The sequence below is a fragment of the Gymnodraco acuticeps genome, unplaced genomic scaffold, assembly GCF_902827175.1.
Source record: "Gymnodraco acuticeps unplaced genomic scaffold, fGymAcu1.1, whole genome shotgun sequence".
NCBI classification, from domain to species: domain Eukaryota; kingdom Metazoa; phylum Chordata; class Actinopteri; order Perciformes; family Bathydraconidae; genus Gymnodraco; species Gymnodraco acuticeps.
Genome location: NW_022991444.1, coordinates 1,500,513 through 1,572,601, shown reverse-complemented (window position 1 = coordinate 1,572,601; position 72,089 = coordinate 1,500,513). Strand labels below are relative to the sequence as shown.

At 42.5% G+C, this 72,089-nt stretch overlaps 2 protein-coding genes and 2 long non-coding RNA genes across 5 annotated transcripts; 3 read left to right on the top strand and 1 right to left on the bottom strand.

The window, feature by feature from the left end:
• Positions 1 to 3,519: 3,519 nt before the first annotated feature.
• LOC117532876 lies at positions 3,520 to 5,337 on the top strand. The gene is made up of 2 exons (XR_004566942.1): positions 3,520 to 3,675; positions 4,870 to 5,337. It is a non-coding gene; the product is annotated as an uncharacterized LOC117532876 (long non-coding RNA).
• Positions 5,338 to 36,875: 31,538 nt separating this feature from the next.
• LOC117532881 (keratin, type I cytoskeletal 18-like) lies at positions 36,876 to 43,783 on the top strand. 2 transcript variants are annotated; one of them, XM_034196464.1, is made up of 7 exons: positions 36,876 to 37,428; positions 40,439 to 40,521; positions 40,848 to 41,004; positions 42,082 to 42,246; positions 42,486 to 42,611; positions 42,803 to 43,023; positions 43,179 to 43,783. In XM_034196464.1, the coding sequence occupies exons 1-7, from the start codon at positions 36,982 to 36,984 to the stop codon at positions 43,291 to 43,293; spliced, it is 1,314 nt and encodes a 437-aa protein (XP_034052355.1). In that variant the 5' UTR covers positions 36,876 to 36,981; the 3' UTR covers positions 43,294 to 43,783. The 2 variants fall into 2 exon arrangements, with proteins under 2 accessions (XP_034052355.1, XP_034052356.1); XM_034196465.1 differs by having other exon boundaries at positions 42,803 to 43,085.
• A 1,004-nt stretch (positions 43,784 to 44,787) lies between these two features.
• On the top strand, positions 44,788 to 48,057 carry LOC117532882 (keratin, type I cytoskeletal 18-like). Its single transcript, XM_034196466.1, has 7 exons — positions 44,788 to 45,504; positions 46,142 to 46,224; positions 46,307 to 46,463; positions 46,620 to 46,784; positions 46,878 to 47,003; positions 47,143 to 47,366; positions 47,873 to 48,057. The coding sequence occupies exons 1-7, from the start codon at positions 45,085 to 45,087 to the stop codon at positions 47,997 to 47,999; spliced, it is 1,302 nt and encodes a 433-aa protein (XP_034052357.1). The 5' UTR covers positions 44,788 to 45,084; the 3' UTR covers positions 48,000 to 48,057.
• On the bottom strand, positions 46,044 to 55,962 carry LOC117532883. Its single transcript, XR_004566950.1, has 3 exons — positions 55,891 to 55,962; positions 46,579 to 46,694; positions 46,044 to 46,442 (listed from the first exon to the last, which is right to left on the bottom strand). It is a non-coding gene; the product is annotated as an uncharacterized LOC117532883 (long non-coding RNA).
• Between the last annotated feature and the right edge of the window lie 16,127 nt (positions 55,963 to 72,089).

Genomic DNA, 72,089 nt, shown 5'->3' with positions numbered 1-72,089 from the left:
AACTGCAACAAGGAGAGAAGTTCTTGAGTGGTGGAAGTGGGACAGCATCGGTGCAGCCTGTGAACCCAGGTGTGGTGGGTGTCGCTGCGGGACATGCCAGCCAGGAGGAAAGGAAATGACCCTGGCAGAAGAAAGGGAGCTGGAAGTGATTAAAGAGGGTCTGTCCTACATGGCCAAAGATGAACACTGCCTGACTCCGCACTGGGACGCATCTTACCCATGGACCGAGGACCCAGCCTCACTTCCAAACAACAGAAGAGGAGTGGAGGCTACCTTCCTGAAAACAGAGAAGCAGCTCAGGAAGGAAACTGAGTGGCAGTCCGCCTACAAAGGTCAGATTCACGAGATGGTGGAGATGATAGACGGCTGGAGAGGACCAGTGTGGTACGTGAGCCACATGGTCGCGCCGAACCCCCACTCAGTGACGACACCAGTGAGACTGGTCTGGAACAGTAGTCAACAGTTCAGGAGGGTCAGCATGAACGACCTTCTGCTTAAGGGGCCATGTGTGCTGAACCCCATCACATCGGTCTTACTCAGATTCAGGGCGGGAGAGCATGCAGTCCTAGGAGACATCCGAAAGATGTACAACTCAGTCTGGCTAAAAGAGCGCGAAGTCCACCTGCACAGGTTCCTCTGGAGAGACACCCCAGAAGAGGACATCGGTGAGTACGCCATCACCAGGGTAAATATTGGCGACCGACCCGCTGGGTGCATCGCACAGTTGGCGATGAGGGAGACTGCTCGGCTGCCCAGGTTCGCGCACATGGTGGAAGAACACAGGGTCCTGAACGAGGACAGTTATGTGGACGATATCTTAACGTCCCACAATGACCCAAAGAGACTGGAGGAAATCACAGAGGGGGTAGAAGAGATCCTGAGCGCCGGAGGCTTCTCCCTCAAGCCATGGGTCAGGTCAGGCCAAAGTGGGAGGCAGAGGACTGCGGAGCAGGTCCAAGCTGGAGCAGTAGCAGAGCCAGGGGTCAAGACACTGGTACTCCCGAACCAGTTAAGCGACGAGGACAACAAGGCTCTGGAGATTGGATATCATGTGGACAAAGATCAACTTTACATGATGACCTTGATCAACTTCTCAAGAAAGAAGAAAAAGATGAGTGTGGGACTGAATCTTCGTGAGGAGGAGGTAAGACCAGAAACGCCTGACCTTTTGACTAGAAGGGAGCTACTTAGTCAAGTTAGTGGACTCTATGATCCAATTGGCCTGGTTACGCCTGCAAAGAAGAAGGGAACTATCCTCGTCAGAAGGGCCTAACAAGAGGCAGAGATAGGAAGATTGACAAAGGACACTTGGGACAGCCCACTCTCAGGGAACCTCCGAGAAGATGCTATCAAGCTGTTTGAGGAGTATCTGAGGCTGAGTAAGGTCAAGTTCCACAGGAGTCTCACGCCATCCGGGTGGAAAGGCAAACCGTGGTGTATCACGTTTTCAGACGGGAGCGATGACGCATACGGTGCCGTGATGTACCTGAGATGGGAGTCGAAGCAAGGGGTCGAGGTCAGGTTGGTGGAGTCAAAGGCCAAGCTAACACCTCTCGACCAAGAGGGTGACATGGTCAAAGCTGAGATGTGCGGTGCAGTCTTTGCAGCTCGGTTAAAAGGGTATTTGCAGAAGCACGGACGGTTGGCACTTTGTTGACAGTCAGACGGTCCTGGGAGCCATCCAGCGAGAGAGCTACGGGTATCAGACTTTCTTCGCAAACAGGGTCGGTGAGATCCAGAAGGCCGGACCAGTAACTGACTGGTGGTGGATGCCAGGGCCACTTAACATTGCTGACATCGTAACAAGAGGAGCAACTCTTGAAGAGCTGGGAGAGGGCTCAGAGTGGCAGAGGGGACCAGAGTTCCTGGTGAGGCCGCTAGAAGAATGGCCTGAAGTCGGGCGCAGAGGTGGCAACTGGTGCCAGAAAGAGTATGGGCAAGCTTCAAAGAAAGGCATTCTCTGCAATACTCACCAGAGCCCAGTCAACCAAACCCCCTGTCTCTGGCGACACCAGTGGAAAGGACGCAGAGGCTGAGGAGTCCCTGGTTAATGTTGGCGGATCCCTAGAAACCTCCGAAAGGGAAGAAGCTTCAGTCTTGACAGAGAGAAGACCAGAAGGAAAGTTTCGGAGCATTGCTGTTGTGAACCTGGTGAAACCAGAGAGGTTCAGCAGTCTGGCTAGGCTATGTGGAGTGGTCGCATGGGTCCGGCTAGCTGCAGAGAAATGGCTGACTAGAAGAGGCCGAGCGGCGGGTCTAGCAAAGTGGGAGGCAAGAGTCCTGGACAAGAGAAAATGCAAACCTGTGCTGACAGTGGGAGAGTTAAAGACTGCACTCCAGGATTTATTCTTGGCAGCCCAGGAAGGTGAGGTCTTCCCTGGGACAACGCTGGACAGGCTTGTGGTCAGTAGGGATGAAATATCAGGGCTTCTGCTGTGCCGCAGAAGAGTCCAGACCCTGGACGGAAGAGTGTCGGGGTGGCATTAGTCCCCTACAGAGCGTGGTTAGGGACTCTGCTAGCCCGAGAGGCTCATGAAATAAATCATGAAGGACTCGCTGGTACTCTTCTGAGGATGAGATGAAAGGTGTGGGTGGTGCAGGGCCGGTGGGTGGCCAAGCGGATTGTCAACGTCTGCATCACTTGTCGCAAGGCGAGGGCTAAGATGTGTCAGCAGGTTCATTTTCCACTGACCTTATTTCGAGCTATTTTCCAAAATCCTATGGAGAAATACCATTGCCTTTTTGTCGAGGGAAACCGAGCGCAGCTTACTTCCGGGTTTTAGGATGCGTCACTGCAACACTAAGTTGATGCGATTTGATTGGATTGTGAGGCAAGGGAAGCCAGCCGCCTCTGGCTTCCCTTGGCATGGCCCTGACCAGCGCCATATATATATAGTCTATATGGCGCTGGCCCTGACTAATCACAGGTTGGCAGGGGCATGACGTGAGCCTTGTCTGATTGGTCAATCCCTCAATTTTTTTTCACCAAGGGAAGACAATTTCGGCTGGCCTCCTCTCGCAATCTACTCTTTCACCATAACATCTAGAGGGGCGCTGTTTCACTCTTTGTAAAATACTCAATGAGAATGGGGGAGAGACGGGCCGGCAGTAACACACAACAAAGAATTTCCGAAACTAAACGAAGTGTTTTTATTTATTTATTAAAATTATAACTACAATCCGAAAAAACAAGGGAAGCCTGGCTTCCCTTGGCCTCCAGGAGAAAACGCCACTGTTTCTGAGCCACAACTGACAACAACCTCTTATGGCGCGTTTCCACTGCAGGCCTCGCTCGGCCTCGCTTGGTTTGGTTTAGCCCGGCTCACTTTAATGCTGCGTTTCCATTACAGTTTAGGAACTGGGGTAGTTACCATAGTAACGCAGTGTAGGCGGGGCGATCAGCTTTTTGGCGGGCGGAGCGACGCTGCATACAACTGCCGTGATGTCATCTTCAATGCGACACAACTCACAAAACACACAACAATGGAGGATGTGGAAGCCATCGTGTCCTTGCTTCTTGGTATGTGGTTTTTTATCGCAGCAAGAAGGAAAACTTTGTTTCGGAAAAGGCTGCTTATAGCAAGACGTAATACAGAAGAAGCTGAGGGGAGACTTATGGCAATCGTACAACGCGGCAGAGACTACTCCAGGACGACTCAACGACAACGCTACTCGGTAAGCTAACGTTCGCTAACTAGCAATGTGTTTCACGCTCACTATACGACCAAAGTGTTTCATGCTCATTATATGACAAAAGTGTTTCAAGTATTTAATTAATTGTAGCTACCACTTTTACGTATTAAAATATGTATGCTTTTGTTTGTGTATTTTAGTGCTGGGGGGAAACGATTATTTTGAAAACGATTAATCGGGCGATTATTTGATCGATTAGTCGACTAATCGAACGATTATTTTTCTGTTGTTCAATTCATAAAAAACGTAATGTAAAAAAAATTTTTTTTCACGATACTGTGTCTCAGGGGATCTTAATATTTAAGAACCTATTAATGTGTTATACCAGATTAACGGAAATAATCTCAGCTAACTGACGATACAAACCATGTTTACCAAAACAAAACACAAGTCTCATAAGAAGCATCTAAATGACCCCTGAGCGAAAAATGCTAACGGACATTGGCACAGATCTCAAGATAAAAGTACCCTTATTACTTATCATAGCTGCACATACAATATATCCGATTAAAGCTGAGACTCCACAGATTATGTAGGTACATAGTATCATCACTGAGTGATCCGGACTCGCGACAGGGGAAGCAAATACAGTCATCACAACACGTACCTTCACAGAGCTTCTAGGGAGATCGTCTCACCGCCGTAGCTGTCAATCTGATCAAAATACGTGTTCAATGGCATTAAAATGAGGAAAAACGCGGCTGAATCGGTTAATCCATAGGTTTTTAACGTCTATGTATAAAAAAAGTATTGAATTTATAATCCATAATTCCATTTTAATGTAAAAATCGGAGAGCAAATGCTAGCTGCTAATGGTTGCCACCACAGCTAGCTGCTGCTTCCGGTCAAGCAGCAGTCTCAGTGAGATATAAATATCTTTGTGTTTTGGACTAACTTTAAAATATTCCCATGCTTTTGAAGACCTAGGGCGAGATGTTTTCGTTTGAGGGCTTCGTGCGCAATCCTGTGAGGAGGAGTTGGTAGCCGTTTCAGTCTCCATTGTGTTAGAAGTGCGATTGCGAACTGCTTGTTGCTTTGGGTGACCCACGTGTGTGTGGCGACCATATATACAGTCTATGGTGGCGACGCGTCAACGCGGAAATATGTCGTCGACGATATTTTGAAGTCGACGCATCGACGACGTCGACGCGTCGCTACAGCACTAGTGTATTTCAGAAGTTAGGTTGCCACCGCAGACCATGTGTTTGGATGCTTGACCGAGCAACCGAGTGGTGGGGTGTGATTGTTCCATCTTTCACACACACTCAGTGGGTGGAGAACTTCAGGATGTCTGAGGAAACCTACGTATACCTGTGCAACAAACTGCGGCCAGCGATGGAGAGACAGGACACAACATTCCGCGAGTGTATACCTCTAAAGAAGAGGGTGGCCATCGCACTGTGGAAGCTTGCGACCGGCTCAGAGTTTGATGCGCTACCTGAATAGCTAAATATTCATTGTATACAGGAAACTTGAATGTTTTGGTTCATAACATCATGGGTCAGTAAGTTGATATACATTTCTTGTGTTTGTAATTATAAACACGACATTGAAAGATTGTGGGCCATTAAGGCTAGTGACATTTTGTTTTGTTTTTATTATTACTACATTGTATTGAACATAAATAAATCTATTTTTCTCTTTCACATATGTGTTTGTCAAATGATTTAAACAAAAAAATGTTATCAGAATTGACTATTTAGTAAATATTTGATTTTCAAGCACCAGTAAGTACTTCCCCATAATAAGAACATTTGAGCAAATATGAAAGTAAACATAAATACAAATGATCTCTTATCCCCCTTCTCTTTCTGTTTTTTTCTAAATACCCCCTTCCAGTTTATTTGTAAAAGGAAATATTTTACTTTAAGTAATGTGTCAGTTACCAAATAATGTTTTAGAGGAGGACCTCAAGCAAGCAAACTCAATTTCTTGCTTTAAATCTCTTCTTAAAATTAACTTTTAACTGATGGCGTTTCTTATTGCTTTATAAATTCATGTATGTTTATATCTCTAGATCTTAATTGGGCTATTTTTACAATTGTTTTTGAGTGATATTGTAGGCTTTTGTTTTTAAAGATCCACAAATATTATTAGTAATGGTATTAGTTGTAGCCTATTTAGGAAAAATATAGGCCTATAACATCTGCCTCATGTGAATCTGAGTTTTTGTTCTGCTGATTTAAAGCCCTTTAATTGTACATTTCAGTTTATGATTGGATTCCAAAACTGTAATTGTGTGTGTGAGTGGCCACCCAGTGACTTTGTTAACATGCTCACGGAAATCAGTTTGTTAATCAGATGATGCATTTATCAACATGTTGCATGAAATAGCAGATTGGCCGCCCGTAGCCATCACTGACCAATCCAGGCGGATATTGCTATGCGCTAGGTGGAGCACTGCTTTACTTGAAAAGCTTTTGTGGTACTGATAGAAGACGGATTTCCCGTATCTAATGTTAATGTCTCCAATAATGGCCATGTACGCATCTAATTCTACTCTTCTCTCGGGGTAGATGGAGCAGAGAACGTCACGGAAGATGCCGAAAGCTACCATGAATTGCCCTAAGCTGATATCTCTGATAAGCCTGGGGTCTGCGGCCTTAAACACGGCGGTGATATTTCCTCCTGTGGCGATGGCTTTATCGCACTCCAGGAGGGCAGAATAAGGCTAAGCAGATTAACATCCTTCCCTTCAAGAATTGTTGACCTAAGCCGTGAGGAGATGTTGGCGGCTTGGGAAATAAAAGGCCTACCTGAAGGGGGGGCTGGGAGGGCCGAAGCCAGAGAATAAGGGGGAGCTACCGCTGGGATGCGTGGAACACCCTGACCCGGCAACCCCGGCAGGACTGAGGCAGCAAGCGCTGCTCTGAGTGCAACGGAAGTTGACGCTCCTGTACCGGAGTCTTCCAGGGCCTGGAGGCGAGCATCGATAGCTCTCATGGAGCTAGCCAGGGATTGCAGGGCGCCGGCCACGCTACTCTCCATGAGGGGCGTGTTAGTGCCACTCCCGGCCTGGCGAGCCTGGGAAGGGATGGATTTTGGAGGCGGACGGGATCCTGGAGGGCTCGACTTCCTGCCCTTTTTTCCTCCGTGGCTGCGGCCGCGTCCTCGCCCTGGTCTCTCTGGGGAGCTGCCTGGGGCTGCTGCCTCGGACTGGGGAGCTGTGCTGGAGACCTGGTCCGAGAGCTCTCGGAGCTGAGAGAGAGTGAGGCCTAAAATACATTTTAAATAAAAGATACAAACACAAAACAAACCAGAATAAACATAACAATTACAAAATAAAAAACATAAAAACAGCCATATAATAAAAACAATAGACCACTGAAAGAAAATAAAAGCAACAATCTACTTGTTTACGAATGCTAAGGAGAAAAGGTGGGTTTTAAGATGGCATTTAAAAACAGACAGTGTGGGAGCCTGATTAGCAAGGGCAGGTAATTCCACTGTTTAGGGGCGGCAGCAGAGAAAGCATGGTCCCCTCTGTGCTTAGACTTAGTTGTTGGCACCCTCAGGAGCAACAGATCAGCTGACCTGAGAGTGTGAGCTGTGTAACAGCTCAGAGAGGTAGGGCGGGGCCAGTCCATTGAGGGCTTTAAAAGTAAATAAAAGAGTTTTAAAATGAATCCTCGAATGAACGGGCAGCCAGTGGAGTGAAGATAAAATGGGGGAAATGTGCTTGTGTTTGCGTGTGCCAGTTAGTTGCCGTGCTGCTGCATTTTGCACCATCTGCAGGCGAGCAAGGGAGGACGCACTTATCCCAATATATAGTGCATTACAATAATCCAAGCGGGAGGTGACGAAGGCATGGATTACCGTTTCAAAAAGGTCACTATTTAAAAAAGACTTTATTTTGGCTAGCTGCCTGAGGTGGAAGAAGCTGTTTTTAACAACTGCCTTGATCTAACTGTCCAGCTTGAGTTCAGGGTCCATCTTTATCCCAAGATGTGTGATGGTAGGCCTGGTGGAGTGGCCCAAGGATCCTAGGTCTATAGGAGTGGTCCGAGGGGAACCAAAAACCATCACTTCGGTCATCATTTAATTTAAAAAAGTTGCATGACATCCAGGACTTAATGTCTTCAAGGCAGTTTAACAATTTAACTGAATATGAGTGGTTCTTTTGTGGCACATATATTTGGCAATCGTCTGCATAGCAATGAAAAGCGATACCGTGCTTCCTAAGAATGGACCCAAGAGGGAGCAAATACAGGGAGAATAACAGGGGGCCTAACACTGAGCCCTGTGGAACCCCACAAAGGAGAGGAGCAGACGAGGACTCAGAGTCACCAAGGCTGACGCAGAAAGTCCAACCAGTCAGATACGACCTAAACCATTCGAGGGCTTTGCCCCTAATGCCCACCCACTGCTCCAAACGAGCTATCAGGATCTCATGATCCACTGTATCAAAAGCGACCGTTAGATCAAGGAGTATAAGGATATGCATTCACCTGAGTCTGTTGCTAAAAGGATATAATTTAAAACTCTTAAAAGAGCTGATTCCGTGCTGTGCAAGGTTTTAAAACCAGATTGGAAGACCTCGAGTACCTTGTGCTCTTCCAGAAAAGCGAGAAGTTGACTGTATACAATCTTCTCTAGGATTTTGGACATAAAAGGCAATTTGGAAATGGGCCTAAAGTTTGCAAGAACTGTGGGATCAAGAAAAGTGGTTGTGCAACTGCATGTTTTCAATTTTCCGGAACAACACCTGTGAGCAGACTGCTGTTAAAAACTTCAAGAATAAATGGTCCTACAGTGTGGAATACCTTTTTTTTTTAAATCGAGGAGGGACAGGGTCGATTGGAGAACCAGAGGGCTTTATTTTGGAGACAATCTCCTGCACAGAGGACAGTCATAGGCTCAAAACGGTCAAAAACAGCAAAGCAGGGGGCAGAGACAGAGGTGTCGTTTGATGGAATAGTGATTTGAGTCCTCGTTGAAGTGACTTTATTAATACAAAATTGAAGAAAATGTTCACAGACTGCAGGGGAAGACTACACAGGTAGTCTGAGGGGCATTAAGAACTGAATATATTGTCTGAAACAGTACACAAGGTTTGTGACAGTTTAAAAGAATGATGTCAGAGAAATGTTTTATTTTTGCCTCTTTCAGTTTTCTGATAGAGACTGCCTCAGCATTTGAAAAGAGACTTGTAGTTTGTCCTTATTCCATCTTCTTTCAGCTCTGCAGCGTTCACATCGGGCAGCCCGAGTCGTGGCATTTAGCCAAGGCTCGGATTTAGTTTTGGGTTGCCTTGTTTTTAATGGAGCCACAGTGTCCATAGCAGCTTTACATGTGGAGTGAAACCATAAGCTAAGCTCCTCCGTAGTGTTAGACATAGGCTCATGAATAACACAGTTTTCATGATTAAACACGGCCGAGAACTGACCAGCAGTGGAAGTGTTAATGATACGAGATAGCCGGGCAGCAGCGTGCGGTTTGACAGTAGTACAGGCAAGTGTAACATCAAATAAAACAGGCATATGATCTGAGAAAACAGCGTCACATATCTCCAAGTTAAGAACAGGCAAACCATATGATAAAACAATATCGAGTGTGTGTCCGCGTTCTTGCGTGGGGCCAGACACATACTGAACAAGACTAAAAGAGTCAACAAGGTTTAAAAATTCCTTTGCCATAGGTTTCTCAGGACAACACACATGAATATTAAAATCCCCAACAATAAGGACACGGTCATATTTCGGCATGATTTCAGTCAGAAAGTCAGAGAAATCATTCAGGAAGTCCTTATTGTATTTGGGAGGTCTATAGACCACAGCACACTGTGTGACGGCCCGTCCACACACAGGCATGAAAATAATCTTGATGTTGGGCGTGTCTGAAGCTTGGCGATTTTTTGCGACATACAAAGCAATAGCAATGTTAAAACGAAGTAAACTGGATATAAACTCCCCAAACAGGCGGAAACCTACCAGTTTCACCCACTGTCTCTGCCACCTCCCTCCATGCCTGGTTCCTCCGGTTTGTATCCCGGTAAATAGTTCTGGTCGTAAAGAACCGGGTGATTTGCTACCGTAATTTCTCGTTTGGAATATGAGGAAATGAACTGCGATCTGGCTCTCCCAGCTTGCACGCGGTTTGATTGGCTAGCGCTTGTACTGGCGGGATTTGCATAAACGGGATTTGATTGGCTGATGCCAGCTTCGAAAGCATCGGGAGCATCAAAAGTTGAACATTGCTCAACTTTTGATGCTCACGATGCTTGCAAAGCCATGCTCCGCTCCCCACAATGCAGTTCGGCGAAGATTCAAAATCTTCTACGTCACCCCATTCAAGTGAATGGGCGAAGCTTTGAAAGATTATTTTCATGCCTGTGTGTGGACGGGCCGTGAGAGCGGCCAAGCTCAAACATGCTCAGTTCAAATCAGCAAGGAGAGAATGACAGTGATAGTTGCTGACATTTATAATCACTCCTGAAAACTGTAGCTACTCCTCCGCCTCCGCCCGAAGTCCGTGGAGAGTTAAAATAGCAGCAATCTGGAGGTAAAAGTTCAGTAAAGGCGCTGGACTCACCAGTACCGAGCCATGTCTCAGTCACGAAGAGGAAATCCAGTCCCTTTGAAGTGAAGAACTCCTTAATAGGCGCAATCACACCGCAGTACTTTTCCCACAAAGGTTCATCAGAACTTAATTCATGAGAACTCTTGCCAGTGGGTCCGCGGCGTTTGAGGTCAAGGGAGCCCGACAAAAAGACAGCAGGTTACTCAGATTCACCCCGCGCCTGCGGGGACGAGGGGAGCAGGGCCCGCGGCCGGGCTGGAAAGCTTCGTCCGCGCCGATGACAGGTACCAACCAGGCATCGACAGGGTCCAGATAGCGACGATGAAGAGACAGGCGAGGCACTGCACGGTATTCAGTCCTTGAGATAGGACAAGCTGAAAATTCCTTCATCCTCACCACTGCGTTTTCCGCGGTGGCGTTTACGGCGGGGAGTTGGAGCCGGGGTGCGGCACAGGTAAGCTGGTACTCCCAATAAAAACGGGGGGAGCGGTTTATGTCCACGGTCCAAATTCACAGGATTTAATGCCGAAAAACGAAGATCCAGAAGTTTTTGGCAATTGTACACTAGTAGAGAGTTGACATTTAGAGCAAAAAGTGACAAAAACAGCACAATCACACACAATGCTCGAGTTTGTGCCACACACACTGGCGCCATCTTGGAACTCATCATCCATTTTTACGGCTGCTGCCTTTCTGGTCGTCTTCTGTCTTATATGTAAATGAGCTGTGCGGGTGCCCTGACGTCATTGGCTGCCATCTCCTGGTCCGCCTCCCGAAGATTGTGATTGGAGCACGCCGGGTCCGACACACTCCAATCGCAGCACACAGCCGGCGCACACCTGCTGGAGATGACTTCAAAGCCTGTGACTGACGATCACTCTTGAGGCTCTGCTGTGTGAGCGGATGCCTCTCGCTAGTTGCTCTACAAATCTGTTAACAGTGGTTAACTCGTGTGGTCTGTGTTGTTGTCATTAGATGTGCTTAGATTAGTTTAGTATTGTTTGACTGTTGTCCTCTACCTTAGCTGTGTTTTCTTACAGCCTCCCTTTGTTAGTCTGTACCACTTTAATAGTGAGGGTTGTTTTGTTGTTATTTAGTTCGTTAGTACCTATTTCTTTGTATGTAAGTAGGCTCAGTTTTTAGAGTCCTCCTTTTGTTTGGTTAGTTATCAACCTGTGCCCTTTTGGCCTTTTTGTTTGTTCCAGGCTTCATGCCTGCCATTTTGTTTACCCGGCTGTTTAAAATAAACCCTTTATAATTATACCAATTCCAACTGGTGTGTGTTGTTTTCCTCATCCCTAGTGAGGACGTAACATTCATTAATTGAATAGCAGCATAAATGTCATTGCTGCATGTGCTGGGATATTTAGACTTTAACATACTGCTTGGTCATTAATTTTGGTCTCGGCAAACAATATTAGGAATCCTCTATTCAAACATAATATTCAGTGTCCATCAACATGAAAATAACAAAAAAGTTCATGCTGGACTCAAACCCGAGCCCCAACAGCAAAAATCACTCCAGCCCTACGCGTTATGAGTGCGCCACAGATCAGTATGATGTATATGTATTTTAGAACACTGCACATATTCTTACGTTAACATTATTAAAAAGTTCCAGAAAAATGCAACTCAACCATCATTTATAATGTGAGCGAATGTGTGTACACTTTAAGCCATATAATATATAATATACATATTATAGTATACTGACTAAGGTCTGTATCAAGCCTCATTAAGACCCACCGAGATCAGATATCCTAGTCTATCAGCCTGCGAGCCTACATTATGTTGGGATAAGTGTTAATTTTACATATAAATGTATTCTAGTGCACACATAAAGTTGCAATATGCAAATCAGGCCATGTGTGTTGTTGTAGTAGCTAGGTATAATCATCACCGACAGATGGAAAGACAACAATAACAAGGAATTCATATTAATATTAACAAGTTACACAGAAATAGATACAAAAAATATAAGAACAAAGATAAAAGCATAAACGTTAAGATAGAAACGAAAACATGTTCAGAGCAGTGTAAAAATTATGAATATATGTGTTTGTAGTTCTCAACGTATGTGAGTATCCTCGTCATTCAGTTTGTGTCGCTGTATCGATGCATAACGAAAGTTAACCAAGTAAACAGTCACATCTTATCTGGGTGCTGCAAACTAAGTTATAAGGGATAAACGTGTGTGTAGTCTTTCATATTAAACATCATCGCTGGTAGATAGCCAAAGAAGTCGTAACACAGTTTACCCTGGGCGGATCACAGTTTACCTGAGCAGATCACAGCTTACCACAGCTGAAGACCTCTCCACGCTGCTTTCAAACTGTGAGTTAACAACGTTAACAACGTTTCACTTGGAGACTGTCTGAAGGTGTACACAGGTCTCAGATGGACTTGGTATCACATTAACGGCCCCAACACACGGCGGCGTGCGTTGTCGCTTGCCGGTGGGCATGTCTGAAGCTAGACCAACAACCAATCACCTGAATCTCCCGCCCCGGACACACAAGCAGCGGTTTGATTGGCTAGAGCTTGTACTGGCATATGATTGGATTGGCTGACGCTTCCGTCGAAGCGTCAAAAGTAGAAAATGTCTCTACTTTTGCAGCGAACACTGCGAGAAAAGCTACGCTTTGCTCCCACAATGCAGTTCAGCGAGGCGTGACGTCACCCCATTCAAAGTGAATGGGCAGAAGCTTTGAAGCGGCAACGCAAGCCGCCGTGTGTAGGGGCCGTTAGAACGATATTCAGTAATAAGTCTGGCAACAATAGCTGGTTTAAATGATTTATTCGAGCTCTCAATGTTTTGAACAGACATCCCCAGTCACCTCGTTTGTCTTTTTGTAGTCCTCGCTGTACGCGTCCGGATATCGCCATTGTAACCACAATCTCACACACTGGTACTGCATGTGTATCAAAGTGTTCCTATCCAGCCAAATATACCAAAAGATTTATGTAAACAAACAACAGAAGAAGCGATCGAAATGTGTATTTCAGTCGAAGGCCACGCCCCCGACATCTGCCTGCTGTTAACCAGTTAATTAAAACCAGCTGCGGGCATTAGGTACTCTGAGAGTCTCGGGCCGTTTCTCAATCTCGATGATGCTGGCTTGGTAGTCGCGTACTTCCAAGTCACTTCCTTCAGAAACTAAGCAAGTATGCTTCCAAGCCACGGCTTCGGAAAACGAAGAAGAATAGAACAGGCTAACAAGTGTGCCGCTCTCTCTAACGGTTTCAACATAAACTGTACCGAAAATAAATACCTCACGATGTCTATCTAATTATGAACTTGCTTTACTTTCACGGAACACATTTTTGGTGATAACAAATGTAACAAAGTAACATATTTACCAACACATGTTCTACGCCACTACATACTTACATTTAAATGTGTGCTGCGTCGGTTCAGCCATTCTCCGCAAGGGTTTTTGAAATTGGTCCGTGCGCAAAGCATTGTGGGGATTTTAAGGACGCAAAGTCTACCCATGTGCAGCCTCGACATTTCCCCCAAACCAAGGACGTGGCCTCGGTGGAATTCCAAGTATACTGGACATTGGAACGGTCCTGCTGCACCACTTGATGACGTAGCATCCTCGAAATATTGGCTTGGAAGCCAGTATCCTTGAGATTGAGAAACGGCCACGGACATTAATTCATAGATCAGAGCAGACTGGTTTACAGACTCTCCTGTTTTGCCAATCCGGTGCTTAAACAAATAGCTCTACACCCCTGGCCGAAATGTCCATAAAATTAAGTCTGAGTTAGAAATATATCTCAAATAATGTATACACTGTCATTTCCCCACGTAAACATAACAGTCTGCAATGAAATGGTTGTCTCTGTGTGCTCCACTTCTTTCTTGGTGCACCGGTAACTTTAAAAATAAAAATAAAAGTCGGGATAACGGGTTACTTTTTTTTTAGTTACTCAACCGTTATCCCGACATTTTTCTCTCTCTTGTGGGAATCTGACGTCATTGTCACCTGACGGTGTCACCTGATTTGGATGCCATAAAAAGTTTGCTGTCAGTTCAAGAAAGTCTCTCTTGGCTGCCTGTCACTGGTCTTCTCCCTCTCACAAAGGTAGGAATAACAGTTTTAAGGTGGTTTTATGGTCTTTTAAATTAATTTATGCAAGTGGCTCATTTAGTTTGGTTTTATTAGGGCGAGTGCAAGACGAGATTTTACCATTGACGGAGGGAAACTCTCCCGACAGGCACAAGACCGGGTCTGTTATGAGTAATTTGCTTTTAAATGGCGTTTTTAAAAGATTTATTTTGGCGGTGCTGTTGGGTAGCTTGATGTTTCATAGAGGGTGCTCAAACATTTAGGGTTTCCCATTAATGTACCGGGCGCTACAGTGGAATTTTCTACTGCAACAATCCCCACGCAAATACAGTGTACCCGCGACTATTACAATGAAGGCTCGATAATCGGCTCACGGCATATAGGTGTAAGCAGGTGTAAAGTGCTATTTTTATAAGTGGGGAGTGGACCTAACATCCTCGAGGGGGGTCCGGGGGCAAGCTCCCCCAGGAAGCCGTTTAGGACAGAGAGTGAATACCGGTGAATACACATACTTTACAGAGATGCTGTATGAGAAACCAATGTGAGTTTAGAAAATTACACAGTATGAATCTATTTTAGTAGACCTCAACAATGGAATTATGATCAGTAGAAATGGCCATGACATGGGACCTTTAAAATATGGAAGTTAAAAGCATCAATCTGGTGCACTTTGAGAGCAAAATTAAGAGATCTATGGATACATCTCTCAACACCCATATGAAACAGACCTGTAAACAGATTTACTATTTCTTTATATTTTACAAATCACTCCCCTTTTAAGCTTTATTATTATTTTACTGTCATATAGTATTTCATACCTGTTTTTCATTTATTCTCTTATTTTGTTATAACTATAATGATCATATAAACGTGTGCCTCGGAAATAATTGATTATATTAATCGTGACCAAAACGTTTGAGACCCGGCCACTAGCTCGCTAGCACCAGAAGCTAACAACAACGATCTCCGGTACCGGTGCGCTCTCTCTCTCTCTCTCTCGCTCGCGCATGCACACAAAATGGCTCGTTCCACACACACACAGAGCCAAGCTTGAATGAAACACAGAGACCCAGACGTACTGTATCATATTATTTTCGAATCAATCATTTTGAAATAATATCTTTCTTTTTTTTTTTTTTTTAAACATTTTTCCCCCTGGTCTCTCGCGCCCCCACCCCCGCTGTCATGCCTCTGCGCCCCGTAGTGGCTTCGTACTAGACTAATTACTTGACAGCATACACATTGGTATAACATACTAGTAGGCAGTCTCAACATTGAAAAACTCACAAGAATTATATATACTGTAATTCATATATGTAGGAATTGTAAATTGAATACTTTGATTTAACGCACAGCCAGACTTCGTTTTGGATTAGCATTTAGCTTAACGTTAGCCCAGGAGCTAGCTAAGGATAACGAACCCTCCAACTATGAAGAAAAAACAGGTGATTTTTGAACGTAGGGATGCAGTGGCTAACTTTAGCAAGCCAGCTAGGAAGACAACATAAACATGTTTAACTAGCTAACTAAGTTTTTATATAGATAAATGAAACTACAGACACTTCAGTAGCGTGGCGTGGGGAACATTTTAGGGGAAGCCCATTTGTTTGGGTCGGGGGTGGTGGTCAATAACGTAACCAGATGAGTGATTACAGCGCCCAGTATCATTTTACACACATTTGTATCACACAGATGCAGGACTTGCACACGCCTGTTATCTAACCGACAGGTCCGCACGCACTCTCCAGCTGAAACTCTCTCGTCTTATTAATTTAAGCATTTTACTTTATGCAGACAACCCCCCCCCCCCCCCCCCCAAATGCAATACCAGCCGCTCAATGCGCAGTGCAGATTCGGTAATGAATAAAAAATAAGCATTCATTCACAAACTAAATCAGGAGACCTTTAATGTTTTACGTTCACATCAAAGTATCAGTAGGCGTGTATGAAACACATTACTTTACATTGCATTTAGCTGACGCTTTTATCCAAAGCGACTTACAATAAGTACATTCGACCAGGAAGACACAACCTTGAAGAAAACAGAATCATATAAGTACATCAGGTTTCATAGAGCCAAACATTTCAAGTGCTACTCAACTGGCTTTAGGTAAGCCAGTCCTTTATTAGTATAAAAGTGCTTCGTTAATAGTTCTAACGCTCGAAGTGGAGTCGAAAGAGATGAGTTTTCAGTTTGTGCCGGAAGATGTGCAAGCTATCTGCCGTCCTGATGTCAATGGGGAGCTAATTCCACCATCTTGGAACCAGGACAGCAAACCCACGTGTTTTCGCCGATGGGAACTTGGGTCCCCCTCGCAGCGAGGGCGCAACGAGTCGTTTGGCTGATGCAGAGCGTAGTGCACGCGCTGGGGTGTACGGTTTAACCATGTCCTGGATGTAGGAAGGGCCAGATCCATTCGCAGCATGGTAAGCAAGTACCAGTGTCTTGAAGTGGATTCTAGCAGTTACCGGAAGCCAGTGAAGGGAGCGGAGGAGCAGAGTGGTGTGGGAGAATTTAGGAAGGTTGAAGACCAGACGAGCCGCTGCATTCTGGATGAGCTGCAGAGGTCGGATGGCACATGCAGGTAGACCAGCCAGGAGGGAGTTGCAGTAGTCTAGGCGTGAGATGACGAGAGCCTGGACCAGAACCTGAGTCGCTTTCTGTGTCAGCTGGGGACGTATCTTCCTGATGTTGTAAAGCGTGTATCTGCAGCAACGGGTTGTAGCAGCGATGTTTGCAGTGAAGGACAGGTTGTTATCTAGGGTCACACCCAGATTCCTTGCAGTCTGAGTCGGGGAAACAACTGAGGTGCCGATGTTGATCGTTAGGTCAAGAGTGGGACAATCTTTTCCCGGAAGGAAGAGCAGCTCAGTCTTGTCAAGGTTGAGTTTGAGGTGATGAGCAGACATCCACTGAGAGATGTCAGCTAGACAAGCAGAGATGCGTGCGACGACCTGGGTCTCTGAGCGGGGAAAGGACAGAATTAATTGGGTGTCATCAGCGTAGCAGTGGTAAGAAAAACCATGCGGGCTAATGACTGATCCGAGCGAGTTTGTGTACAGGGAGAAGAGGAGGGGACCAAGAACAGAGCCCTGAGGGACCCCCGTAGTTAATTGTCAAGGGTCGGACTCAGACCCTCTCCAAGTCACCCTGTAGGTACGGTCTTTCAGGTATGAGGTGAGGAGGGAAAGTGCAGAGCCTGAAACTCCAAGTTTTTGGAGAGTGCGAAGGAGGATCTGATGATTCACCGTGTCGAATGCAGCAGACAGGTCCAACAGGATGATGACAGAGGAGAGGGATGCAGTTTTGGCAGTGTGCAGTTCCTCCGTGACAGCAATGAGAGCAGTTTCTGTGGAGTGACCTGCCTTGAAACCAGACTGGTGCGGATCCAGAAGGTTGTTCTGATTGAGATAACAGGAGAGTTGTTTAAAGATAGCGCGTTCAATTGATTTAGACAGGAACGGGAGGAGAGAGACAGGCCTGTAGTTTATAACATCAGACGGGTTGAGAGTGGGTTTCTTTAGGAGAGGGTTTACTCTTGCCTCCTTGAGACTGTTTGGAAAGTGACCAGAAGTTAGAGAAGTGTTGATGAAATGGGTGAGAAACGGTAGAATATCAGGAGCAATAGTCTGAAGGAGGTTTGAAGGGATAGGGTCCAGAGGACAGGTGGTAGGGCAGGCAGAGGTAATGAGGGTGAGAACCTCACTTGGAGACAGAGGGGGAAAGGAGGTAAGTGTGTTGGTGGAAGGAGGGTCTGGTGACCCAGCGGTGAGTAAAGGTGAGTCAGAAAAAGAAGAGCGAATATCATCAACCTTTTTTTCAAAGTGGGTAACAAAGTCGCTTGACAGAAGTGAGGAGGGGGGAGGAGCTTTTGGAGGGTCCAAGAGGGTGGAGAAGATGGAAAATAGTTTTTTAGGATTGGAATAGGAAGATTGGATCTTATCTTGAAAGAAAGTGCTTTTTGCCTGAGAGATCGAAGCAGAGAAAGAGGAGAGGAGAGCTTGATAGGTTAGGAGGTCGTCACGGTGTTTGGATTTCCACCATTTCCGCTCTGCTGCCCTAAGGACGGTTCTATTAGCACGCAGTGCATAATTTAGCCAGGGAGCAGGAGGGAACTGCCGAGCCTGCCGAGATGTGAGAGGACAGAGTGAGTCCAGAGTGGATGAGAGAGTAGAGAGGAGAGTTTCTGCAGCAGAGTTTGGAGGCAGGAGATGGAACGAATCAGAGGAAGGGAGGGCTGAGAGCACCGACGAGGCAAAGGTAGAGGGGGAGAGGGAGCGAAGGTTACGGCGGACAAGTGCAGGATGGGAAGAGATTAGTTTGTTATGTTTGGAAAGGGATAGAGAGAATGAAATGAAGAAGTGATCGGATGTGTGGAGCGGGTTTACAGAGAGGTTAGAAGTAGCGCAGTTCCTTGAGAATATGAGATCAAGGACATTGCCAGCTTTATGAGTCAGTGGGGACGGAGACAGTGAGAAAGCAAAGGCGGTTAACAGAGATGTTAGTTCGTCTATCTTCCCCGTCTGGAGGTTGAAGTCTCCGAGAAGTACAGCGGGAGGGCCAGTTTCAGGGATGAGTGAGAGGAGATTATCTAACTCCTCCAAGAAGTCCCCCAAGGCGCCTGGTGGACGGTAGAGAACAACAATGGTTAACTGTATAGGATGGGTTACTGTGACGGCATGGAATTCAAAGGTGGAAGGAGTGAAGTTAGGTAGCTTGAAGAGGGAAAAGCTCCATTTGGGAGAGAGCAGGAGACCAGTGCCACCTCCTCTGCCAGTGGGTCTGGGTGTATGGGAGAAGGAATATGCAGTGGAGAGAGCTGCTGGGGTGGATGTGTTGGATGGAGTAATCCAGGTCTCAGTGAGAGCAAGGAAATCCAGAGACTGCAGGGAGGCGTAGCCAGAGATGAAGTCAGCCTTAGGAACAGCTGACTGGCAATTCCACAGGCCACCAGAAACTAGATGTTGGATCTCAGTGGAGCACGTGGGATAGACGAGAGCAGGCCGGTTATATCGATTAGGAGATACACGGGGCCAGTGATAATTGCGAGAAGACACATGAACAGGAATGGAGAAAATACACATGATTATAGCATGAGGGGCTAGAAAACTAAAGAAAAGATAAATAAGACACCAGCTCAATCAGAGTAGGATTTGCCTCCTCTTTGCCTCCCTCGTGACTCCCGCAGGACTCCAATGTCTTTGTCAGTCTTACTCCCGCAGGACTCCAATGTCTTTGTCAGTCTTTGGCTGTCTGACGCTGACGCTCCAGGAAAGAGCTACCCAAAAATGGACGCCTGATTGCTCAGTTCACACAGCTGTAGGGCCACGGCCCTCTAATTAGTTAACTATCTACAGCTGATGGGCGACAATAGACTGGCCTGCCTATATTAATGCAGGCTTGAGTGCTGAGACCTGTGAAGCAGGTTTCGCCTGAGCAGATCTGAGATTTAAAATCTCTCAAACGCGATTTAGCCGTTTAAGCTACAATAACAATTTATACAGAGTCGAATAAATGAACAGAGAAGTCTAATTAAACAAGAATATAACTTACAATGGTTGCTGCGTCAATAGGTAATGTCGTCACCGGGTCCAGATGCACACATGAATTCAAAAACAATTATGTGCAGAGACATTTGAATGCGATAGTCCACCTTCTCTTCCCTTCCCTTTCTAACCCACGGCAAGTGCAGCAACAGTCCTCGTCTCTGTAATTAGCTCAGTCCGTAGTCCAAAAGTAACTAAAAAATATAAACAATCTCATCTATTCAGGTGATCGGGCCCTATATGGGTGCTATCCGCGGTGCTGATTTTCGGATAGCACCCTGCTAATTAAACAACTGCAATAAAACAACTACTTCAGACTGACTAACACCTGTAGCTAAATCCAGGCAAGCAATGCACAATAACCAACAGAACCACATCAGAAATTGCACACATAGCTACACGGGCAGTTCAGGCAACAGGTATGCCACAGAGAGAAAGGGGTGTGCATTTCACTCACCCTAAAGAGGAAGGACATTCTCCTGTCTTTCGTGGTGGCAAAGTGGTCAATAACAATGTCATAGAACTTCCCAGTGGCCTTTAGGTCCTCCACAACAACAGAGTCAATGGATATTGTGGCTAGGTTGACAAGTCTGTCCTGTCCACACTCCTCAGATACGTTTTGATCCTTTTTAGACAGGAAAAGGAGCACTCTGCTGATGTGCTGGTGGCTGGTATCGTGAGCATGAGCTGGAGTAGCTTGTAGACCTCGGAGAGTGTGCCCTGTAGGTCATCCTCAATAAGAAGCTCTATCGGCTCTCCTGGTGGCTTGTGAAACAACCTGTTGTTGTACAGCGTGTGCAGCTCATTCCTTAACTTCTGCTCATCAAAGAATGGATACATGTTGATCAGCATAAATGCAGAAGGCTTGCAGAAAGATGTGAATGATGTGTGTTCCAGTATCCGAAAAAAGTTCAGGTGCTCCATATCTGCAATTCTTTGGGTCATGTGTAACACTATGCCGTCAACAATCTGGAAGTAAAGACGCCGGAAAGACACAACCGTTTCCTCGTCTCCTTCTTGGTGCTGGTTAAACCCCTGCTCCAGGTCGTCCCAGCCACGGCGACGTCGTTGACGTCGGGCACAGGATCTCCGACTGCCTTGACTGTTTCATCGTAAATGCGACTGAATGTCTCATCTGTCCTTGTGGCTTTGAGAGCGCTGAGAGTGCTCATGATCTGATCCTGGCATTTTTTTATGTGCACCGTCTTACTTTGCAGAACCTGGAAGAGTGGTTCTGTGAGGCCGAAAATGGACTGAAAGACCCCGAGCAGGAAGGTGAAGTCAAAATCCTCAAGTTTTTGCTTCAAGGAAGCACTCTCTGCAATGGTCTCTTGGTCCCATCCCGGCTGTGTCATTATCTTGTCGAAAGCAATACAGAGCGACCTGCGTCCTTCGTGGATGGCGTGTACCGCGTAGCTTTTAAAGTTCCACCTCACAGCAGAACCCCCTGGTACACGCACAGCTCGATCAACTTCACACAGTAATGCTGATCTCTTACATGAACGTGAGAAAAAATTGTGGAAGGCATCAAGATTGTCAAAAAACAGTTTGGCTGCTTGAATGTTGTTTGTGCCTTGTGCTAAAACCAAATTTAATTTATGAGCAATAGCGCATTGGAGCAGTGTGCTTTCACTAAAGCCTGAACGCCACCGTGCTGTCCACTCATGCAGCTTGCTCCGTCATAAGTCTGACGAATCAGTTTGTTTGTTGGACTGTAGTTCCCGATGGCTCTCATGACAACTGATGTTACAGCTTTTGCGTCTCTTTCTAAGCTGACATCAAAAAAGACGAGAAAATGTTCACACACACTGGGTTTTTCATTCACATATCTGATGATGACAGTGAGTTGGCACTTATTGGAAATGTCTGATGTGTCATCCACTTGTACAGCAATGAAAGGAGAAATGTGTATTTCTTTATCAGTCTCATCCTGGATACAACGAGCTATGCTCTCAATTATGTCATTTTGTATGGTGTTTGACATACCGCTGAAGACTGTTGACGATCCCAAGTGCTCCGCAAGTGCAGTGTCAAACTCTGCAAATGCACGTACCAGCTCCACGAAATTGCCCCTGTTAGAGCTGCCAGCGGCCTCATTGTGTCCCCTGAATGCTTGTTCTTGACGCGCAAGGTACAGTACAGGGCAGCAATGATGAGTTTCCTCAGAATATCCCAGTTATTTTGTACTTGTTCATTGTGCTTCTTTGTGCTAATGGTTCTTGCTAAATCCAGAGCCTCGTCAATCCTGACGCGTACAAAAAGCTTCAATTTCACAGCACAATCTGTGATTTTTTGATTTACCGTGCCTCTCAATTGCCCGTGACAGGTTGGCAAGGTCGATGAATCCTGAAGTTGCCCAAGGATTGTTCAGGGATCACGAATCCTTGTCAAAAAGAAGACATGGCCAGCAAAATAGACGCTGAAGTTTAGCGCTTCCAGTTAGCCACTCCGTGCGGACATAATTGTCCTCATTGAACGTCCGATTCTCTCCCTTTTTCCTCTGTGTACACCATAGACTGGTGTACACACAGCTCGAGTGCGGGCATTGGCCTGTCATCTGATTTAATTTTTAGTTGCTGCTGTAGCGGAAGTTTAGTAAAGTTATGTTTGATTAAGTACGCCAAATCTCCACCCTCCATAATGCTTCATTTGCTTGATCATTTCTAACGGTGGTGATGACAGTTACAGTATTAAAACTGATGTTGATGTGATTTGATTGGATGGCAGTGTCCAATCAAATCACCAGCCGCCTCTGAAGGGAAGCAAGAGGCGGCTGGCTTCCCTTGGCATGGCCCTGACCAATCACAGGTTGGCAGGGGCATCACGTGGGCCTCATCTGATTGGTCAATCCCTCCATTTTTTTTCACCAAGGGAAGCCAGATTCGGCTGGCCTCCTCTCGCAACAGTGAATGCAATCTACTGTTTCACCATAACATCTAGAGGGGCGCTGTTTGTTTCACTCTTTGTAAAATACTCAATGAGAATGGGGGAGCGACGGGCTGGCAGCAACACACAGCAAAGGAGAATGATCGAAACAAAACAAAGTGTTTTTATTTATTTATTTAAATTATAACTACAATCCGAAAAAACAGGGGAAGCCTGGCTTCCCTTGGCCTCCGGGAGAAAACGCCACTGAGACACTTAACCATTTTTCACCATCTAGTGAAACCCAAACTTAAAGGTGGGGTAGGTAATTTTGGAGAAACCAGCTCGAGTGCTCTAGAATTTGAAAATACACATCCGGAAGAAATGTGCTACTTCCTTACAGAGCCCCTCCTCCAACACACAAGAACGCGCACATGACCAATGAGGGCACGAGATAAGTTTGTGCACAGATGGAAGGCTGACAGGCAGGTAGGCCATCCAGTTATTTTAGCCGGGCCGGCTCAGATGATTGGTCGTGCTTTTTACAGTACTACTTCCACAGATGAATTTTTTTTCAAAAAAGTGTATCTCGAGCCGGTTTCTCAAACGTACCTACCCCACCTTTAAGAGCATAATGGGTCTTTGTTTAATGTTAAAAAAGGGACAATAACCAAAGATACAGTAAATACTATGCAGCAAATGTTTTGCATTCACCTACATGCTATATGGTTCAGATGTTTTCCAGTCAGTAGCACAACACTTGCTCTTAAATGTCTTTCAAATACTGCCAAGAGACACAACCACTAACTCAGGTGTCTTCAACACTTTTCAGATTAAGTGCCTTGGAAAGAGGAGCAAAGCTATTGAAATAATAATAATATGTAGCCATAGTTAACTAATTAACTAACGTGTCCCACATGAATTTAGCATTGGTTAGCTAGCACTCGCGATTGCCCAAGGATTCATATGTAAAACTGATTTATCTCTACTAACAATAAGTTGGTTGTTGATATTTATATTTTTAGACCTTTTTATTAAAAAACTAACTTTCAAACCTTTACACAATAATTTGGCGGTCCTCATGAAGACCCTCTGAGGCCATCTATAGATCACGGGCCCCATGTTGAAAAGTCAACAGACAGATTTTTCCTTACAACATTTGCATAAGGGAATTCAAATTGTAGTTTAACTTCAATAGAAGATGTTAATTAAATTAAGATTATATCCATCCATGTCACATTTTCAAGATCCAAAGCACACATTTTATTATTGCTCTACAATGTGACTAGCTGACATCACAACCTGCCAACATATGGCTGCCAGACAGACAAATTCCTCTTGGACCAGACATCAGCACTGCCCGAGGGGCACAGAGGTGGTTATTTCGCATTTTCATACTCACATGCTGCAGTTAGTGAACATATGCGATATTTATCAACTCCTCCAATTTGCTCCACCCTCACTATCCCTATAGTTTTATTTCATACCACTGCTCCCTCTTTACCTCACACTGTCTATCCATATATGCACTGTTGTTGTGTTCTGGTGTGAGAAAGCATGCTATACGTGCACCTCAAAGCGTTTCGTGCTAATTATAGAAAAACACAGCAGCAAGAGGAATAGTGAAGGGGAAGACAGCGTCACATTTCCCGCCATTTGGAATGAATTATAGCCATATGCGGTCACACTGGCGTGGAAAAAAAGTACGGAAAGACTGACTAAAGGGAGGGGAAAGCTTTGGGAATGATTTATGGTTCCATAAGGTCGTCAGAAGAGGAGGGGGAGGAGGAGGAGATGCAAAGGGTTTCCTTGGTATGGGGATACCCCCTTTTTAGAGGGATTTCCCTGAAGTGGCCTCCCACACTGCAAGTTCCATTGACTGTACAGTCAACAAGGCGGCGGCTGGGGAACCAGGATGTAATTACTTGGGAGGAATGAGTCCCACTACCTGAAATAGACACAGTTAGCAAACAACGGTTAACAGATGGGACATATTTAACTAAAGGCTATGAGAACAAATTGAAAAAAGGGGAAAATAAAAGGTTTCTGTTTAAAACTATTTAATAGAATAGAGTCAATCGATTTCTCACAAATAAGCTGTTTTGACTCAATCCATACAGACACTTGTTCAAGACCACTTGGTGGCACTTTAGAGAATCAGCTACCCCTTACGAAATGTGTCAACGTGCATTGAAATGCAAGGTTAAAAGTTATGTTATGTACTTCAAGCAAAATTGCGTACATTACCCCTAACTAGGTTCAGACCACAACACTCTCTTAGGTTAAGGGTACAGAACTAATTGGTTACTTAACTAAAAGCAGTTACCTAACTTACTTTAGTTATTTAAGTTAGGTAACTACTTTATGCATGTAACGCAAGTAGGTTACGTATATTTTGTCACGTGCATTAGGTAAGTTAATTGTATGTCTTGGTTTCACTTTCGAGATGAACACTGATCTCCTGGACGTTAGTTCTGAGTTTTTTTTTACTCATCCATCTAAACCGAAACTTCTCCACATGTGGACTTTGACGCTATACTAAGCAACCCAACACCCCCCTTTGCTACTGCCAAAATCCCTAAGAAGAAGATGAACCTTTATTTATCCTATATGGGGGAAATTCAGTTTTTCACTTTTATTTTCATTTTTATCATTTTTGTGAATACACACACACACACCTACACACACACACACACTTTTTACACACACATGCATTACTGAGAGGTGCCAGAGCGAAGAGGCAGCCAGTCTCGCCAGCATCATAAACAATGAAGCATTCATGTTTTTTCAATACACCTTTCTGGGACTGGTTTCACCAATAGCTTATGATGGCTAATCATTTGGTCGTTTAAGGAAGTTATGGCTGTGTAAACTGTATTAGTGAGCCACTCCGCCTGTTTAATGGCTCTACTTAGGCTACTTCAGCACTTAATTGCCTCCTATGGTCCGTTTGAAAGGAGCCTGTGTCACTTTTGATGAAAGTAGCCGTCATGACCACAACTAGCAATTACAGATATCAAGATACAGACCCTTTTAATATGATAGGTGTAGGACAGGGGGGGACACCTGACTGGTAGTTAGCCACTGATGCGACACAGAGCAGTGGGGGAGATTTAGAGTTGGTTAAAGGTAACACAAAGGGATGATACATTTGGTGCATTGGACTGTAACAATTTGGGCCATTTTACCCATCTGTGCTCCCTACAGGTGAGTCGAAACAGTGCTCCTGGGCCAAGTCAGTGGCAGTATTAGACCAGTAGGGTAGGCTTAACATTACAGGGACACTGACCCTCCTTCCTCCCCAGTTGAACCACACTTGGATAAAGTACAACATTTTAAGTATCCTTCTTTTATCCTTATTCTGTGTATCTAGTGAGTTTGTGTTGGGCTATGATGGCTGCCAAAAACATAGGTCTCCTACACTCAATACTAAGGCTCAATGCATCATAGACTATGAATTACACCGACAGCGATACGGCTTTGAACCTAGTTTGCGATATTTGCCAAATGTTTGTAACTGACACATAATGCTCTCGAACCCAAACATACATTTCCCAATATACTTACATTTCGGAAAAATAAATATTGGTAAATCTAATTAATAATACCATCACTTTAATAGCCCTTATTTATTATTAATAATAATAATACATGACACTTATATAATGCTTTTCTAAAAACTCAAAGACGCTTTGACAGAGAATAAAAAAACAAAGAAAAATACAAAAATAATTCAGTAATAACCATATAAAGAGTTATTTTTGTGCTGCCGTTCATTTCATTAAGCCTGAAGACGACCCAATGGAGTGGGATTTGCTCAATTAAATATATATTTTTTTATGTGTGAGAGCAAGAATAATTCTTGTCGCACAAGTTACATTTACACTTTTATCCAATAACCCCAAGTTGCCCAGCATGGATACAAACATATAACTGGCTTCATATTAAAAGCCTGTGAACAGAAACAAATAATTCTGTCTCACTTCTTAATCAATGGCTGATTCTTCCCAGAGTCAAACTTGGCCCGTTTTAGTATTCTTTTGGGCCAGACAGTGGCCATTCTTTCACTCCCACTTCTTTTCATTCTTGTTATCCTTGACTGGGAATAGAGAACTTTTTTCACACTGTGCCTGTCCACTCAAATGAACCCATTGTGTCAGAAAACATCCAACACAGCAGTAGAGTCTCTGAGGGGAGCAGGGAACAGAAAGTGGACCCTGGCTACCTCTCTGTGTTCTAGCACACACTTGTGAAATGTGGTGTGTCGACTCCATTAGGGATTTGCCAAGAAGCATCTATACGGGCCCATCGTGCGTGGTCGTAAAATACCCTGAGCGAAGCGTTTTTCCAAAATGAACTCTACAAATGTGTTTTTCTCGTTTCTATGGCGACATGGTAAGAACTCCTGTTTTGGATCTTTTTTCCCCCCGCTCTGCGTCAGAGGGAGGGTTTTCTGGGAGCAATTACCGAGCGGGAATGTGGGTTGCGATGGGGAAGAGGAGGAGACGCAGCGGCTAAGAATGTCCTGAGTGTGTGAAAGAAAGAAAGTGATTTGAAAAGGAAAGTGATTCATACAGTGTGTGTTCATGTAAGAAATAAAGAGGGCCTACTGTTTTACTACTTGAATTTATTTCTAGTTTATCACAGCATTACTCCCACCCAGACCCACCTCTCATACTGATCATTGACACACACTACTAAGGCTTTCCTGTAGCATCTTTACAAGTCCTTTTACTCGGTGATCACAATCACTCTTTTCAGAACTCTTCCTCCCTTACAGTTACATAATAAACCTCCCTCGTCTCCACCTATTATACTCCACATGAATCAGTGTTCCTCTGTAGAAGATCTTCCCAGTTCCCACTGCTATCCTTGACATTAATGACCATCCTCCCCCAGCTTCTACCCGCCCTAAACTTCACCCTAAACTTAAAAACATTGCACAAGCCTAGACCCTCCACCTTGGTTCTTTAATACAATATAATGTGTGTCCACCCTGCCGACTCCAAATTAGAATAATTCCTTTTCTACTTTTAGATGTATACACTGACAGATACAAACTTGACAGAAAGCACACACATGCACCAACAGTTGAACATGTCACTGAAAGGCAAAGTTCCTCACCTCAGTCAGTGTCAGAAGACATATTCAATAGAAAATGTACTTTTAAACTTTTTAAAGAGGCCTTTCAGTCTTTCGGGGCTTTTCCCTTTCCTCTAGTAGTGTGTGTATACAGGTTTTGTGCATGAGGAGGGTGAAAGAGGTGCTGCACCACAGGCAGTATACAAATAAAACGCTTTTTGAACATTAAAGCATGACCACATGTCAAAGTAGAGGCAAAATAAACACATTTTTAAATAACTGTTTCCTGATAATACTGATTCTGTCTGTTTCAAACCACAATGAATTATTGACATAACTTTTATTGACAACATATTTAATTGGTTTTCTAACAATAGCAGATTGCATAAAATACACCACTAAAAACATTATTATGGTTATCTAAGGCAATTGAAGTACATTCTTCATTTGTATATAGATATATAGAAGTAATTAATCTCTTATATGTACATTGTTTAGCAGTGTTTTGCACCGGAACATTGTAAACATTCTTCATTATTGGCTCCAACTGGTGTGTAAGTGTGTCAAATAATTGACATCAATTGGGAGTTATGCTTTCCCGAATTCTAAAAAAGGAGCTACGGTTTAAAAATATCTATCCCAGGAGCTATTCCAAAGATATTTAACTTCTCTGGAATCATAGAGAGAACTCCCTTGACCCAGTGTTTAAACAAAGGAGGTTTCACTGACTTTTAGTGCTGAAGAATATGGGCCTTTTGATTATTGTAAAAATCCATAGAAAACTCTAACCTAAGCCTTGTGTAGCTTAAATTCAACCACACGAGACGCAGAATGCAAACTAACGTCTAAAATGTCAAGTTTTATGCTTCGTAATGTTGGCAGCTACCTTGATCACCCAACACGTATTTAGCACCATTGGTTGGTAACATGTTCAATAGACAAAAGTCTGTACCACACTTTGAGCATGTCTGATTGTTCAGGTTAAGAGCCTTGTGCGTCCTCTGTAGTCTTATGACAGTTATAACGAATCTTCAGGAACCCGACCCGTCATTAATTACACCTGACAAACTGGCTTGACCAAAGTCATGCTGTCAGTTATGACATTCATTTGTGATTGTTATCTCTCCTTATATTACACAGGTAACAATTAAGCATACACCCTTGAAATCGATCTGCACATAGTACTTTCCCTCACATCTTATTTGTAATAAGCACAGGTAATACCAGGGCACAGGTGACACAGGATCTCAGGATTACCATTTTTGTTTGACAAGTTCCTGTTCAGTAAAAAACTGATTGAGTATCCCTCTATGCCAAGGCAAGACAAAACTTGCATTAATAGTAATTAGATCTGCCCTGACTCGGCTCACCTAGTTGAAAGTTGTTCTTTTATATTCACTTAATGCTCAAAATCAGCCTCTGTTTAGTTCTCCTCCCCTCTTCAGTTCTCCAGAAAGGGTGTCCTCACTCTCTGATTGGCTAAGAAGGGGAATGCACCAATCTGCTCTCAATTATGAGCCAACAGGTGATCTGAATAACTTCCCAGGGGGAGAGGGGCATTCAGCTCGGATTGTATCAACAAAACATTGAATTACCCAAAACATCTGGAATTCTATTTGAACCTTTCATTCTTTTTTCCAGTGCTCCACCCTGAAGACCACGTATCAGATATCTGATCTTACCCCACCCAGGCCGTGACCGCCTCACCTTCAGTCAGTTCATCTTTCCAATACCCCCATCCAGTAAACCTAAAGCCTAAAGAAATGACGCAATATGATTTAACCTGTGGCCATGGTCAAGTGTACAACTGTACGATGACAATATGATCACAAATCCTAGCTCCTTTATAAATCACCAATTGCAACCAACTATTTATTTGCTTTCATTTTTTAATATGACCGCCCTTATGATTTTTGTAGTTTTTTCCTCTTTTCTTTCTTTCATGCACGTAAAAAAAAAAAACATTACATTGTTTTTATTTGACTTATACTGCCTGTAAAGAAACGTGTTTTGTTTTGTTTTCTGAGCAAAGTAGATGTATGGACAAACAAAATCCTTTAATAAAACGTTTAAAAAATAAATATTTGAACCAGGGCAAAGTTTAAAAAAAGAAGGGGGGCGCATTTGTTAAACTAACAACAATGTGTACGTTTAAAACCGTTTTCTCTGCAATAAAAAAAACGATATTAAGCATAAATTAAACAACAGTGGGATAAATGAATTCCAAATACATTATTTTTAAATATTCTAATATAAAATCATTTTACAAGAATCGCTGCAATTTGTAACTCTAAGATTATGAGACAACAGGCCCATATACAGACACCAAACCCTTACCCCTGTAGTTGTGTAGTTATTTGTAAGTCTTTGTGGTCATTTTGTGTGCCCGTGTGTTGGTTTGGCATCTCTTTCTGGTCATTTTAAGTGTTTCTTTAAGTCATTTTGTTGGTCTTTGTGACATTATGCATCTCTGGGTGGTGTTGTAAAGAAAATGTGCATGTCCTTGCAACAGTCTTGCATCTTTGTGGTTGTTTTGCATCTGGGTTAGGGATCTCGATGTTGTTGTTTTGCATGTTTTAGTGGCTGTTGTGTTTCTATTTGTGACACAGATACCATCCTGATTACCCCTCATGAGCCACCCTTGGGACCAATGTGCTAATTTGGCTTTATGATCAAACTTGATTCATATTTACCTTCACAAAAACATACATCTATCTCTTCAAAATTGAAGGCTCTTCAAACGTGTTCCATTAGTTTGATTCCTGCTAACTGCCTTGTCTTGGCCACCTGCTGCCTGATCCGCCCCATACAGTCTGAACAATTACATGTCTGGCTTCCTGGAATGGAGAATCACACATTCCTTTAATCATGAGCACACTCTGGGAACATTGTTTTCATTTAAAGGTAAGTAGAAGAACACTGTCTGAAATAACATCTGCCCAGGTCATTGTCTCACACACACGGGATCACAATAATATTTTACGATATAGTGTGATCAGAGCTGTGATGCAGTGTCTGCAGTGGGCCGATGCACCTGGTAGGAATGTTCCACACACCTGTAAATTGTCTGCACTCAAGTGTTTCCCATCTGTGTGCCCCCGGTGAGTCATCATGAGATTCTTCTTGATGTTACAATCTCACAGTGTCACCGTGAGTTGAACAGACAGTGCTGCATATTCTCACATTGAGCCAGAGGTGTCACAATGCTATCAGATGATATCTTTACACTGAGTAAGACAGTATCTTCACACTGAGAGTAAGTCAGTGATCGTGTCAGCCTTGACTGAGGCTCTTGTGTCAGCAGGAGTTTTAAAAGGAGTTTCCACTGGAATTATCTATGGTGATTTGTACTCCTACTGATTGAGTGATAAATGTCCAAGGGTTCGGTCAAAATCTGACCCGAGGTCAATTCTGGATACTCCCTTGGTCAGTCATTGAGACTTCTCAGTATTTGTCTGCTTCTGTCAGGGCGGCTTTGATTTAGCACTTTCCGTGGGTGTTCTGACCCCTGAGGTCAGAACAGAGCAAGGATGGTCCGGCTGAACAAGTACTCTACAGTCTCCATGAACAGTTTGCGGCCCAGATTAAGTCAAAGGGGTGGTTCGGATTTTAACACCTAAAAGAAAGGCCCAGCAAAAACGAATCACTTTTAGTGTAAGCTCTACTTAAAATATTTGTAAACCTATACTGTACCTACGTGGAGCAGAAGTTGTTTTACGCATCTATGCTAACCAGACTCCATCTGGCGGGATATCTCTTAGTGGTCGACTAATCTCAACAGAGCTGGCGAGCTAACCAATCAGAGCAGACTGGGCTCTGGTTTCAGACAGAGGGTGAAAAGAGGTGCTGCAGTATGATCAAAATAAAGCTCCATTTAAAAATATTAAATCTACTGTAGATAATGCACTAACTTTGGATAAATACCACATACAATCCCACTTCAAAAGGCCCGCACTCTCCCTTTTAAAATTATTTATCTCTGTAAAGTAAAGTTTCCACTCATGATCAGATGATCATGAGTCAATCTTGTGAGTGTACTTCACAAAAAAAAAAACCTTGTCAGCAAGCAGAGCACTGTCTAAACACACTGAAAGCATAAATACCATATAGACGTTCACATTTCACCCCCTCCCCCGCCCACATATCAAGCAAAAGTGAGAGCATTGCCTGGCAGATGATTTATCAAGCTGCAGGTCTCGTGACATGCAGGACACAGCGGCCATCGCAGTCAATGGCATCTTTACACAAAGGGTGATAAGGGTGATGACGTAGAGTCAACAGAGGCTTAGCGATGCCCCTACCATGCCCAGCATTCACACACAGACATGGCACGCACGTTGTGGTTCGATCAGTGTTACAGGCGCACTTTTCCTAGGAAATCCCTAAAACAATTGTTTATCTATGTTAACCAATTATAACTTGGGTTTTTGTCTGATTCTTTTTGCCTTCTACTGCATATATTATTATGTTTTGCACTACTTTTTATTTTGTATTATTGTATTGTATTATATATGTTGGATTGTTGGAGGAGCTCAGGTCATAAGATCTCATTACCATACACTAGCCTTTGAATCTTGGATTTGAATATTTTATTCTCAGGCTAAACAGTAATTGTTGTATTACTTTTTTCATGTATTTATTCATTCATCTTCATATTTTAACCATCTCTTTAGATTTGAACATTGTTATATATTTGTTTGTCAACTTAATTCCTCTTGCGTTTATGTATTCACCATATACACACAAAAGATTCATTATACGTGTAAACCTGATGCTGATTTTACTGATTTATTCCCCAAAAGTGGTGAACATTGTTTGTTTTTTTGCTGTTCATGATAGTTTACAGATGATAAGTGATCTTGCAATGAAGAAGACTAATACAATGTTCAAACAAAGACAGAATATGAAATGGACTGTTAGTTTAAATTGGCATCTCCTGTTTATATTTATAACTTGCACTTTAATTACTTTTGAAAAGCCATCCAGAGCTTGTTAAAATGTACTGGAACAAACTGCCCCTTGAAGGAACCGAAATTAGAGAGTAACTTCGGAGGGGGGCATCATGGTGGGCGATGACTATCACGGACACACATTCTTGATATTGGGCCAAAACCTTTGAGGACAGGTCTAGCTGGGGTTGCTGCCTGCCAAAACTTGTGATAAAGGACAGTTTCCCATCAAACATTCTTGTAGGATGTCTGAAGAAACTAACATGTAATTCCCCCCCTCCACTTCAGTCAGTCAGTTAAGAGTGGATTGCACAATGATTGCAACTCACTAAGGTGAAAAGTTTACAAAATACATTGTACTTGTCATTACATAGGTGATTTTCCCAACACTGTGACCTTGTTTATGTAATGGAAGTTAAACTGTAATCTGACATGCACACACGTTTAAGTAGCCAAGAAAAATATTAGCAAAGAGGTCAATCATTACTGTATCTCACAGACCTATGTGTTCTTTATGTTTTTAGACCCTGTCAAACAATGGACCAAAGGTATAATTGGCATTTTAGGAAATGGTCTTTGTCTCTTTTCATATGGTGGCCGAACCATGCAAACAATCCAAAACTAAGAGTACATGTAAATTACTAGGTTAGTTGTGTTAGATCATAACTGGTTTCTGCTGTGTTTTGAGCTTCTTGCAGCATTTAGTAAAATGAACACAAGAGTAAATAACTGGAAGCGAGGCTGACTCTTCCAAAAGCTGTAAAATAGGCTACCAATTTAAACAGCTGTTTTACAAAGGTATTTTATGTGCACAGATGTACTGAAATGATAGGACTCACGCTGCAATGACAACATACCTGAACACTTTTTTTTTATGACTTTGTCTTTACAATTCTGTTTGTGTTCAGGTTAGACAAACCAATTAGTGACCTTACAAGATGTTAGTGAGTCTATTGTTACACATTGGAGGATGCCAAGATAGCTTTTTCTACCTTCCTTTAGTCTTAATGCTAAGCTAAGGGTTGTCTTGGGGACAGCTTTGTACTTGTTTCAGCTTCTTTTTTATTGAAAAGTAATGGGAAAGCACTGACACAGAAGCCTGTAATCATCTTCATCATTCATCTAACACTTGAGCTTTTGACTCAACTCCTTAATCTGCTTTACACGGCTATCTCTACCTTAATCTCTGTATTCAATGCTGGGCGTGTCGACCATCAGTCAAAACACTGCAGTCATCACTGCCACTGCTAGACAAACGAAGACCCTAATACATGGCAACCATCAGATTACCCCTGTGTTTCTGGTGATGGTGGTGTCTGGTTTTGGGATTACTCTCCATTGGTGAAAGACTCAGGAGGTCTGATCTCTTTATCAAGCATACATCTTAGTGTCGTAACTTGGTCGCTCCACCTTGATTTTTATCTCTGCTTTCTGTCTCAAATTCCCCTTTCCCTATTGCTTTCTCTTTGCCTTGAGAAACACAGATATCCGTGCACGCAGAGTGCAGATTTCCACCGGGATTATTTCTCTCTACCTTCCGAAACAAAGAAGAGTTGAATCTTCCGTAGAGTCAAGATGTTGAAGATTACTAAAATGGGGATTTATTCTTCCAGCTTCTTTCCTAGTTTTAGTGGATCACAACATATTTGGTATGGAATAAATCTGCAGATGATGGGTTTAAAATGAGACCAAACCCCTCTAGGAATGTCAATTCTGAGGCTAAATGTGACGTGCAACTGATAAGAAAGGCTTTCTGTTAGCCTAACCGATTGTTGGAAATGTATTTCGCTACTGAAGCAGTAGTATGCTAGATTAGCTGTTTACATAAGGACAGATTCACACTCACGACAGAACACATGGTCTTCACGAGCCAATATGGGCTGCCTTAGGTTTCGATCAGAAAGAGTACATTTTAAGCCGCTTTGTGCGCCTTTTTCTTTGTTGACTATGATTATATAAACCTAAACTAGGTTAACAATTAGGTAGTATACTATTCATGGCTTTTGTTTAACTAACGTTAGCACTAATTTGGTGCTTGACTAGCAACAAATTCAAAAGAAAAAGCAGCTGAAAAAACACTGTCTGTTCAGGCCCTCTACAACTACAAATAAAACATTGATACCATTATTGTTATAATACATGTTTTGAGGCAACCTCTTATGAAGACAGTTTATTGCTATGTTTAGGTAGGGATCACTTGTGTTGGCCCAGTCCATGACTGTACATGAGTTGTTTTTCATCAGGAGCTCTTTGCTGTAATATCCAGCTGCATGTTCCTTCCTGAAAAACAAACAAAGAGGATGGGACAAGGAGACCGAACATGAGTACAAAGAAACAGAAAACCATCTGGCAGGAATGTTATTTGAGAAGAAGTCGATGCTGATACAGACAACCGTGGGCGTGAAGACCTAATAAGATCTGTAAATAAGACTTCATTGTTCTTGCTTAATGGTTTGTGTGCTATACAAAACGGTATTTTTAAGCTTTGATGACAGACAAGCTATTGTGCTCCTTCTTAACTTTACATAACAAACTGAATAAAGCATGGAACCTCAAAGAATGAAAAGATGGATGTCTGTCCTTGTTATATGCCAGGAAAAGTCCTTTCAAAATACCATGTCCGGAATGTGCTTGTGTTAAATACCTGCAGGGGGGCTTCTGGAATATGTTCTGGGTTAGAAAATGCATTGTTCCTATGTTTCTTCAAAGGAGATGGTGGAAATGTTTATTTGTTTGTCCACATCCTTTATGGGAGGGGACGATCAGACACACATCCGGCTATGTAGAACAGATAACATACTGTACCGTACATCTGAGGCTACCTAACACCTTAGAAAACCGTCATCTGATTTAACGTAGGGTTTCAAAATGTATCAAGACTTTAAAAGATCTCACAATTGTGGCTTTACTGATTTTACTTTTCCTGTGCACACTGTTTTAAATGTACTTTTTTTGTACAGTTCGAGGAAGCCATTAGTATCCATTCATCTCAGTACATGTTTTCACAAGAACAAAGGGAAACCAATGCTTGTGCTAAAAGATGTAAATGCTCAGTATGGCCCCTTTAAACACATTATTTGTGATTGCAAATGGGTTTCTATTAAACAATATGTGTTTCATCCAAAAGTCTAAATAAACATTTAAGTGGAAGATATTCCAGACTACAGTATCCTGATGGATATGCATCAAATGACTTGAGTTGAATGAGACCTGTTGCTTCTGTGACTTACCCGCCCACACTGACTCAACTGATGAAATCATTAGTGTTAAGTGACTGTAACTGATCCCGAGACTTTCCCCTAAAGGTGATGATGCCTCGCTGAAATGTGGCTGTTTTCAGGGTGGGGAATGTGACGCAAAGCCAATAACGTGTTTTAATGAGTCTAACGTTGGTGGCAAAATTAGAAATATTTTGTTTGTGCAACTTAATTTTCTTAAACGTTGATGAGTTATTGGATTCCCCCGCACAACACTAACTGTATAGTTTTAGAACCAAAATACAGGCAATTATATATATTTTTTCCCGATCAGAACCCAATATTTAACACATTAAAAGTGTAATCACTCATAACTCATAAATACAATATATTTGTTTTATTCTCTATAGATATTAAAATATGATAAAGTTGTGATTTTTCTAACTAGGCTAATTGTGTAGTGAACATCTGATATTGTATCAGCCCTACAAACTTTATACCTAGGAAATCTAGATGCTGTAATTTAATCTTTTTGTGAACAGAATGTACCATTATTTTACTTATTTACCACCAGTAAGTGTCTGTGGTTTATATAATATAGGCTTAAGTGCCTCAGATCTCAATTGTTGTACAAAAAAACTATTAATACACATAGAAAAATAAATGTATTATTTTTTAAATCCTCTGTGGAATTTAAATAATAAAAGAGAAAATGATATACTAGACTTAAAAAGAGAGCAATAATTAATATTATTCATGTCTAACAAAAAAAGTATTTGAAGTTTGTTCCCTTCTTTCCAGCTAAGGAAGGTTGTGGAGGACAAAGACATGCTGTGAGTCTGCGGTTTGGGACAGTGTAAAAGAGGGAGGTGGCTCAGGGTGAGGGGGAGTGGTTTGAGGGGCGGACCTGAGGGCCCACAAGGTCTATATAGTTAAACAGAGTTTCCTCTGCTACTGCCTTGTGTCTGTAAGCTCACATTTCTGCCTACTCAGCCTGTGCCGCTCTCTCGTACTCACAGCCTCTCTCACTGAGTCTCACACTCCTCCAGCACCATGCAAACCTCCAGGCAGTCTACATACTCTGTGCGCAGCTCCAACAGCAGCCGACCTCCTGCCATGTCAATGAGCCGTACCTCTGGTCCTGTCTACAGGGCCTCATCTATCCATGGTGGGGCCGGAGGGGGCCGCATCAGCATCTCCTCCAGCAGCAGCACTCGATTGGGATCAGGGATGGGATCCGGGATGGGATCCGGTTCAGGAGCTGGGAGCTTCTCCAGCAACATGCAGGTGAGCGGGAACAGTGGCCACGTCATGGGCAATGAGAAGTTTGCCATGCAGAACCTGAACGACCGTCTGGGCAACTACCTGGAGACGGTGAGGAACCTGGAGCAGGCCAACCACCAGCTGGAGATTAAGATCAAGGAGGCCATGGAGAAGAGCGGGCCCGACTTCAGAGACTACAGCAAGTACCAGGCCGTCCTGGACGACCTCAGGAAGAAGGTGAGGAGGGCATGTGTTCATGTATTAAGTGGTGAATTAAAGTAAAAGAGAGGGGCTTGAATGGAAAGAGGGAATTCATTTAAATTGATGACATAATATGATGTATGATTGGTAGAAGAAAATGTGTAGGGCACAATACATCTTGAAGGTATATGCATTTCAAATGGGTTTTAAGCAATCAAATTGGCACCATCTGACCCAACAACAAAACCCATTGTAGTTACTGCTTGGATTAGTGCCCACTGCCGCTCTGGGGGTCCCAGGGCTGAACCGGAAACAGTATGGTGGAGGAATGTTGGAGCATCAGGGGTCAGAGGGACAGGAAAGCAGAGAAAAACAACAGAGTCCAGGGATTATACAGACCATAAAGGGCCAACATACAGGCCCATACGTCATGACTTTAACTACCTTTTCCTTTCGGTGTAACACAAAGAGTGTCTCAGAAATAGCACAATGGGACTGAACAAGTAGTACACTCATTACTACTGTGTATACACAGAATATAAGCTGATAAGGATAAGGAAACTCACTTGGGAATAGGATCTTTCAAGTTGGGGTTCTTTATGTTCTGTGTTTTATATGTAATTAATCTGATAAGGCAAATCATTTCACACTTTCCTGAAACACCCGATCAAAACAGATCCGGCTAAAGAACTCAAAGTTAAGATTGCATTATTCATTCAAGGTTTTTCCCCCACTGATTTGCAAATGTCATTCAAGGCTACAGTTTCTATATTCAGACAAAAAAAAGTGCAGTTTTCAAATGGAATATTCCATTTGGGCCCAATGGAGCAACTGGATAACCCTGTTTCTAACTGTACCAGTTCAACATTAGAAAATATTATTTGTATATGTCCTCTGTGTGGAAAAGTGTACATGCCCACGTAGAGCATGTTTTTTTACATGTTTTCCTTGTGGGACTGAACAGATAACACTATAGACGTCAAATGGTTACACAAACAAATGGAATCGAAAAAAAGGAGTTTGGCAACCATTTCCCAAGGTTTTTTCATTCTCAACTGTTTACTCTACTAACAGCTGAGGGCCTGAGTTTATCCACACAGCCCGGGGTCAAAAAAGGCAAATTTGTCTTTTGATGTGATGCAAAATTCACTCAAATAACTGGAAGCCCTCAGCCCCCATCTGAGAAAACACAGACTCTCACATCAATGTGAAAACAGCCCAGTCTGGTAAAGCATGCACAGTCAACTATCCATGCAAACACACACATGCACGCACACACACAACCACCACCACCCCCATCTACCTCATGCAAATCACCCTGCTGACTGGATGGATCCTGTTCCTGTTCCGAGAGGATGATTGCTGCCTGGCAGCCACCGATTGGCTAGTAGACTTTGTCACCTGGATGCCTCCCCTGCCACCCTTCCCTGCCCTTATCTACCAGACCGTGACACATAAAGCAAATACTGCAACCATCTGGTTTATCTGAAGCGGCCCGCTGACTCTGTCCCCATTTTTACATAGATATTGACCCTTTTTTCCTGGCATAAAAACCTTTTAGAATTCAGACCTGGTTGAATCCATATAGTTTTTTTCTGTCAAACGTCACTTTCACAATATGTTAAAGTATAGTGAAATCTCTTCAGAGTAGTAATTGGACATTTATGTCTGCATATACTTAGTATGGTGGCCCTGAAGTGCAAGTCAAAACAACATTTCACAAAACACTACAGCATTTCACAAAACACTACAGCATTTCACAAAACGAGGGGTTATGTATGGTAACCCTTGTTATATAAGCACAGGCTCCGCCATCTACTGGACACTATGGGTACTAACTTATCATGCAAGCATTCACCTACTGAGACTTCTATAGACGTAGCCGGCCCCGGGGCGGGCCTACCTGAATGCGCATGCATCTCACCGTATAAAAGGAGGCCTCGCCTCCTGACCGCCATCCTACACCTCTTCAGCGAGCGGTATAGGACAGACAGTGCCCCGAGTAGAGGGCTCCGCCTGTGCTTATATAACAAGGGTTACCATACATAACCCCTCGTTATGGTCAATACAGTCGGTGCTTTATTTCTGTCTGTATCATGTTGTTGTGAGTTTGGACGGAGCAGCTACAGATTAGTTTATCCTGATCGATCCAATCTCCATTCAGAAAACACGCATTTTAAAAGGTTTTTCGCCTGCCGTCTTGTCTGCAGACTTGTCAAAGCGTTAATTCATGGTTTTTACTAACCGGTATCAGTATGTTGTTACTTCGGCATCATTTTGAAACGTGTATTACAATAAAATCACGGTAAAATATGTTCATTTTGTTGTAGTCTATCATAGTATTTACATGGAGATAAGCCCCGAATATTCGCATCGCTCTAATCGCTCGAGTTTCATGTTTCACCGCGGCTGTCAGCTGTGTTTACTCCTGTCATTCAAACAAGACGTGCTGGAGAGGGGGCGGGGCTTATATCCATGCAAATGTTTTCTGAATGGAGATCGGATTGATCAGGATAAACTAACCTGTAGCTGCTCCGTCCAAACTCACAACAACATCATACAGACAGAAATAAAGCTGCGACTGTATTCGCCATGACACAGACAGTCTGTCACAGACTGACACAGACAGTCTGGGGTTTGTTCATGTTTAACTTTTGTCTAGTTTCTGAACAGATATGAGGAGCTGTAAGCTCTGTGTGCTAATAGCTAACGGCTGATGTTTTGGGACATGTTGCGCTGTCGGGTGCACGAAGCGTAATTTCTTGACTGGCAGCAAAAACAACCAATCACAGCAGTGCTTCTCTGGCTGGCTCTGTCCAATCACAAACAAGAAGTGTTCTTGCAAGGAATACCCTTTCCGTAAAAGTTGAAATGCTGTGGCGTTTTCTGAAATGCTGTGGCGTTTTCTGAAATGCTGTGGCGTTTTCTGAAATGCTGTGGCGTTTTCTGAAATGCTGTAGTGTTTTGTGAAATGTTGTTTTGACTTGCACTTCAGGGCCACCGTACCTTAGCTTGCAATCTAAATCCCCTCTTTATTTTGTCTCAGGTATTTGATTCCACCTCTGATAACGCTCGTCTGGTTCTCAACATCGACAACGCTCGCCTGGCGGCCGATGACTTCAGAGTGAAGTAAGTCCCTCTGAGACAGGAAACCCTAACCCAGACTGCTGCGGGCACACCCTGCTTTACCGCTGAATAGGTTCTTGGATGTATACATGATCTGTCTTGTAGTCATAAATCATCACCTTTGCATCATAGCCGGGGGGAGATGTTTCCGTGTAATAAAGCTAATGTCATAGCAAACACAGCTGGAAAATATAGTATAGACTATTGTATGCTGAACAAATATTGACCATGTAAATAGAAAGGAAAGATACCTTGAATACAAATAGTTGGTGACAAAGTGACCAGCAATTTAGTTCATTGAGTAATTCAGTTTGCCCTGCCCTGTGTAGATACGAGTCTGAGTTGGCTATCCGCCAGTCTGTGGAGGCGGACATCATTGGTCTGAGGAAGCTCATCGACGACACCAACATGAGCCGCATGAACCTGGAGAGCGAGATTGAAACCCTGAAGGAGGAGCTCATCCACCTCAAGAAGAACCATGCAAATGTGAGTATGGTAATCCCAATCCTAACCCTGACCCTAACCAGATCCAAACCTCAACTCGAAAGTGTTTTTTCATAATATAAAGAAATCCAACCCTAACCCTGCAAATATATTTCAATTATGACTCGTGGGAAACATATTTTTTGCTGATAATGGTCACAGCTTTAAATTGAATCTGAAACCAAAAAAAAAATATGGTTAACAAATCTTGGTTAGGATGAGGAAAATGTCTTAGTTTGACTTAAAAGATGTACAACAAAAGTTGCTAAACATTTGTTTCGTGAAGCTAACATCAAATGTTTCCAGTTAGACCCTTTAAACCAGCGAAAAAAGCAAGGACAATAACATGAGAAATGTGTTCTAACAACCTGATTTAGAAAAATAGGTTTTCAGGGCTTTGCCATTAACTGCTTAGTGTTGACATTGTAGTGCTGCTTTCAACAAAGTGTAATGAGTCCCCAACAAAGTAAAGAGCTCTGGACCATCACAGCAAACAGCCACAACCTTTTAAAGAACTGAATCAATATTTACTTATATCTCCATAATCCCCCTCAACATCATCACCACCTGTTGGGAACGTATGCATGTTACAGACTAGGCCACGACTTTAACCAGGACATCCAGGCAGGCTGCAGGGTTTTCTTCAATAAAAGTGTCAGAAGAAAAAAAATCAGTGGGAGGAGGGAGGTTTGATAAGAAATCTTAAATATCTGGGTGTGAATTCTGTGGGAAGCCTCATCGTTAAAAATGGTTCCCATCCATATTTGGCAAAGTAAAAAAAAAACAAGGAATTCAAATGACTATAATTTAAGTGGATAAGCCACAAGGAAACCATTTGTTTACTGAAGAAATTAAGTCTCAAAGAGACATCTAGATGCACCCCCTGTATATTTACCTGACCATAATGTAATTACGGTTGGAAGAGGCTCGGAGTCAAAGCTAGGTCACAGCTAAATGAAAAAAGTCTGTAGTAGTACAATCCACATGATTTAAGCTGTAGTCTACCCACTTGAACTGTTTGAAGCGCACAATATTTGTGATTGTGTCTATTAACTCTTCTATCAATTTGCATCTTTTTAGGAAGTTATGGAGCTCCGTAACCAGATTGCTCAATCAGGAGTCCGCGTGGACGTCGACGCTCCCAAAGGACAGGACCTGGCTCAGCTCATGGCAGAAATAAGAGCAAAGTATGAGAACATGGCAAAGAAAAACCAGGAAGAACTCAAAACATGGCACGAATCTCAGGTAAACCATTAACAATGAACTAGAAAGAGTTCATACCACTTCCAAGGCCAAAGGTGCATTCAAAGGCTCTTTGGATGGTCCCATATCCCGAGTTGGGAGTGTTTCTAATTACAATGTCACAAAAGTGAAACACAATGCGAGTATCCGCTCTTTGATTTGGATCAGCTCTAAAGTGTAATGGCCCATAGTACACCCTGAATCGACTCCTGCTTATCTTTCATTCTTGATCCTTTTTTCAGATAACAGAAGTGCAGAGCCAGGTAGTCCAGAACACAGAGGCCCTGAAAGGAGCCCACACAGAGGTGAACGACCTGCGTCGACAGATGCAAACCCTGGAGATCGAGCTGGAGTCCCAGAGGAGCATGGTGAGAAGCACACAGTCAGCACACGCTTCATTGACCCCAACACACAGTGCCATGGCTTACTCAGCACTCTCACTTCAAGTCTCTCTTGTTGACACAAGCTTCACACTCCGGTGACCTCTCACTATGGAGCTGCCGCTAGTGAGTTGGCTTCACTGTACGATATTAACTCATTCTTTGCTTTCCCTTCACAGAAAGGGTCTCTGGAGGGCACGCTGAGGGACACAGAGATGCGTTACAACATGGAGATTGAGGCTCTCAACACCATCCTCCTGGGTCTGGAAGCCGAGCTCACACAGCTGCGTAACAGCATCCAGCAGCAGTCGCAGGAATACGAGGCCCTGCTCAACATGAAGATGAAGCTGGAGGCTGAGATCGCTACATACAGACGCCTGCTGGATGGGGAAGACTTCACGTGCGTAGCTAACTGATTCTATGTTGACAAAAGCAAGAAAAAACTATTTTATATGTACATAAGTAAGCAACCTGGAGAGGCAAGGTTCATACTTAAAAATGTGTCAATTTAAACTTCTACTGACGATTAATTTGTTTCTTGATTTGTCCGTTTAGGTTCCAGGATGCTTTGGAAGACCAGAAAACCGTGAATACCAAAGTCATGACCGTCACACAGACCCTGGTGGACGGGAAGGTGGTTTCCTCCAGCACAGAAACCAAGAACCTTTGAATACCAGAAGCAACCACATGACACTCCCAACAATCACTAACCCGGCATCAAAACACTAACCTATGATTGGCTACATTTTATCTGCTTTCATCTGACAGCACTAACCGTAAATGTTGCTTTAGACGCTGCCATTCTATTTGACTTTCTGGGTACGCAGCTGTGCCACAGGCTGATGAAATCAAAACTGGATTGGAGGGAAACCACATCATCTATTATTTATTTCATCATGATTTATTTATGTGTTGACCTGCAAGGTTTAAAACAATTGGAAAAATTAGAGCTTTTTTTGGAAAAACAATTGGAACAATTTGAGCTTTTTTTTCAAAGACAAACCAATTGAAGACATTGAATATTTTTAATTAATAAAAGAGTCCAAATAAATGCAAAACATTTTTTATGTCATCATCATTGGTTTTCTTTCTGTCCAGTTTTGTCTCTCTGTTGCGCTGTGATGTTCAGACATTTCAATAAAGTCCATTGGTGAAATGTTCTTGGTGTGATCATGGTGTTTTGTCTAAAACAAAAAAGAATATGTCAGATATATTACCTAATTTACTCCCAAAAATGACCCCTTGAGAATTATAACATGTATGACACTATAAATACATAGGAACAAATAACCCTGTGACTTAATGGTTAATGTATGGTGACCATTACATCTTTAATCCTTTATTACATTTTTAACTTTAGCTCGCAGTCTCAATCCTCACCACTTTTTAGGTGTACTAATAGCTTTAAAATCATGGAAAAGTGCCAAAAACTTGATATGGTGCCTTACCATTTTGAAACATTGATCCCTAATTCATTTTAGATGATGTTATAGCCTGAACCAGGTCATTCTACTGGGATCATTGAGATAAAGGATATAATAAATGTGGTTGTGATAGTTGTAAAAATCTTCCTTGTACTATTATAAAGTGCCGCTCAATGGTTAAGCGCAAGATAGGCCTTATTTTCCAACTGAATCATGTTTCACTGTGTCCTCTTTGGCTTGAAAACAAGGCTGGTGTCATACTACATGCGTCTCAGTATCAACACATTTCATAAACAGAATAGTTCCTTACATATCTACCAGTATCCAAGCTTGTTGACTCCAAGACATACATCTTAAGTAAAAACACATGTTTGAAACCATAGTTTTGCGAAAACTTTACTGACTCATGACTAATATTGACATTGTGAGTAAATGTGTACACCATTTACGAAATTGGAATTCATCTGCAATCAAAGGTAGTCCCCAGAATGCGCTCATATGTTGGATACTGACAACACGGACAATGGCCACTAATGTGTTTTAAATAGTATCTGGACAACGAGTGAGACTCCAAAGTGCCTTTGTAGACAAGAAACTACTACCCAGGTTTAATTCAGACCTGGGACACTAAGCGCAAAAATGCAAAAAATAATATGGGAGGAATAAGATAAAGTGATATACTTTATAACTGATAAAGACAATTTCCCTGCTGGATAAACTCCAGAGAGATATTGAACATGGCCGGCATTATGCTTTAAGCTGCTGTTGATATCACAGTTACCATAGATACGTTTACTAGACACTATCATGTCAGCTGGATGTTCATATTGGGTGTTTTTGGTCAAAGTCTAGGAAAAAGTCTAAAGGTAAAATGCAATATAGATAGTAGAGGAGTGGCAGGAAGACATATTGCCTTGCAGACCGATATAAAAGACCTGGTGGCTGGTCTCCATCATTCACTCTCAGCTGCCGAACCCCTCTGTGCCAGGACGCACCAGAGCTTCTTCTTCTGACTCATCAACTCACTTCTTCTAGCAATGGAGCCCCTTTATAGACGCCAGAGTTCTCAAGTTCTTGGAGGTCATTTGACACCCTTTCCAAGACCTGTTCAGATGGACAGGTCCTATGCCCACAGTGTCAGCGGAGGAGCAGGCGGCCATGGGATCAGGATCTCCACGGCCTACGGCACACGGGTTGGCAGCAGCTTCGGGGGTGGGTATGACTACCAATCCACGTCTTCTGGGTCGAGTTCTGGATCCCTGGCTATCACGAATGAGAAGTCAACCATGCAGCACCTGAACGACCGCCTGGCTTCCTACCTGGAGACGGTGAGGAATCTGGAGAAGGCCAACAGCACCCTGGAGATCAAGATCAGGGAGACCATCGAGAAGAAAGGCCCTATGGAGGGGAAGGACTTCAGCAAGTACAACGCCATCATCGCTGATCTGAGGGCCAAGGTGAGTCAATCAGTTGGTCTTAGTTACTTGATGTGTCCTATTTAGACTACCAAATGGAAAACTAAATGTGACAGCACAAAGTTTTCTTAATGTCAAGCTAGTGATAAAGCTGTGTCTTCCTTAGTGTTATGGTTTAAAACACATCTCCAAGTAAGTGGATATGGGGTTTCCACGCTTGTGCACACATTTTCTTTTTATAGGCTCTAACTAATGTTCAAAACTGTCCAATAAAATGTACGTTTCTTACATAATTCTTGCAGAATTATTTTTGACTAAGATCTCAATCCTCTGTCCAATACTCTTCCCTTCCAATACCCTCCACAACTTCACATCATGTTGGGGCAAAAGTCAAAAGTAAAGCCTTTTATTATTATACCACCGGCTCTTCAAAGTGTTTATTGATCTCTCAAACTGACTCACAGTCTCAGTCTTATCTCACCTCCCTGTGGAGCAATGAGAGATAACCTGCTTTGTTATTTTATGACTTACAGTGTGTTATCGAGGCAGTTATTTGATCTGCATAGTATATCAAAGTGAGAATCACTCAATCTAACTGACTGTGGAAAAAAAGGAAAACACATCGTTTCAATGAGTATATGTTTGTATTTCCCACACTGAACAACTTCCTGTATTGCAGATATTTGACATGATCAAGGGAAACGCACATCTTAATATCTCTCTTGACAACGCCAGACTGGCTGCAGACGACTTCAGAGTCAAGTGAGTGTTCGGCTTTGTTAAGTAAATGAAACAGGCTCTCTATCAAGGGTCAACATGTCTGATATAAAGTATGTCTGGTTAGGATGGAGTATGAAATGTCCATGCGTCAGGCGGTGGACGCCGATGTGGCCAGACTGAGGAAGCTTCTGGACGACACCAACGTAATGCGTCTCCACTTGGAGAGCGACATCGAATCTCTGAAGGAGGAGTTGATCAACCTGAGGAAGAACCATAAGTTGGTGAGGGACACTGATAGAAAAAGATATGGCCTTACAAAAAATATATATAATTCAGTACCTCGCCATTATGACAATCCGTTTTTCCATCAACCTCCTAGCACAGGACCCCACTGACCTTGTTCAGGAAATCACTCCCTGACTTTTTCCCCTCAACAGGATGTTGCCGAGTTGCGAGCCCAGATCACCCAGGTTGGCGTCCGTGTTGATGTTGACGCTCCTAAAGGACAGGACCTGGGTAAGATCATGGCGGAAATGAGGGCCAGCTATGAGAAGATAGCACTGAAGAACCAGGAGGAGCTCAAAACCTGGCATGAATCTCAGGTTATTATTCAATCACGATATTTGTCACATATTTGTTGAGTTGGCTTGAGGTGCTTGTGTTGTATATTACATTCATTTTTGTTGTGTTTCCAGATCACAGAAGTGCAGGTTCAAGTAACTGAGAGCTCATCAGCTCTGAAGGAAGCCACAGTTGTGATTTCTGAAACTCGGAGAAGGTGTCAGGGACTGGACATTGAACTGCAGTCTCAACTTAGTCTGGTGAGAACTATGTGCTTGTTTACATAATTAGTGCATCATTATCATAGAGACAATCTCTTTATCCAACTCTTAGCATGAAGCTAAGTAATTCATTATCTACTGCATCAATCAAAGGCATGATCAACCTTTTTGTTCACAGAAAGCTTCCCTGGAGGCCACGCTGCGGGACATCGAAATTCGTTACAACATGGAAATGGAGAAGTACAATGTGATCATTGTGAGGCTGCAGGAGGAGCTCACTCTGATCCGCACTGACATCCAACATAGCACTAGAGAGTACGAGCACCTGCTCAACATCAAGGTGAAACTGGAGGCCGAGATCGCCGAGTACAGAAGGTTGCTGGATGGCGAGGCAGACTACCAGTGAGTATGAGGAGAGGAGGCAGAACGTTGACCAATATTAGAGCTTTGTTCATGTCATGGATAGTTTTGCAAATTTTATTCAAATTAGCTTCATGCAAACATGAAGCGACATTGATATGGAAAGTAAAAGCTGTCCATAGGTAGCATACAATACTCCCATCCCTTATTTTACTGCTCCATGACAGCATGTAAAACCAGATCACTTCAAGAGAAATGATATTTGATACCAACATGGACCATGGTGACCAAAAGGATCTAATTTCAATACATACTCATCTTTACTTATATAGCATACAACTACGCAGCTCAAAGTGCTTCACAGAGCAAGATGCAAACAGACAAAAAAAGGAAAACATAAAATAATTTAGATTGAGAAAAAAAAAAATCAATAAGTATATATAGCGCATCACTCAATGCAATGTTAAATTATAGAAGCAAGGACATGTTTGATAGTTATACCAAATAACAACCCTGGATTGATTGAACTATTTTGTTCCCTTTTCCAGGCCAGAGGATGCAGTTGACTCGAAGATGGTCCAGACCAAAGTGGTGACGGTCACTCAGACTTTGGTGGACGGCAAAATTGTGTCAGAGAGCAAGGACGTCAAATCCAGTGAAAAAGCTGTACTGTAAATTAAGCACTGGGGTCTGGGAAACCCTTTGGACCAATAAAAAACAATGAACAAAAAATGTACCATTATGCTTGTGACTCTTTTTTAGCTTTGTGCGAAAGAACAAAACAATCATTACAATCACATTATGCATTATTACATTATTATTATTTATTCCACATCACGTGGAACGTTAGGGACGGGTGGCGCAGTGGTCTGTGCGTTTGATCATCAGATCAAGGGGGTGTTGGGGAACTCCAGTTCGAAACCCGCTTCCGCCCCTCTGCGTCAGGCCGTTGTGTCCTTGGGCAAGACACTTCACCCGAATTTGCTCCTGTGGGTATTGTCCACAGTAGATGACCATTACATGTATGATCTGTATTTGTAAAGCACTTTGAGAGTCTTTGATAAAGCGCTATAATAAATATAAGGATTATTATTATTATAACTTATGTGCTAATGTTCTTCCTTTGTGATAGTTAGGGGGAGTTCGTTAACACAACTATCATGTCTGTATAATTTATGTGAAGCTAAAAGCCACAAGTTAGATAAGATAAGATAAGATGGACCTTTATTAGCTTAGCTTACCTTTGTATAAATTCTGAAAATATCTGGCAACAGCTAGTCCGACTCTGTTCCATAGTTAAATTGATGTATCTATACAGTATACGAAATGAAAAAAGTGGACGTTGTGACAGTGAATTCACCCATTGGTTTGTGACCATTTACTTTTTTTGGGTCCAATTGTGACAATAATTGGACGATAGTGTAGACCCTAGTAAGGTAACCAACTAAACAAAGCACTAGCTAGCTAGTTTGGTTCGTAATGTGTGTTAAATATGATTTTAATTTGGATGCTAATTTGGGCTAAGGAAAATATTCTTACAAGAACATTTTCTTATTGAAAAAAAGGACAGCCAACTCCTTTTTGTCTCTTTTAGACTTTACAATGCCTTGAAAGCGATGCAGTGGTAGCGTTTTGCAAATTATGAGATATCCACGCCCTAAACTAAAGCATTTATCAACTATTGAACTCTAAATTGGACCAACATTTACACAATAATTATTATTATGTCTCATGGAAGACATTAAACTAGGGATTAAGACAATAAACCCATTAGAGAAATGTTTACTAAAGTAGTGAATCAAGTGTGAAGAAGGGTCATTTTCTCATAGACTTCTATCCAATCTGACTTCATTTTTTAACCTGTGAAACCTCCCTTGTTGTTGTTTATACACTTTGGGATTTAAATTCATACAAACACAGAAATATAAAAGGCTGTACACATACAGTCAACGTCCCTGCTATGCACATAGTCTGGCCTCCTTCCATCAACCCCCTCGACACACCCCAGTCTGCTGTGTTTGCGGGAAATTCTTTCAGCCTCTGAGAAATTCCCATTCTGACCTGCAGTTCTTTAGCCCTGTTTTGTAAAAGGCAGAATGCCCCTTTTCTCATGCCATGTCAAAGCTATCCAGGGTCTCTGCTTTCTGTTTATTTACATTCACATTAGTCAGTCTCACTCCTCTGTGCTCTGTGATAGAAACCGACCTCCTTTGGTCTGAGTTGGATCACTGCATGACTGTTCATGTGTTGTTATTAGAAATGCGGAGAGACACAGATTTTGGTAATTGTCCGGAACATTTTTGGACAGTTGGGGACGATTTTACAACTTGAACTCAACCTCTACCAATAAATCCACTATTCATCAAAACAATGGCATATTTTTGGGAAATATTCAGTTGCAAATCTCCATAGACAGCAACATTAATTATTCTGTGAAAAGCCAGATTTAAATCAAGACAGGTTTCCTAACTGTATCTGATAACAAGTAACAGTTTCCAAATGTGTGCCACTTTCCAGTGCAATTTCATATGCCCTATGACTGTTATTGTGAAAAGTGTGGTTGACAGTGCGTCTGCTGTTAGCGCCTCCTCCTGTCAGTCTCGCTAGCTGTTGTTTTGGGTGTAGTCCAAAAGCTGTCTTCCCCAACACTAAGTCTTTGTTGCAGCTGCATTCTGCCACCTCCTGAGCCCAAATGCTTTTTCTTATGGCCTTACTGACAGAAGCTGGGCAGACGGACCAGAGAAACAGGGAATTCCAAAGAAAGAGTAGAAAAGAAGGGATGGCAGAACTGGCGGACATAGAAGATAAATGGGAGAGAGGAGGGGGGGTACACACAAGTGCATGTCTGTTCTGCATGCCTAGGACCGGAGAGCTGGCTAGACAATACATTTCTCTCTTCATAAAGACAGGAGGCCCTCTGAGGATTTACTCTGCTAAGTCCTAAATCCTCAAAGAATAGGCAACTTAAGTAAAACTGGATGGTTCAACACAGCAAAGAAGACACCATAGCTGCCTCAATTGTGGACTCCATTTGAGTGGTCATTAAGAAATGTTGAGCCAACTCATTAGCACATTTGCATGCATGCTTAAGTTCACCAGTGATAAACTCAATGAAACAATTTGCAGATTTATTTGGCAACCTGCAAATTGATTGCTGTAATTCTTTTGGAATACATTTTACATTTACATTTAACCCTCATAAATGCTGTTGTGATCAGGCCTTAAAACTTGATAGAGTGGCGAAGTCACGCCCATCTACTTTCGGTCCATGGGACCAGGGCTGCAGTCGAATAGTCCATTTAGCTTAGGAACCTTCCTAACGGAGTGAAATGACCCGGAAGTCCCTCAGTGGCAGCCATGATAAGTGCCGTTCCAATTCTCTAAATGAAAGGAAAGGAGGTTTCAAACTTCCTTTATAACCTACTTTAGCTTAGGAACCACTGGACCTCTCTAACCGAAAGGAGAGGAGAAAATGCTGCCCCACAATGCCTTGCAGCCGCAGCATTTGACGTCACACAACAGTCGGCCGTTCACGGACACAAACTATTATGACGGAGAAATTATATCATGAAAGTTACGGTGCTTATTAAGCATTTTAAAACGTATGTGGTAAGTTGCCAAAGTGCTTTTTTTTTAACGTTCATCAGTATTATAATCAAAAAGAGAAATATGAACGTTAGTTTTTACTGAAATGATCAAATAAAGTCAACATCTCACAGTCTTTACTGAGCTGTGTGGGGTTTGTTCAACTTTTAAAAGATGTTTGAATGGTGATATACACAGTGATAGATGTTAAGGACTAACGTTTATAATAAATACATTTGTATTGATTTTAAGATATTTTCATAGTTCATACAATCATACGTATTGGGATCATTTGTATTAATGTGGACCGGAGGGAGAGGGTGACGAGCATAAGTTTCACTTTCCTTTTTTATTTCAATTCCAACTTTGGTCATGAAGAATATGTTTCTCTGTTGTCCACGTTCATAAAGCATAAAGCAACAGCATCAGAGCACGGTGCAGAGTCTCTAGATGAGTTTACAGTAGTCCCTCGTTCTTATTAAACATCCATGTTGTAGTCCGCTGTATAGAAAACTGTAGTTTCCATAGTTTCCCCACAGCAGCAGACGCACATTCATGACGTCCGCTGGCGCATCATAAACACGTCGGATAGTGAAAGTGCATTCGGATTCTCTAAAGTACCGCAGTCTCTTCTCCTAAGTCCTTTTGAATTCTCCTATCCACTATCCCTTAACCCTGTGACGTTTCACTCAGAGGTCAAGGAATAGGAGATAGGGTTAGAATTTAGGAGCTAATTTTTAAACTATCCTAACGCAACCCTTATTTCGGAAAAATAATGTATTGAAGTCAATGGAGAGAGAAAACTTATCTTTCGATCCCGTTTGAATTGTGCCATGAATTACACATATGATGTTTGTCAATCTTAAAAAATAATTTCCATGTCAAAAAAGTCACAGTTTGTTGTAAAACTGTTGAAATATAAGACTGAAAAATACGCAACTAGAAAGACTACAAATCCCAGAGTCGAGTAAGTGATGTCACAATTGTTTTCCTCCACTAAGAGATAGCTAAGATACGATACGATATTACTTTATTTGTCAGATCAAGTCTGGAATTTGACTTGCGTCACAGCAGCTCCATGTCCAACATCAACAGACAAGTATCCAGACACAATACATGAAACACAAACAACAAACATTTAACATAACATCACAATCACTGAGAGAAAACATGCTCAAAGAGCCTTCAGCGTGCATTTGATCTGGGATCAGCTCTGTATTTACTGTGAGGACTGACTGATGCACAAAGGAATGTTTCAGTCTGACTTTATTGAATCGTGGGACCCTGTATCTCCGATTAGATGGTAGCAGTTCATATTCACTGTTCAGAACATGGTTTGGGTCAGAGATGATGTGGTTGGACAGCCTCACTAGGTTGTTATGATAGGCTGAGTCATAGAGTCTCTGACAGGGTGGACCAACAATCTTTGAGCAGATTTTTAACAGGTGGAGCAGTTTTGATTTTAAAGCTGCTGACAAACATTTGTACCAGGTAGTATTGCAGTACTGAAGAATGGACAAGATCACAGATGTAAAGAACAACAGAAGAATTTCTCTGCTCGCCCCAAAAGACCTGAGACGGCGGAGAAAATAAATGTTCTTTGTTTTGTCCTTTTGCTCAGATATTCAATGTGATCCTTCCATGACAGCAGATGGTCAATCATTACACCCAAGTATTTGTATGAAACTCTCTGCTTGATTTCATCTGTATGGATGACAATGGGGACTTTATGGGAGTCAGATGGTGAGCCAAAAATGATTTCCTCAGTTTTCTTGGTGTTGATCTCAAGATCCTGGCTAAGATAAGATAACTTTAACAAGATGCCTGTGTGCTTAGTACCAGGTTGTTATCATACCAGCAATGGGTCTTGCTCGTTCTTTCGCTTCCCGTCTGATGAAAGGACCAGGGCCCTTTCTCATTTCTCGAACTCCCCTCCTCGACTCCCCTCCTCGACTCCTATCCTCGAGACTTAGTCCCGCCCACAGGAGATGCGAGCGGAGGACTGAGGAGGGGAACCGAGGAGAGAGGAGGGGAAGCAGCAGGCGGTTAGAGAAATGAGAACTCCTCTCCTCTGAGCGGTCATTTTAAAGAGACGTCCATTAATGATGACAGGAGGCACAGCAGCCCTCTGTCTGATGGACAGATGTGTTCATGATGACTTATATATTTACTTTTAATTCATTCACAGTGCGGTATAATGAGACAATAACAGGCTACAGATGCGGACACACACACACACACACACACACACACATATATGTATATAAATATATACAATTTCAGAATCAAACAGAGCACTCTCATAATAACGTAACACTATCAGAGACTGGATATATCCCCCCCCCCCTCTCTGGTCGCTACAATGAGGAAAATAAATTACGGGGCCAAAAGTTGTATTTACAAGTATTAAAAGTAAACAGAGGACACCAAACCAACTGAGACCTGTCTGTCCGCTGCATCTACGCACACACTGTCTGTACACACACACCTACACATAATCAGCCTACAGCCGTTGTGTATTTTATTATGCGAAGCACTGAATGGACTCTTTGTTTGTAGATATCTACTAAACTAAAGCAAATAAAGAGAGTAGGCCCAGGGGCGGCGGGTGCTGTAGGCTAGGGAAGGCTAAGCCTTCCCAAATATTTGTGTAACTGCATCCTGGTAAAATAAAAATATAATGTCTTTGACATTAGCGCTGCTATGCAGCCACCTGTGCCCTGTACCACGAAGCCAGTTCAACATACCCTGGATATGCTTGAGTTATCTTAACTAACCCTAACAAACGCGATCTCGCTAAACGGTCCTACGGCGCTGGTTATCAACTCGGTAAATCAAGCCAGGGTTTCTCTCTCCAGCTGAGAACGCGTTCACGTGAAGGGGCGGGGTTAGCTACATTTGACCAATCACAAACAGGGACAAGTGTACTGACAGCGCAACATCATACTTCATTAATGAAAAGTAAACTAATATTAGACAGATATGAACTTTAAACATCCATGATGATTTAAACATATAATCCAGGATACAAGCCACATAGGAGCCACATTCTCCTGCAAGGAGAATACAGAACAACTCGTTAAAAAATAAACGACCGAGTGTTTGAAAGCCTACAACAGTTTTATGATACTGCCCCATCCCCCAACACGAGGGGATCTGATTTTATTACATTTGAGTTGAGTGTTTCGTCAACTTAATGTGTTGCTTAAAATAATACATCTGCATACAGTATATGTGACAATGTAACTAAGTGTTGCACGGCCAGATACGGCTCGAGAAGCTGACTCAGATAAGGAAATATTGTGATATCGATGTGAGATCGATGATCTGATTGATGATGTGATGTCAGTGTGATATGAATCAGTGGCGTGCACAGACATTTATAGGGGCAGGTGCTCAAGAGAAAAAAAAGGGCACCTTCTGAGTTGTCGTGGCAGTGGCGCCGAAATTGTGCGCAAAAATTTGTATTTGTATATATCCGGATTTTGTTAGTTTCTTTTTGGTTTTTGGTTACTTTATTTCGGTTTTAGGGTTAGGGTTATGTTATTTAATTCTTATTTTTGCCTGATTTTACTGATTTATTATCAATTTTTTTATTATTTTAACATTTATTTGTATTATTCTAAATGACTTAATCTGAAATTAAGAGGGGGACGAAATCCCCCTCCCCCCCGGGATTGACGCCCCTGGTGGAACCGCCGGCTGCCTTAGTAGTGTGAGATGTATTAAAGGCACATCTTGTATGTCGTAATTGCATATATATTTATTTTAATAACCATATGCTGTCTGATGCAGATGCCTATCTAAAACAAATCAAATAGTAGGCTTACTAGCTTCTACACGCTAAAGCAACTGTAGTCAGGGATGCAAACTCATCAGGTATGAAAAAGGTGACAAGGATCCGAGCCCCCCGACCCCACGGAATATCGGCTTTAAAATTAGGAATAACAGAGGATTTTAGCAGTCAGAACAACTAAAGCAGCAGGTAATAATAACAGAAACGCCAAAGAGTCACATCTAATAGAAATATATAAAAGCATTTATTTTAATTGTGTAGCAGTCAGTTTATAATTTTGGCAGCACTGTTGAGCATTTTGAAAATGTATTTTCATGCCTCTTAGTATTTTTATAATACTTTTCTACTTTCACTTGAGGAACATTTTGAATGCAGGATTTTTACTGTAACAGAGTATTCCTACACTCTGGTACTTCTACTTTTACTCAAGTACAAGATCTGAGTACTTCTACTTTTACTCAAGTACAAGATCTGAGTACTTCTACTTTTATTAAGTACAAGATCTGAGTACTTCTACTAAAGTACAAGATCTGAGTATACTTCTACTTTTACTCTAGTAGCCTACAATCTCTATACTTATACCACCTCTGTTTATAGCCTATGAAAAAAACTATTAGAAAACGAAGGCTAAAGCTAACGTTAGCAGATAGTGACAATGATATTGCGACAGAAAAACGTTTCAGTTCACATCCCGCTCTGCCGCTCTGCTCTGAACACCTGAACGGCCCGTTCGAACAGCTGTTCACCAGCGGCTCAGTCTGTGCCACAGTGACTCCGCACAGTTAACGAACACACCGTAGATAATGTAGCTGACCCTCATCCCGGAGCAGCAGAGTTCAGCCGGCCCGACAGGCAAGAAGACTCGAGCACACAGCTCGCGCTTCATATATTAAAAAATAACACCATGCGCGTCATGATGGCACATAACAGCTCGCGACCGCAGATTATTTCGGCGATTAGATCAAATGTAAATTATATTTGACGCAACTTGTTACATTTCCATGACTTTTCCAAAAAAAAATATTGTTTTCCATAACTTTTCCAGGGCCTGGAATTTGCATTTTGAATTTCCATGACTTTTCCAGGTTTTCAATGACCGTACGAACCCTGTATAGTTTAGTTTGGCATCTGATTTAGGGGATTAAACAATACACTCGTTGTATTTGTTACCTGGTGGTTACTTACTTGGTCGTCGTCACTAGGGCACTTTTAATCGTGTTGCTGCGTGCTGCTGCACCACACACCCGCCGTGGCCTGTCTGACTGTCAGCTCTGCGCGCTGCGCGTTCACGTTGAGAGCAGGGAAGGGAGGGGCTGCAGCCAGAGCGCGTATGGGAGTGCCGCGGGGCACGTGTGGGGATTATGGAAGCAAACAAGAGACAGAAGTATTTGAATTTTATTAGACACCGAATTTATAGCATTGAAAATAATTACTTTGAAAATCATGAATCTGAATTTTTTTTGCTCCGAATTTATCTATGTGAAATAAAATTGTAAAAATTCAAGTTAAAAAAATTCGAATGTTCAAATTCAGATCCCAAAAATTCAAGTGAAAAAAATTCGACGTCAAATATTTCGGTGTTTAAAATTCGATGTAAAAAAATTCGGTGTGTAAAATTCGACGTCAAAAATTGCGATGCAGCCTCATCCGGGCTACTCAGACAGGATAAGCAATCGAGCCCTAATGCAATCAAACCGACTTCTGGCCTATCAGAGCCAAGCGGCAAACCCCGGGACAGTGCGGTGAAGCCCAATGCTGCAAACTGTAGGCGATGGATGCAGATGGGAGCAATTCCCGTAGACCCTTTGTTAAAATGTCCAACTTAACATCAGAAAATGAACATGTTTCTAGCCTGGATCTACAAAAACATATTCTGTATATAGTTAGATTCCCCCTTCATGACAACGGGGCTGCTGCTCCTAGCTCCTCTCTGCTAGCTCCGTTAGCTCCGTGATGCTACAGCGGCTCAGCTCATGAGGAGAACACTACTTGAACTCTGCCGTGTTTGTTGTGTTGGTTCCTGGTGGACTATTCGTCCTGCAAATATAGGATTTATCTGCGGTTGAAACAGACCGTCCATGAATGCAGTTTCTTCGGTAAGTCAACCCTGCGTACTTTATGTTATGTTACTGGTGTTTTTATTAAGCTAACGTTAATGAATGTTTAGAGTTGGGGTAGCATTTGAGCAATCGTAGCTCCATCTGTGCTAACGATGCTATGCGTAGCATCCAAGAGTGTAAAACATTAAGTGGGATGCTACTGTATACCAAAAGGCTTCTGTGCGAGGTTGCTAAAATAAGGTCATCTTTGTACGTTAGATAGTTAGTTTGCTATTTAGGTTACTGTATGCATTATTAAGGTTCATTTAAATTCGCTATGCTCTACTATAGCATAAAATAGACTAGCTAACGTCAACGTATTGTTGAAGAGAGGCTTAGTGTATATTAAATCAACCTCACAATGAAATATGTGTATCTTTAAAATATGAACGTCACATTTCAAGATAATAACGCTCCCTTAGATATTGTAATATGGTTTGTTGAACTGGAGTTATTTATTGCAGCTAACCGCCTATCCGACGAACGACCCAAACATTGTTGTTTTTAATATTATTACCAATGCCTCTTTTAATTGTATTATCATCACACTTGAGAAACAGCCTCATCGTGGCTGTAGAACAGAACATGTAACTTAATTCCTGCATTTAAGGACGATGAATAGCGTAGTCAATGCTTTAGTGACAAGGAAATGATTTGTTTAAATATGATATATGACGTTATCTGTGACTTCAGTGAAAATTAAGCTTATCCATTGCATTGCATTTGTTCAATAGGTTTGTGTCTTACCCTTACGCGTGTGATACATATGCATATGGCATATGAAAACAAATTAATTTGACTGACTCATGAAAACCTCATCCAAAGTAACAGTAAAATAAAAAGGACCTACACAATAATACTCAATCAAACTGATACAGTATAAGGACTGTGATATCCAGCAATTTCTGAAGTATAACAATAAGATTATGACCTGTTTTTAAAAGAAGATAAAAAGTTGTTTGCATGAAAAGAAGTCTGTAACCCACGCATGTAACTTTACATCTGTTTGTTCAAAGTGTCCTTAAGGTGATCCAGACAGGCTGGACCAGAGGAGGAGAGACAGATCTGGACCAGAGGAGGAGAGACAGACCTGGACCAGAGGAGGAGAGACAGATCTGGACCAGAGGAGGAGAGACAGACCTGGACCAGAGGAGGAGAGACAGACCTGAACCAGAGGAGGAGAGACAGACCTGGACCAGAGGAGGAGAGACAGACCTGGACCAGAGGAGGAGAGACAGACCTGGACCAGAGGAGGAGAGACAGACCTGGACCAGAGGAGGAGAGGACAGACCTGGACCAGAGGAGGAGAGACAGACCTGAACCAGAGGAGGAGAGACAGAGATGGACCAGAGGAGGAGAGACAGACCTGGACCAGAGGAGGAGAGACAGATCTGGACCAGAGGAGGAGAGACAGACCTGGACCAGAGGAGGAGAGACAGACCTGGACCAGAGGAGGAGAGACAGACCTGAACCAGAGGAGGAGAGACAGATATGGACCAGAGGAGGAGAGACAGACCTGGACCAGAGGAGGAGAGACAGATCTGGACCAGAGGAGGAGAGACAGACCTGGACCAGAGGAGGAGAGACAGACCTGGACCAGAGGAGGAGAGACAGACCTGGACCAGAGGAGGAGAGACAGATCTGGAGTCCTAGCAGCAGAGAACTTCAGCACGGATTCCAAGGTACACCTTTTTCATGCTTTACAAAGAATGCATAAAGTAATGACTCCAATACACTGATAGACATGCCATTAAACATGACTGAATACTAGATCACCTACACATCAGTGATGTTGAGTGTACTTTCTTAGCAAAAGGTTACATTTTACCAAGCAACATCACATAGTGAGAGCTGCGACCCTTTGTCTTTCAGTGAGACAACCGAACAGAGCAAGCTTCCACAGTTGCACTAAGTTTTGATAACAGTTAAATATTATTTTAATAATACATTTATTTCAATGTTGATGAATTTAGAACGGTTTATTCATAATCTGATTATCTTTGTAGTACACTGTTGGATTTAAAAAACACATTCAAATAAAAAATCATTATATTTATGAACAAACAAACACACCTCTTTCTTAAATAACACACTTGCTCAGCAATAATATGTTTTTTGATATTTCTGTTAGGAAAGGACACGCCTGAGAGACAGGACTGCTTCACCATGTTCTCTTTCTCTGAGGGTCCAGAAGAACATCCAAGAGGGAAAGGAGAAGCTGATGTGATGAGATTTAAGAGCAGTACAGGACATTCACTAAGAGACACTTGTATTGTAACACAAAGACCTGCACACTGACTAGATTTGTAGTCTAACAGGAACTTCATTTGTGTTGTTTTGTGTTTTACGTTGCACAGAGACAGTGTGATTGTCAGGCCTATAAAGTTTGGCAAAAAAAATGTCAGCTGATCAAATGCATTTGCACTTTGAGCTTCACATCACTTGTGCCTTGTGCCGCCGAGTTTGGAACGTCATAAATAAATGGTACCAATCTTCAGTCAGATGTGAATGTGTAATTTAACATTTTCAGTAAGGATAACGGACAAAAGGAGTGCAAATACAATTTATTGAAATGTGAACTAAAAGTTATCAAGCATGAACCATCACCATTTAAAAAATAAATAAAAACGAAATAATATACATAAGTTACACTAAATGTTAATCTGTTAATTGACAGGCTAGGCCTGTGCAGGTGGTAACAGCTATGCCCAGCATGGGCTAAGTTCTGTAGGTGGTGCAGGTCCTCCTCCATCAGGTCTGGTCCTCCTCCCTCAGGTCTGCAGGGTCTTTCCCTGCGAGGAGGACTCCTCGCAGGGAAAGACCCTCAGCCCTCTCCGGCCAAAGCAACAGACAGGACAGGACGTTCATAAAGCTGAGGTCTCCCCCAAAGTCTCTAATCATCCATCCTGTGAATATGAGAGGGGAACAAATAGTGTAATAGATGCTTTGGACAATAAGAAATATAAAGTTAACTGTTGAGTTGCTCAGTTTTTTAGATTGACAGGGTTTAATAATACAAACAAAAGGAGAGAAATAAAGATTGGTCTTTCAATACATTGTGTTGATTTTGTCTTTTGAATTGTTTGTCTGAAGTCAAGTAGCTAGAACTGTTACTTATAGTTTGAATGATACAGTCTGGTTATAATGTGTGGAGGAGGCATCACAGGTAAGAGCACCATTTGTTGTGTTCCATCCACAACACATTGATGTGTGTGTATTTATTTATCTACTATTTCTTGAATCATTACTGTCAGTCCAAAACAAGAGATTTTGTTTTGGTAACATTTAAAAAAAAAACATTATCTCTTTTCCACTACACTATCTTGAATACTTTAGTTTTTACGTCACTACATTTATCCAACAGCTTTAACATTGTAAAGGTGTCACTTCGGACTCTGGGTAATTATGACAGCATGTCCTACTCAGAGCCCTAGAGTCTCTCGGGCTCTGGTCCTACTAGTTTGAGACTTTGAACAAACCAGACCTTCATCTATTAATGTAGAAAATAGTCGGCACATTACACCATTATGAAAGTAATAATTAGTTAGCTCATTGTTCAAATGAGCTCCAACTACAACAGTTAAGTCAACTCGTGCATCGGTAATAACAATAAATCAAATGATATAATATAATAGAATAACTTGTGTCTACTTTAAATACTCTAACAACACTTGTTGCTAATTATACTAGCATACTTTTACTAAAGTAACATTAACATGTTTAAATGCAGGGCTTTTGTAAGAGAGTATTTCGTATAGTGTAGCATGGTCTACTTGACTTATCTAACCGAAGTGATCGTTACGTTACTTTGCAAACCGTCCCCCCCCCCCCCCCCCCCACACACACACACAAAAGGACACGGTAACGTTGTGATTCACTTCAATTAATGATAACTACGGAGCTTGCTAACAGCAAGGCACAAGGCTACTTCACTCATTTAGCTAATGTAAGATACAAATGCTGTCGAGCCCTCACTGCTTGTAAGATAAAGAGCACAAACTGACTACTTACCCGAGCGGCGAGCCCCGCTGTTCTCCGTCATTTTTCTCCCGGGTTGTTGTGATCACATGACTGACAAAGCCGTGCTCTGATAGGCCAAGTCAGTTTGATTGCATTAGGGCTCGATTGCTTATCCTGTCTGAGTAGCCCGGATGATGCTGCATCGCAATTTTTGACATCAAATTTTATACACCGAATTTTTTGACATCGAATTTTTTGACGTCGAATTTTTGGGATCTGAATTTGAACATTCGAATTTTTTTCACTTGAATTTTTACATTTTTATTTCACATAGGTAAATTCGGAGCAAAAACATTCAGATACATGATTTTCAAAGTAATTATTTTCAATGCTATAAATTCGGTGTCTAATACAATTCGAATACTTCTGTCTCTTGTTTGCTTCCATAGGGAATGTCTGACAAAATTACAACGCGCATTTGGGGCATTGTTGTATATATTAGAAGCTTTTAATCCAGAATTGATCGATGTTACCATACAAAAAAAAATTCAAAAGGGCACATTGCTGTCAAGAGGGCAAAACGGGGAGGTGCTCAAGCACTACCTAGAGTCTATGTGTGCACGTCTCTGATATGAATGATAAGGGCGACACGTCTGCGTCTTCTCTGCATACGGCAGTTTAAACTGCATTTCCTTTTTCCTGTAATATGACTTGATAGATTTAAACTCCGCACACTGAGCTCTGATCGGTCAGCAGGCTTTCACTGAGTTGATCTCTTTTCTATAGACGCCGGAGGCGGGCAGCGTAAGATGAAAACAAAAGTTATTTAGCCTTCCCAAACCTGAGCCTCACACGCCGCCTATGAGTAGGCCTGTTATACTGAGTGATATATATTATACACACTGTTCTGCTTTCTGCACGGACAGCTGTTCTCTCTGTAAACATCGCGTCGCCATGAGAGCAGTTAATAAAATAATATCCAGGGGATGCATGCAGAGCTGTCATTGGCTGAGATAAGTCCGGCCGTGCGTCATGACTCTTTGAAACATCTCTGTTCCCGGAAATGCATCCGCGAAGGAGCCGTGGAGGACCGTGGAGGCTCCATCAGTGTATCCTCGGTTATAGCTCCTCCAGAGAGCCTCCTCGATGCTCGGTCCTCGACGTGCATTTAGAGAAATTAGATGTCCTTCAACATGGCGCGCTAAAATTCATTTCCGGGTCACTACCGGAGGACCGAGGAGTCGAGGAGGGGGATTTGATGAAATGAGAAAGGGCCCAGGAGTGGCTGAATCAAGTTAGCTACCTAGCTAGTAGCTAGCACGTTAGTTAGCATTACAGCCTTGTCATTTTTATTAGACTTAACATGAAGTAACATTAAGTAACCCAGAATGTTAAACAGTAAGAGTAGTAGTCATATTTCGTGAACCCTTTGAAGAGTACTGTCACCGGTGTGATCATTCTATAATACACAATTTAAGCCCGGGGGAGAAATGCTAACGCTAGCATCGGCGATCGCCGATCTTTTCTACTTCATGCTATCTGCACAAATGGTTGACATTAAACATTAAAAAGATCAGGCAGTTCAGAGATAATCAAAGGAAGGCAGGCAGGCAGCTTTGCATGACATTCTTCTGGACGTGTTTCATTGTGGTGATAGTGAGGGTAGTCAATCGTTTTGTTGACAAGACAGTAGTGACGGCCATCTCGGTGACGTGTGTTGTTGTGGGAGACCAGAGATGTAGTTCATTGAGTGTTTCACACAAACAAATGTGTTACTTCACAGTTTTACGACACATTTTAATTTTTTTGACTTGCAAAATTATCTTTTAAATTGACAAACATCATTATGTGTAATTCGTGGCACAACTCAAACGGGATCGAAAGATGATCTTTTTCTCTCCATTGACTTCAATACATAATTTTTCCGAAATAAGGTCCCATGGAGCTCCCCCGGAAAGGGAGGGACTTCACCACTCTATTAGAAATGTTTTGAATGCATGTTTGAAACCAGAACCCACTCTGCTCCGATTGGTTAGCTGGCCAGCTCTGTTGTGATTTGTCAACCGCCCAATAGCCTATGTACAATGAACGATTGTTACATAATGATGTCATTATGTTACGGAAGTACAAATAGAAGTCCACTGGGGCCGTTTCAGGCAAGAGAAACTCCCTCTGGCATGAACTTTGGGAATTTTGCCTTTTGCAGACCATTTACATGCAATAAAAGATATATCACACACTACAGGAAAGAGAAAATCCCCAAAAGCATAATAGGGAGTCTTTCAGTAATGTAATTAGGTCATCACATTCTTATTTTGACCAGAATATGAAATGCTAAAAATCCTAACCAAGTAATGAACCAACATTAATCCTATGTTGAAACCCATTGTTCACAACATGGGTAGGTGCAGTTTGTAATGGGTGGGTGGCTGGGTGCTGTTAAACGATGATAATGGTAGTGATAATAACTGATAACGGCCATTTAATGGGCTAACAGAAAAAGGGATGGTTTTACAATTTTGATTATACTTTCCAAATGCCTGACAATATACCATAAAAGTATGTGTGATACTAAAGGGTAAATGTATAGTGACCTTATTGCACCTTATCGTAATTCAACACTTTTATGGTATTCTTTTCTCTAACAAATCTACCTCTTCTCTGTGTCAGGGAGTGAACTCTGAGGCATGAACTCAATTGCACGACTCAAACTCAGACTTGGATAGTGTTTCGAAATAAAGACTTTACTGGGATTTGCACAGTAATGAAAACAAGGAAAACAAAAACACTCTTTCGAGGAAAACTAACAGTGATCAATAACATAGATCCGTGAGAAGTCCGTGAGGTAAGCAGGAACGTAGGTCATAGAGCGACAACGAACTGACAATGAACAGGAGGGTGCTAACACAATATATACACAGGTAAAGGGGACACAGGTGGAAACAATCAGGGCGGGGGGAAACAATCAAGGACGCAGGAGACAGAAGGGGGCGGGGAGGCCTGAAATGAGAGGGAGAATTAATTAAGGGAATAAACATAAAGCACAGGACAAAGGGACATGACAAAACTAACATAAAGAATACACTTTCACTATAAGTTTCTTGGACATGACACTGTCACTTAAGGTAATGGTTTACCAAATACAATACTTACTGTATGTGTGTCCAAAAGTTATTGGATCTTTAACATAGAACTTTAAAAGTGAAAGGTCCTGCCAGAAGACTTTTATTTTTCAAACTAATCCTTATTCTAAAATTGAAAGGACAGTAATCCCATACTCTGTGAGGGTGCAGACATGTTCCGACATGTGTTTGTCCCTTAGTGTCTACAGCCAAGTCTCATTTTGCAAACATGGGACATGTTAAATCTGATCACCACAGACCAAATGTTGCAAGCTAATTTCATCGCCCAGAGTGTAGAAATTCACAAACCTACTCCTCTTTCGTTTGACAGGATTATAGAACTTTTTACCTAATGTTAATATAAGAGGCCCGTTGAGGTTTATCAGCTGCTATCATGAGTTAAGATCAACAGTTTGTAACAGGACTTAGCATTTCATCTGAACCTTCTCCAAGGTGTTCATGAGTCACTCATGGTGGGTTATAGGCCACTGTTTCATCTCCTTCTCCCTTTCCCCTAGTAAAACATTTAACAATCTTAAAACAGATAAACCATGAATCATCTCCTTCTCTTTAACAGACTTTCTTCCCTCTACCCTACACATCTGTTGGGTGTGCCGGTTGCGAGTCAGTCCTCTAGTGCTCCCAACTGGGCCTCCTCCCAGTGGGATGGAAAGAGAGGAGAAGTTAGGGACCAGTGGTTGAAGGAAAAGGGTGTGGTAAGACAAGACTGAAGGGCGGGATAGAGGAACCAAAGAGAGATGGAAGGCAAAAGGAAGTACGCTGGTGGAAAAAACAAATAATTGATTGAAGCCGTAGTAGATTCCCTCTAATTGGCAAAATAAACACTCTATGCTCGAAATACACACAACAGACTGCCCACAGGAAGCATTCATAATCAAAAGCTGCAGTCAAAATCCAAACAGTGAGGTCTTTGGCCTCCAACAACATCCCACACATGACTGATTAGTAAACAAAGTAATGCCGCCTTAAAAGTCTTCTGGGAACTGATTTTTATGAACACTTACTGGAAGTCTTGCCAGTGTTTGGAGCTGAAAAAAGGAAAGAAATTCAAAGAGATGAAAAGTGTGGGAGAGCAGAGAAGGGGGAGGCAGATTTATTAAGAACAAAACTAGGCAACGTGGCACCATCCAACCACCACTTCTTCTCCCATTTTCCTTTTCCAGTCCCGTAGTGTGTAGAGAGAAAGAAAGTTGGAAACCCTATCCCAAGCTGCAGCTCAATTGGCTGAACTTGTTGAGTGACTCATTCGTCTGGTTTCCGTGGAAACTCACCAAAAGAACCTAGTGACCAGAAAGTTGCAGGCTGTACAACCCAAGGAGTAAGATGATTACCGCCTATGCGCCGCTAAAAATACAGCGCTGTGGATGAAACCAGCCCGTGCTGAAAATAGTTCCAAAGCTGAGTTTAACAGGTTTGAAACAGCCAGCTTTGCCTAAGGCATGAATGAAAGTGAGTTGTTGTTGGCATATATATTCAAATGGTTGCACAATTTGTCCTGGGATGTGACATGAAAAGCCTTACTTAGTTGGAAATAACCATCTAACTGACATAACTGATTAAACAACAGACTACACTTTCAGAAGCCAAAGTAAAATATGTTACAGAGAAGTATAAGCAGATTGAAAACAGAAGATGTAGAAAAAGAAAAGTGGGGGCTGAAATACTAGCTGACGTGGCCAAATGCCCAGTGTCTGGCATGCAAAACTAAATATAACTTTGCCCACAAACCACAATTCAAGTTTATTCTCAAGGTATTGTTTTAGGGAGATTCTCATATTTGTAAAAGGACATTGTATGAAGCTGTACTTTTTTCCACGAATTTGGAAATGTATAATTCTTGAAATATACACAAGAATAACAAGGTTGTGTAGCATAGCGCATTATAGAGGACTTACATGGTAAGCCTTTAACTATATCTCCAGTATAATAGCTTGCGAACTGAAGTGGAATGAGACTGCTGGTCTGAAAAAGAGTCCCACTGCTGCTCTGATACACGTTATCCAAAGCAGTTTCATTGACCTTGACAGTTTTTTCAATGAGTAACTAACTGACATTCCAAAGCAAAGGGTAAATGATATAAACCTGCAAAGAGAGTGAACTGCTCTGTTCCACTATAAGAGATAGGAAGAATACAGAATGATAAAAACATGTGTATTCATCTGTAATGCAGACCAGCTGATAGGGGCTTATACCATCAATATTCAAGATATTCCTTATTTATTGTTATTATTATTTTTATGGTTAAAAAGTTCATAAAACAGTGTACACAAGACAAAAGGGAAAGTGAACTACAAATAGATAAGTTAACTATTAATTTCGTTTTTGTTTTAAATATGTATATATCAATGACTGAGTTAACAGTCACACCATATTCTGAATTTGATAGTCATGTAAACAGCATATTCAGAATTTTGATTATCTTATTCTGAATTTAACATTTTCCCTTTGGAATAGGCCAATATGAGGTTTTCAATATTCATGGACATGTATACATCTCAAACTGGATTTTTAGTATGCGTAGCTTCATGGAAAAAGAACATTTCATTGAATCTTAAAGGGGCCCTATTGTGCTTTTGGGGGTTTTCCTTTACTGTAGTGTGCTTTTGTGCATGTAAATGGTCTGCAAAGGCTAAAATCCCAAAGTTCCAGAGGGAGTTTCTCTCCCACACACTCCCCCCCTTCCTGGACACTTCCATTGGACTCCTTTGTTTACTTCCGTAACATAATGACATCACTATGTTACACTGCCAGATGTTTGGCGAACCGGGATGACTGGAAGCGACGATGGAGGGCTCGTCTGAGGACGACCTAGAGAGAGAGAGAGAGAGAGAGAGAGATGTTACACTCGCGCTTCCGTTGGCTGGCAATCCAACACAATGTACATGATAGGCTAATACGGGACATCTCTAAGCAGTTGACCAATCACAACAGAGCCGGCCAGCTAACTTGCAGCAGAGACAGTATGAGAAAATAAAGACCTTTTTGAACATTAAAGCATGCAAACATGTCACAGTAAAGACACAAAATCCAAATAAGGACCTTAAAATAAGCTTTAAATGTTTACAGCAGTTTTAGCAGCATACAGTGGCCAATATAAATTATAACCCTGTCTCCACAAAGTCCACTACGCTCCACGCTAACTGCCCCCCCTCATACACACCCACACCCACCTCCACAAGGTCCCAAGTAGTTCTGTGGAGAGTGGGTGATAGACCGTTATACCTGATGATAACAACTTGGTGAAAATTCTAAAGGCGTAGCTAACAGCTCAGTCAGAGGTTTGTCAAGATGCCAGCACTCACTTTCTCAACCCAGTAAAAAATACTTTAGCTGTTTACGAGTAATTGTAGCGTCAGTTATTGCCTTTTAATTACACCTCATATGTTCTGTGTGTTATCACACAGCCCAAATCATTTTAACACCACGAAAAAAAAGAAAAAATGCACTTTGTATCAAGTAGCTACATCATCTAGATTGGGAAGTACTGTAGTCACGTCTTCAGTGAATGTGTGATTTGTAGCCCAGATAGTGGTGAACTACTTTGATAGAGAAATGATTGTCCTTGACTTCTTTTTTGTTTACTGTTTTTGCAGCCTCGGTTTGGGGGTCACAGTTCGGTACAACAAGAAAAAGCAAAAAAAAGTCCCAAATGCATAATTCCAGGTTTGTTTTTTATTTATTTTTGAACAGTAGTGCAAGTTTCAGTTTAAAAATAAGAAACTTTTACATTTTGAATAATTCACTTTATTACACAGTTAAAAACAAACCACAAACAGTACCACACACCCTCAGATGGCCATATTATCTATAATGGCTGGTTCAATAAGCTGTAAAACTAAAAAGAATGTCTTATATTACAAAATAAATAATAAGAAAGTGTTTCAATCATTTTCAATCACAATCAATAAAAGCCGGGGTCCTCTACTATTGCATAAGCCGTTGAAAAATATATGCCAAAAGCTTCCGTTATTTATTTTGGTCTCTCGGCTTTCATGTCTATTGGCTTCTTAAAAACAGTGGGGATAAGCTGTTGAACTGCTGTCTTTTGCCGGTGTTCCGGTTTAACTGTTTTCTTAGATTAACTGGTTTATGGTCAGATGTGTCGGGGGCGTGGCCTTCGACTGAAATACACATTTCGATCGCTGTTGTGGTTGTGTACGGACCTGGTCTGGACGCGTACAGCGAGGACTACAAAAAGACAAACGAGGTGACTGGGGATGTCTGTTCAAAACATTGCGAGCTCGAATAAATCATTTAAACCAGCTATTGTTGCCAGACGTATTACTGAATATCGTTCTTAATGTGATACCAAGTTCATCTGAGACCTGTGTACACCTTCAGACAGCCTCCAAGTGAAGCGTACGGTACTCACAGTTTGAACGCAGCGTGGAGAAGTCTTCAGCTGTGGTAAACTGTGATCCGCTCAGGATAAACTGATCCGCTCAGGGTAGACTGTGTTACGACTTCTGTGGCTATAAAAACGGTATTCTGCAGCACTCATCCAGATAAGATGTGACTGTAACTCGTTTTGCTAAGATAGCAGCAGAAATGTCATCATGTGCAGGGATATTTAGACTTAAATTATAATTGTCTATATATACTGGCTGGAATGGCCTTTCCAAGATACCCCTTCAGTGTTTCCCCTAGGTTTACTGCTTTGGGGGGGTGCTGTTTGATATTTTTTAAATCCTCTGGAGCAGAGAGAGGAGCTGTGGTCTATTTTTATTGATTAATGCATCAGTGTTTCTTAGGGTCAAAAACACTAAACTCACAACTTAAAATGAAAGTGTTTAGTTTATTTAATAAAAGAGCACATGTTCAATGTGAAAAGTGACTGTAGATATAGATTAGCTGCAATTTGGGGCAAAAAATAAATAAAATGTATTAAAAGAAAAAATAAATTATAATGTAATTTTTTTATCTCTGGAGGGGAGTTTGACAGGGTATTACTCAAAAAGTACACGATAGCAGTACTTGATTGTACTTGTGGTCGTACTCCAAGTAGTACTCTGTCCAGCAGTACCACTTACACTGAGAATTTATGGCAAAAAATCATTTTATCTCTCATCAAAGATGGCAGAAAACATACATTATTGTACTCTGGAGGGGAGTTTGACTGGGTATTACTCAAAAAGTACAAGATTAAAGTACTTGATGGTACTTGTGGTACAGTAGTAGTCTAAGTACTGATTCCAAAAGTATCAATTATATTAAGAACTTATTGCTAAGAATTATTTTATCTCTCATCAAAGATGGCAGAAAACATACATTATTTTACTCTGGAGGGGAGTTTGACAGGGGATTACTCAAAAAGTACACTGTAAAAGTGCTTGATTGTACTTCTGGTAGTAGTCTAACAAGTACTGAGTCCAAAAGTATCAATTCTATTAAGAACTTATGGCTAAGAATAATTATATCCCTCATCAAATATAGCAAATACATTCATTATTGTACTCGGGAGGGGAGTTTGACTGAGTATTACTAAAAAAGTACACAGTAAAATTACTTGATTGTACATGTGGTAGTAGTGTAACAAGTACTGAGTCCAACAGTATCACTTTTATTAAGAATGTATGGTAAAAAATCATTTGTATCGCATGAAACAGAAAAAACATGCATTATTTTACTCTTGCGTTAGTGCCGCTTCTCAGCGATTACCGGAAAGGCGCTATAAAATCGCGCACTCAAAAATGAAGAACTATAGGTTACTTACGTAACCCCAGTTCTCACAGTAACATGATGTGAGATGTCTCACTATGGGATGCGCCTCAACGCGTATGCAAACAGAAGCATCAATCTCATTACGCCAATCCTGATTGGCTGGTGATCTTGACGTCTACGTCAGGGAATCCACCCCCTATAAGTAGCTTGCGCTACGTCGCAGCGTCATTCCAAATAAGCACCTCTTCTCGCTTCGCCTTAGCAAGAAGGGCCGTCTGGTGAGACATCTCACTTCATGTTACTCTGAGAACTGGGGTTACGTAAGTAACCTATAGTTCTCATTCATAACACTCCGTTCGATGTCTCACTATGGGATATTGAAACTCCCGTATTGCTAGACATGCTTATCTCGAAAATCACCAAAACAACCAGAACTTAACAGCTAAGTTTGCTGGGGCCCGTGTCTCAACACGGGCCCCAGCACTGCGCGGGCCACACTTGGAGCAGAGACATCTAGCCTGTAAAAGCGGACAAAAGTGAGCGGCGAGGACCAGCTCGCTACTGCACAAATGTCTTGGATGGAAACACCCTTGAACAAAGCCCAGGATGTAGCCAGTCCACGAGTAGAATGAGCATGCAGGCCCGTTGGTGCCTGCAAACCCTGACTCGTATAAGCCAGAGCAATCGCTTCCACAATCCAGTGGGAGAGCCGTTGCCTGGTAACGGGCTTGCCCTTATGAGGGTTAGCCCAGGATACAAAGAGTTGGTCATTGCATCGAAATTCTTTTGACCTGTCCATATAGGTGCGTAAAGCACGGACTGGGCACAGCAAATTCGGCCGCTGTTCCTCAGAGGAACACATTGGCGGAGGGAATGCTTCAATGTTAATGGGGGTACATGAGCCAACCACCTTAGGTACAAAGGCAGGGTTGGGCTTCAGCAACACTCTCGTTTGCCCCGGGGCAAACTGAGTGCATGAAGGATGTACAGAGAGCGCATGAATGTCACTGACTCGCTTGGCAGATGCCAGAGCCAGTAACAACACTCTCTTCAGTGACAGGGGTTTCATGTCAGTTTCTTCAATGGGTTCAAATGGAGGTCGAGTGAGCCCATCTAAAACCACTGCCAAGTCCCATAAGGGCACCAGTGACCTGGAAACAGGGAGGAGCCTTTGAGCCCCTTTCATAAAACGGCAGACCAAGGGATGTTGGCTAGCCGTCTTTCCCTCAAAGCCCACATGGCATGCAGCAATAGCAGCCAGGTACACTTTGATCGTAGAGAAAGCTCTGTGTTTATCAATCAGGTCCTGTAGAAATGATAGAATCACCCCGACAGGACATTGAAAAGAGATGTGTCCTTTTTGAAGGCACCACTCCTCAAACACCCTCCACTTACAGTCATATATAGAGGGACCTGGTGGAGGAAGCTCTTGCACTCTGAATAGTGTTTATCACCTTCTGAGGGAGTCCCACTGTATTCAGGTTATACCACTCACGGGCCAGGCCCATAGTGCCAAGCGCTCTGGGTGTGGGTGAAAAATCAGACAGTATGTCCCTGCGTAGCGGGAGCTGCCACGGCTGCCCGCACAGCAGCTGATATATCTCCGCCAGCCAGTACATTGCAGGCCAGTGTGGAGCTATTAGGATCAGTGTGTGGCGTTGTTCTCTCAATCTGGCCAGAGTTGGGGGTATCAGAGCCAGGGGTGGGAACGCGTACAGAAGGACCGGAGGCCAAACGTGCGCGAGCGCGTCCACGCCTAACGGTGCGTTTAAATCGCGCATTGAAAAGAACAGCTGACATTGAGCATTTTCTTTTGATGTGAACAGATCCACCGCGGCCCGGCCGTAACGCACCCACAGCTGACTCACAATTATTGGATGTAGAGTCCAGTCTGCATATAGTGGTGCACCTCTGGACAGCAGATCTGCCCCGAGGTTCATCACTCCTGGTACGTGCGTCGCTCTCAGAGAGGAGACGGCCGCAGCTCCATAGTATCAGTTTGCGTGCCAGCATGTGTAACTGGAGAGAACGCAAACCCCCTTGGCGGTTTATATACGATATTGTGGTCGTGTTGTCTGTCCTCACGAGGACATGATGTCCTCTGAGAAAAGGCAGAACGCGTTTCAGGGTGAGGAACACCGCTAAAAGCTCCAGCTAATGTATGTGTGACCGTTGGAGATCTCTGCTCCAGAGACCCCTCACAGGTCGACCTTCGTATATACCCCCCCAGCCCGTCAGACATGTGTCTGTGGTGACCACCTTCCGCGATAGGACAGCACCCATAGGCACGCCCCGTACTAGAAAAGTTGGGTGCAGCCAGTGGCGCAGTGCTATTACGCATTTCATAGTGACTGTTGACAGAGTCACATGTATAGCAATAAACTGGTCATGACGACGAGGTCTTCTTTAGCCTTAACTGGCGTGGTTTATTTTCATATGTGCATTGCACCACTTGACCTGCTTTCCATGAGAGCTAGAGAGAGAGAGATAGAAGGGGAGGGAACAATCCCTTATATCTGAT

Excerpts from the sequence above, each read along its gene's own strand:
- LOC117532881 (XM_034196464.1), top strand. The coding sequence starts at position 36,982 with ATGCAAACCTCCAGGCAGTCTACATACTCTGTGCGCAGCTCCAACAGC. Across the intron at positions 37,429-40,438 it reads TGGACGACCTCAGGAAGAAG|GTATTTGATTCCACCTCTGA; the intron begins GTGAGGAGGGCA and ends ATTTTGTCTCAG. Across the intron at positions 42,612-42,802 it reads TGGAGTCCCAGAGGAGCATG|AAAGGGTCTCTGGAGGGCAC; the intron begins GTGAGAAGCACA and ends TTCCCTTCACAG.
- LOC117532882 (XM_034196466.1), top strand. The coding sequence starts at position 45,085 with ATGGAGCCCCTTTATAGACGCCAGAGTTCTCAAGTTCTTGGAGGTCAT. Across the intron at positions 45,505-46,141 it reads TCGCTGATCTGAGGGCCAAG|ATATTTGACATGATCAAGGG; the intron begins GTGAGTCAATCA and ends CCTGTATTGCAG. Across the intron at positions 47,367-47,872 it reads GATGGCGAGGCAGACTACCA|GCCAGAGGATGCAGTTGACT; the intron begins GTGAGTATGAGG and ends TCCCTTTTCCAG.